At 40.2% G+C, this 67,682-nt stretch overlaps 1 protein-coding gene across 1 annotated transcript; it reads right to left on the minus strand.

The window, feature by feature from the left end:
* Window positions 1-10,682: 10,682 nt before the first annotated feature.
* On the minus strand, window positions 10,683-51,675 carry tox (thymocyte selection-associated high mobility group box). Its single transcript, XM_029525137.1, has 10 exons — window positions 51,185-51,675; window positions 38,320-38,385; window positions 36,014-36,124; window positions 30,210-30,494; window positions 22,743-22,988; window positions 19,380-19,616; window positions 18,351-18,431; window positions 17,782-18,255; window positions 12,898-13,061; window positions 10,683-11,993 (listed from the first exon to the last, which is right to left on the minus strand). The coding sequence occupies exons 1-10, from the start codon at window positions 51,287-51,289 to the stop codon at window positions 11,957-11,959; spliced, it is 1,806 nt and encodes a 601-aa protein (XP_029380997.1). The 5' UTR covers window positions 51,290-51,675; the 3' UTR covers window positions 10,683-11,956.
* Between the last annotated feature and the right edge of the window lie 16,007 nt (window positions 51,676-67,682).

The following is a 67,682-nucleotide window of genomic DNA, read 5'->3' on the forward strand; positions in this document are numbered from 1 at the left end:
TGTACAAAGACATGATGATTAAGTTTATTGGGGACACTGATGACCTGATCCCACCCTCACCCAGTGTCAACTGGGATTAGCTGCAGCCGTAGATAATGGACTTGGATTAAGAGCTAACCAGTGCAAATTTATAAATAATCTAAATAATTTAATAGTCTAATAGTCTTTCTAAAGTCTTTCTAAAGAGTCAACCTACTTTTTCTCCTGCCACTGTCCCACAGTCTGCCCATGCATGTGAAGGCTGGACAATAGCAATGAGCTACAAATGGCGATAAAAGCTACATAGGGTTTTGTTGACGGCTTTTCAGTTAGCTCAGTGTAAAAAATATTGCATGTGTATACCAGCACAACGCTGGTATACTCCAAAGAAGTTACCATCAGCTGGTTTATAACAAGGAAATGTTTTTGTTGTGTAGTGAATTGTATTTTCATGGAAGAAAAACACACCAGAGCAAAGTGCATTAGGAGAGGAGCTTTCACAGAAACATGATAGGCCTCATCCAGCTGCGATGTCTGACTGTCATTGACCAGAATCCTCTGAGGACAACCTGAGACCATACACGTCAAGTCTCTGTCTCTCTTGCTCTTTCTCTCTGTCCATCTCTACCTTAGATTTTTTTTTTTATTAGTTTCTCTGAAAAGAGACAGTGTACATTAATATTGCATTTCCAAATGACATTTATAGTCAAAACACAATAAAATCACAGATTCCTGATCACTAATTATTCAAATTAATAGAAATTAATAGAAAATAGATTTAGATCAAGAGGGGGTGGGGAGGTAATGTAATTAAACACGCACACATTAGGGTTAGGGTTTCTATGTTTCTCTTTATGTTTCTGTTGTGACAGGAAGCAACGCATTCCAGAATGTGTCATTATAGAGACAGGGCTGCCTTTCTCTACCCTTCTCCATTTCCACACTGACTTCACTCAGTGCGTACACTGTAAATTTTGTCAGTAATGCTACCTACTTGAAGCATGACTAACTGGCATTATATACTTAATAATAATATAACATCATAATAATTCCTTTTCTTAGTATATTCAAAGTTATAGAAATGGAAAAAAAGCTTTCCATGGCAGGTTTATAAAGGAAAACGTTAAGTGTTAAGAAGGTGTGACTATTTTTCAGATGTTGTTGCTGTGAGTCAACATCATGCCCTGCTTCCTGTGTGGTTAGTTGTGACGATGCTGTCATCAGACATGTTGGGCCACATTAAAGGTAACACACATACTGCACATGCACACCTCAGTCAAAGATGTGTTATGGTATCCAGTCATAATAACAGTGATAAGTTTAATGTTGTTTTTATATGAAAAAACAGTAACACTCTCCACCAAGTCTCTGTGTCCAGACTGAATCCAAGAACATACATCTTCTGACCATTTCGCAGCTGCATGTGGAGAAAATGACATTTTAGAGATTTTCAGTCCAGTGCTGCACAACCATTGTGTATGCGCATGTGTATATGTGCAGTTACCGTATATTGCAGACCATAAGGTGCAATATCAATGAACGGGTCTGTTTTCATACATAAAATGTAAAGCGAAGCGCAGTACGTACCAGTTTTACAAAAAGTGGCGGAGGTCAGCGTACTGATTGGTTTATCACTGCCAGTGACAGCAAACACCTGAAGTTAGTGAGACGCTGGGACAACGTTTGATTTATAATTGGATTATGATATGGATTTGAAAATTGGGTTTACGTTAAAAACCTAACGTTGGCTTGACGTCTAATTGCAGTAAGGTAACACTGACTAAATGTTGGATGATGGTTGTTCCCAGCACTATATAATTAGTTATCTAACATTGTCTGAAGTTCAACCCACATCCAACCAAGGACCAACGTTAACACAACGTCCCTGTGTCAGCTGAATGCTCCCACAATCTATCAAGTGGAGCACTAAAACATTCTGACAGATTTGTGAGCGCAGTGTACCACATCAAGTTGGTTCGAGGTCAGTAAGCACAACAAGGATTCATGCATAAGACGCACTGCCAATTTTGGAGAAAATGTAAGGATTTTAAGTGCGCCTTATAGTGCGAAAAATAAAAAATCATTTTGCTTAATGCAAGACACATTAAAAGTGTTCAACCTTTTAAATTTGAAAATGTGTTTTATAGTTTTAAGGGAAAAGGAGTTTACGGGTCAGAACTAGACAAACCTGTCACCTTGACATCTATCCCTCTCTGCCTGCAGGCTCTGTAATGTTCATCAGATAGTGACAGCAGATGCTGGACCTACTAACAGAACAGATGTCACAGCCATATGCTCGGGATCTCTCCATCACTGCAGTCACCTGCTTCATTGGTGAGGAGGACACACAACACAGAGACAATGTAATAACAGGTGTAAGTTCATCTGTGAACCGTTAGTAGAGATCGTTTGGATGATAAAGTCTTAATGGTAAATTAAGACATCATAGTTTTTTTATTGGGCTATGATTCACCTCTTATTTACTTAATGAAATATATTTACAGCATCTTAATGTAGTCACAGGCCACTTTTAGAATATAATTTATTAATATGCAATCTATGACTCATAAGAAGTTACCATAACCAAGTAACCAACATCCAAACATCACTGATAACAATGTGTGCTGCCATTATTTATATTCATCCCTGTTCGAAATTATTATCTTGTGTTTCCCATCAAAATGTAACATTATGTCTAATGGAGGGAATTAGATGTTTCATTAATTATTGCAGAACAGCGAGAACTTCATGTGAAACACCCACTGATCAGTCTTTGCTATTTTTTTTCTTAAACTTAACCATCAAGCAAAATGATTGGAGTAACGCTGATAGAGCCAAATTACACTTTAACACTTAACATTTCAACGCTTCTCGAAGCACTGCAAAGAGGACTCTGTGCAAGACATAGGAATCACACAGACACATCCATGGACCAGTTGGCCAACACGCACATTACCAAAAACCACAGTTTTGATAAAAAAGCTGCAAAAAGAACAAACACCCCAATGATTAGAATGAAGCTTTAGCTTCAAAATCACATGACAACAACTGCCCAACACAGTTTTATATTCAGTCAAGACCTCGTGCATCTTCACACTCTTGCACTTGGACAGGGTCCTCAACCTACCAAGATTCTTACAATTCAAATATTCAAATGGTTTAAATGCATTTTTAAAGGAAAATCTTTCTGTGTTTCAGGTGGCGTTGGCTTGACCCTGCTGGTTGTTTTGATTTGCTATCGAGTGTCTCACAGGAAGAAAGTAAAAGAAAACAAATTACAGCAAGAGGAGGAAGAGAAAACGAGCCGAGTGATGCTAAACTATGTCCGCCACTCAGAGTTAGGTGGTAAGCCACTGGACACAAAAACCATGATGTTGAACTCGAGGTTAGAAAACCATGATGGACAGTTTTGGTCCAGAGCAGATGAGGATAGGAACCATTTCAGGTGTCTGCACTGCAGCACCAAAGGAAAGAGAGGGACTGGCCAGACCCCAATGAGATGGCGAAATGGGATAAACAGAGAAACAGAGACTGAGGAGGAAAGACAGAAGAGGAGAATGAGGATGACACAGGAAGGGCGAAAATCTGGGACTCAGAGCAGAATCCTGAGCATGGACATTTCCAGCAAACTTCTTTCTCCTGGAAGTGCCAGCTCTTCCCCTCATCCACAGTTAGAAACATCCGGTGGGGCAGTAGAGACCCTGTCAGCTGATAAGAGGGGCAGAGACATGGACTGCTACAGGACTGATGTGGAGGTTGTGAATAGCAGACATGAGATTTTACACTGCAAGAGCTGCCACAGGACCTACAGACCACCAGAGCAAACCATGAGATCAGGGAGGACCCACACCAATATGACAGACTCTGTTCTGTTTGACTTCTCCCCTTTTCAGCACCAAAATGGACACTACAACATGATGAGGAACTCAGAGTGGAGAAGAGATTCAAAAAATGTAAAGTTTGACCTTGAGTGTTTGAGAACTCTAAAGCAGGGAAATATTCAAGAGGACAAGAAAGGAGAGAAGGAAATGAGCTCCAGAGACAAGGAGAAGGGAAGAAAAAAGAAAGAAAAAGCTAAAATTCAGTCTGGTCGAGCAGTAAAAGTTAAACTAATGCTGAGTCCTTTACGAAAAAGCAAAGTCCATCCGAAAACGGCAGATGAGCAGAGCAACTTGAGCAAAAGCAGATCCAAAAAAGGTAAAGAGAAAAAGCAGGATGGAAAAGGAAGAGAAGGGAAGGAAGGGAAAAGAAATGGCAAGAAAACAAAAGTTAGCAGTAAGAAGAATTCCACCAAGAGTACAGAGGAAGAGAAGAAAGAAGAGGGTGGAGGAGAAGAAAAAAGCAAAACAACCTCCAAGCGGGAAGAATCGACAAAGGAGCAAAGCTGTGAGGATGACACAGCTGCTCACCAGGATGAGAACACACACTCAGAGGACTCCAGACCCACTGCTGAGCAGTCTGCCCCTGTACAGGGTGGGGGTACTTTATGTAAGACAGCTGGCCTGGCTCTGGGACAGTCTGTACAACCACTGTCCTTCTCTGCATCTGAGAAGAACACCAGCCTTTCTCTGTTAGGTACAGCTGGCTCAGCCCTCAGCCATTCTCTTCAGGGAGGGAGTATTCTGCTCAATGCCACGACCCCTGTCTCTCAGGCAATGTTCCCCATTGGACCAGCTAGTTCCAGCCATCCCAAAGCAGGAAGCGGTGGGCTCAACTTGACCTCCACTGGAGTCGTAAACAGTTTGAGTGGGCAAACTGTTGTTGACCTTATGTCTCCTGTTACCTCTCATCTGGCTAAAACTGTACATGCCAATCCTTTGCAAGCAAATGCAATACAGACCATTCCTCTTCAAACGTCCCAAGATGGAGGTTTAGCCCCAAACCACACAGCAAACCCAGACATGAACCCTTTTTCCATTCAGCTCTACCCTGAGAGCCAGTTGTTCCCTCGCAGCTCTGCTCTTGCACCCAAACTGAAGCATGAATCAATAAGAGGACCAGGCCTTCAGACTGGGGAAGGACTTCAGCTGCCCCCAGAATCTGTAGGCCAAGAGACGAAGGAGCAGATCCCTGACCAGGTTCAGGTAGCTATCAGTACAGATGGTCTGTCCGGGGTCAGCTCACAGGCAGTGGACTCAAGGGTCATGGTGGATAATAGTCAGATAGGGACCAGATCAGTACCTGAAGACTCAATAGTCAATACGCTTAGTGGGGGTGTAGTTCAAAGTGAAGGGCTAGCAGTGGAGGGGTCTGGAGAAGGCATAAAGGCAGTAAATGTGTCTCTGTCAGGCAACACTAGCACTAGTTTGTCTCCACACGTTGAGTCCTCCACAGGTGCTCCTGGAGCATCTCCTGCTGCAGGTCCTTCCCTCCTGCAGCAGGAGTACATGATGGAGGAGGGGGTTGGGGCCCTGAGGAGGAAACTGAAGTTGGTGCTTCCTGAGAAGACTTCAAGCCGCCCGCCTACTGCTCTGGAGAGGAAAATCCGCTAGAAGCTCAAACCACAGTCCAAGCTCTAAGTTAGTAGATGGTTGAAATCAATTGTGTGCATACATCTGCTTTAGTTATTCACATTTTTACACACATGGTGTTGTGTGTAAATGGATAAAACTGATTTTATGGCCCATTAAGCTCCACTCAATACTTCATAATGACCAAGAAAGAACATGTTCCAAAGATTAATACCATGCATTCATTCTGATTACTGTTTCTGAGACAGGTGCCTTCAATTCGTATGTTTTTAATGTGATAGTACACACCATTAAAAGTTGCCCTTTTTCATTTTTATTTGTGCTGCAGAAATTTGATGTGGTTTGTCCTTCGGAATAAAAATCCTTTTTGACAGGTCATGAATAGCCACTGAGCAGTTGTGCTCTATATTTCAATCACATTGCACAAGCTTCATGCAAAGCCTGAAGCTTTACTGCTGTGCAGATACTTTTTTTTCTTAAGATGTATAATTGGTATGTATCTTCTCCTCGTGCTGGAGGAAGGTGAGAGACCAACAGCAGAGTCATGTGCTATACAAATAAATCTGATTTGATTTGATTTGATTTGATAATCCTGATTTTGGGTGCTGTCCCAGGCTGGGCGAGGGCTAGGTCCTCGAGCTGATGTCATTTTGAACACTGAGCTTCTTTACACAGGTTAATTCCAGTGTGGATTTTAGGGTGTTTCTTAGTTGATCATAAAAACAAAAAACAAAAAAATAAATAATAATAATAATAATAATTGGCAGAAAAGAAAAGAAGAATAAGATGAACATGCAGCTCTCTGCTGTTGCCATCAGGGGTCAGTGTGCACCTGCTGACCCACAGAGCATCGCTCGCTACAGATGAGATGGATTTAAAGAGGAGAAATACATCATGAATATATTTTGTGATGCTGGAGAAAATCAGCACAAGCCTGATAGCAAAAAAAAATAAACGAAGCCCTTCCCTGTTAGAGAACAATAACAGACAAAAATACAAAGGTAATAAATGATCAATCTTTTAAATGGCAGCCTGCACCAACACCCTCTGCTTGTCATGTCTGCATGGACACACTGTAACCAGGGACATGTATGTGTGAAATGTAAATGCTGGGGACAAGAGAAGAAATGTCTGGTGGGCTGAATGTGTATGAATGTGTGTGTGTGTTACAGCTCTCACTCACCTCCAGATCACTCTGGGCTTGAATGGAAATGAACATCAGCTAATATTGCATTCATTATTAATCTTGTAGATGTTAATGCCTATCAGACTATTGTGTTTCAATACAACACAGCTTCATTTAATTATAAGCAACAAAGACAGATATACAACTGCACATTTTAACGAGCTGATATTGGAAGCAGGTGTGAGTAAAGTGTCTCTTTGTGTGATATGAATCTAAATTTAAAGATTTTAACAGTTTAGATGAAATCTCAATAATAAGCTGCCATTCACGTTTGACAGAATGACTGTTAAGTTTCTGTGTCTAATGTGTTAGCAAGTAGCTTTTCATTCACTGTCCAGCAGATACTGAGTTACTAGCCTCACTTGTGTTTAAGAAGCCTGGACATCTGATGAATGTTTTTCTGTACAGGAAGTGGAAGCTTTTATCAACGTTTATAGTCAAATTTATTAATTTGTCAAAGTTTTTATCTAACGTGACAGTGCAGCTGAGGGACATCACCATAGCTTCAGTGCAGTACAGGGACTATATCTGAGGGTTAAATGTTCCATTTATTAAATAAATGCTGGAGATCAGACAAAAAAGAGCAGCAAAATGTCCAAAATATTAAGTGCAAGTTACACACATCATGGTTTGAGGAGAGTAGGTTCTCTGCAGAAATCCCTCCTCTGGAGCTTCTTCAGGTCATCCCTCTTGTGTTAATATTGAAAGTCTTTGGTCATAAACTAAAGAAATGGATGATGACAATCCGCGTATCATTATTTCTGCCAGATTTCAGTGATCAAGCAGTCAGGTGATATTAGTGTGAGAGCTGTCATATGTTGATGAATGAGTCAAAGCATCCCCAACACTCAGCCTTGTGGAATTATCCTGGTCTGCAGAGACCAAGGTATTCAGCGAAGACTGAAGAAAAAATATTGAAAGAATTTTGTCCTATATATATAATTACATTTTTCAATGATTTTTATTCAGTCAGTACTAGTAATAATTGTTATAAACTTGGACTAATATTTCTTGGGAAACAATGGGTTAATATAAATAGAACGAGAAACGGACCAATCAGAATTTTTCTTCCAAAGGTATCTGGGTAGGCTGTTAAATCAGCGATTTCGGTGGCTGGAACGAAGTCAATGTGGGCATGAATTTGAGTTTGACAGGTGTCTTAGCCAATCGTATTTCATTGGGCGAGACCATAACAGACCATAACATAACAGAATACCTAGAATAACATATATAAGTCAAGCAGCCCGCTAAAACAGTGAGAGATTAGAGGGAAGACAGACAGAAGACGATTTAGGGAGCAGGGAAATGGCGGGAGCTAGTAAAGAAGAAGACCGTGTGGCTTATATTTTGGACGCTCCTTTTTCAAGATTGCCTTTTCAGGCAAAACTAGATATCATCCAAAAAGGTCGACCATCACCTGACTTGCCAGGATTGGTGCAAGCTAGCAGCTACAGTTGCTATCAGTTGCTAACGGGCAGCAGCAGCACAGAGTCAGAGTCAAAGCCACAGCAGAGGCAGTGCAAAACTGGAAGTATACTGTAGGCCTAAAACTACAATTTGCAGAAAGTTTTATAGCCATTAAGGCCAGTGAGCATAATGGTTGAGCATAACTTACAAAGAGCTTTTTAGTTTGGGCCTTGTCTTCAAGGAACCAGTATTCATTCTCTCTATCTTTGCCTTTTCAGCAGAATAAGGCCTGCATAAAAAACAAAATAAAACCTGGCTTCAAACCTGAATGGTTGCTGTACAAAGCTTCTGATGTGGAAGCTGCAGAGGCTTCCTGAATTCTTATGGTATTGTCTGCCTCTAATACACTGGGGAGCACACCAGTGCTCAGGGAAGCTGTCCACCTGAAGAAAGAGTAATTTAGGGACATATAGTCTCTGGGGACTCCTGAGGCAATTGTGAGTTACCAAGAGGCCTGAAGGGCAGCAGCCATGGCTGTGGTAGAGCTGAAGTAGCGGGTGTGTTCAGTTCAGTGAGGCCATGGAGAAAGATGGTCCCAAAGCATTTCTTGAAGTCTGTCTGTTACCTCAGGAGGGGGAAATAAAGACCATCCAAGGTTGTGAACAGCAAGCATGGAATACTGTTGACTGAGGAGGTGATAACATGGTAGAAAGAGCACTTTGGGGAACTTTTGAAGCCAACTTATTCACCCTCTGCAATGGAGACAGGGCTGGAAGATGATGGGGAATCATTGTCAGTTTCCCTGGGTGAAGTCACTGAGGTAGTTAACTCCACAGTGGCAAAGCCCCAGGGGTTGATGAAATACCCACTGAAATTCTGAAGGCTCTGGGTGTTGAGGGGGCAGTGATGAAGGAGTTGCAGACTGGGGCGATGGCCCCTCTCTTCAAGAAGGGGAGCCAAAGGCTGTGTGCCAATTACAGAGGCAACACACTATTCAGCCTCCCTGGAAGTCTTTTCTAAGGTGCTGGAAAGGATGGTCTGTCCAACTGTTGAACCCCAGATTGAAGAAGAGCAATGCAAATGCCATCCTGGTTTTGGAACACCAGACCAGCTCTTTACTCTTGCAGGGATCCTTGAGGCGCCCTGGAAAAACAATCTCCCAGTCCTCATTTGAGGGCCATTGGATCCCAAAAAAAAAAGCTGTGTGCAGATACTTGGCAGTAAGTCGGACTTGTTTCCGGCGGGTGCAGGCCTCTGCTAAGGCTGTATCTTATCTCCATTTCTGTTATTAGAGTCATGGACAGGATTTCCAGGTGCAGTTGTGGTGAGAGAGGGTTGCAGGTCGGTAGCTGGAGGATTGCATTGTAGCTTTTTGCTGATTATGTGGTCCTATTGGTACCATTAGCTTTAGATCTACAGTGCTCACTGGATGAGTTCACAGCTAAGTATGAAGGGGCAGGGCTGAGGATCTGCACCTCTAAATCTGAGGCCATGGTTCTCAGGAAGAAACCAATGGATTGCCAACTCCTGGTGGGTAATGAGTCCTTGCCCTGAGTGAAGGGGTTCAAGTATCTTGGGGTCTTGTTAGCAATTGAGGGAACTCTGGAGTGCAAGACTGACTGGGAAGCGGGTGTGTTGCTGCATTCCCTGTACCGTACTGTAAAGTTGTCATGAAAAGGGAGCTGAGTCAGAAGGAAAAGCTCTCAATCTTCGTCCTGACCCTCACCTATGGTCATGAGTGATGGGCCATGACCGAAAGAACAAGATTGTGGAAACAAGTGGCCGAAATGGGGTTTCTCCACAGGGTGGCTGGGGTGTCCTCTAAGGGACACTGAGGATCTCAATCATTTGGGAGAGACTCGGAGTAGAGCCGCTGCTGCTCCTTTGTGTGTAAAGGAGCCAGTTGAGGTTGTTCAGGCATCTGATAAGGATGCCACCAGGGGCATCTATGGAGATGCTCCTTGGGGCAGACCCAGGACCAGGTGGAGAGACTATGTCTGCTCACTGGCCTGGGAGCATGTCGGGATCCCCCAGTCAGAGTTAGCTGAGGTTGCCGGGGGAAAAGAAAGTCTGGGACTCCTCACTAAAACTGTTACCCCCGGAACCCGACTTCAGATAAGCAGTTGAACATGGATAGATGCAGTAATGCTTCAGGAATCATCTGATGAACCAGATGAACCAGATGAACCAGTTCAAGGTTTTGACTTGGATCCAAATTTTTCCAGGTCTCAGCCCAGTATCAGTGGATGTGCTGGACAAACAAGTCTGATTCACGGAGGCTCCACCTCAAAACTTCCAGGTCTTAAAGGATCTGCTGCTAACGTCTTGGTACCAGATCCCACAGCTCACCTTCAGAGGTCTAGAGGAGTCCAGACCTCCATCTGTCAGGGCAAGAGGAACCCACACAATATTAGTCAGGTGGTCATAATATAATGGTTGATTTGTGTATGACCCAAGTTCAAATGTATCTCTTTCTTACAGTTTGCCTACTTTGCATCAATGCAGAGGCCACAACACACTCACAAGGCACAGTGAGTCACAGCAGTGTTGTAGATGATCATGTTCATTAAAGTAGCTGTCACTAACTGTTCCAGAATAAACAGCATGAAAGTGACAGGTTTTCAAGTAATGACTGCATATCAACGCATCGCTGCCTTTATTCTCAAACACATTATTAGAATCTAAAAATAAAAAATCTTCATGGTTGTTGATGCCCACAAACCTTTCCTCTGTCAGAAAAACAAACACAGTAATACAAAGAGATACAGAGCAAGAAATATGTCTCATCATCATTATCAACACTAAAATAAAAACTTGATTTGATTAAAAGAACAACATGAAAACATAGCCAACGCAGCAATAGTTATCATTTCTTAAATAGTCTCTCAGCAGAGAGAGACAAAGATGACAAGAGACCAATCAACTGCTCTCTCATTAACACTTCACACAGTCAGACACAGTTTGGATCCAAATTATTATTATTATCATCAACAGACCGATGAGGACAGAGGAGGAGCTGTCGTTCCACAAAGGAGAATTTTTGTTTCTTTTTTTATCTTTGAACAAAGAATTGTTTGACATTTTATTACTTGAAGGACTAAAATATATTTTCTATCCTGTAGAACTGAACTCCAGTTTGCGAAAACAAAGTTCTTTAATCACATACAATTATACACAGTTAGTGTGCGGTTAAAGACACACAAACCAACAGCTTCAGGTGCCATTCCTGCTCTATCTTCACTTTGTCTTTAGCTGAATGACGCAAACGGAGTTCAGTCATTATCACAGTCAGGTTCCTGTAATTTTTTTAAGACTCCAGTCCAGACTATCAAATCACAAGTGTAACTTTGAGAGTGGCCACCTATTGTGTTTGGTTATGAACCCCTTCATGGGGCTGTGATGGGTAGCTGACTTTGGTTGGAGAAGGATAAAGCAACTATGAGATCAACGAAAAATAAAAGCTGTTTTTTCCCAACAGACAGGTCATACATTTATGTTACAGGCTTTACACTTTTGCACACATTTGCAAATTACGCTGGACAACATTTTAACAAAATGACAAATTAAAAGTTAAAAATTTAAGAAATTTTGGAGCTTCTTGGAAACTGGACAAATCCCTTTTGGAGTATTTACATTTATCAGTGTGGCTCACAGCACGGGACTGTAACATTTCTGTAACACTGTCCTGTTGTCCTTCAGAGCAGGCAGGGTGCTTCATCCTTCAGCTGCTTGGGATCTTGGTTGGCGGGTTGAACTTCAGCCCAGGTGTAGGTGTAGGTTTAGGCCGTCTACTGGGCAGTTGAGTCCTACTCAGGTTGAGGTTGGACTCAGCTGGCCTGTGTTTGTGTAAAGATGAGGCTGGAGGTTTCCATGGTGTGGCAGTTCAAGGGCTTGGTTGAGGTTGGTCCTGAGATTAGCTCAGATACAGAGCTTTGTCTCTCTGAGCACCTCTGGAGAATGACAGGAGATACAAGAAGTTAGGATGAGGATGGATAAACACTGAATATTTCCCTGCCGAGAATACTGAAAGCTTAGCAAGCACGATACTATCAGAAAGCATCTACTGTTGAATGACAAGGGTGTGGGGCATGGGGTAATTTAATCTAGTTGAAAGAGGAAGAGGACAAGTACAGCATGGCAACACTTTGCTCCAGCAGCTAGTCAGCCCAAACACAGTTCAGGGGCAGCACTCATCTGACAATGAACTATCAACAGACAGTTGTCTTTAGCTGAATGAAGCAAACGGAATAGAACACATATCTGTGCATGTTGGATATCAAAAAAGCTGGGGGTTTTCTTCTGGGTTATCATCCCTTTGTTGGTTCCATATCAGCTAACATATTCTTCCATTTCTTTTGTTTGTGTTTTTATTAGACAGTGTAGATGCCCTGCCCTCACCCAATCCCAATCCCAGTTGACACTGGCTGAGGGTGGAATACACCCTGCAAAGGGCTCTAGTCCTTCAGATCCAGATGAACAGTCTCATTCAATTAACCTGCATGTCCTTTAATTGGTGAACTACGAAGAACCCACATCTGCAATCTGGTTACATTGATTAGAGTCCTGGATATGTAGTTAGGTACGAAACTAACTTTTGGAAATGCTATCACACACTTTTCCAGCTGAACCTGGAAAAAATGTTTTCAATAAGGACCACCACTGCTCTACAACACCTTTTGTACACTACTTAAAATGGACTGTTGTACACAGTCCAGTCTTCACTTATCTCTGTGTAACTAACGTTGCTTTGTGTACTTCTCGAAGAAGGTCCTTTTAATAACAAAGTGTAAACAATTAGAGGTTCATAATATGTTAAACTTTAAATACCTTGAACTGTCAAAGACTAATACCTACCCATTGCCATGGTAATCAGTGCTCCAGTCCAGAGGGTTAGGGTTGTGATTTGGTGTGTGTCTGCCCATATGATGGTAGTCTACTGATGATGACAACACTGCTCCCCCATTCAGCATACCTCTTCCTATTGGCTTGTAATCAGACTGGAGGGACGAAAGGTAGCCCTGAAAATAAAAGACATGGAGGAAGGTAAAGAGCCTGTCAGCAAACTGTCACCATGGTGAGAGAAGAAGACAAGAAAGATGTGTGCTCTCCCAACATGTGAATGGCAAAACCAGTAATATGACATTTGTGGAGCTCAAGCAAAAGTGAAATTAATTGGTTGGTGGATTTCAAGTTCAGAGAATCTGATAAAAGCAAATCTAAGAAAGAGTAGATTTGGTCACAGCCAAAGGTTCAATCTTCGTTTAGTAGGTTTAGTTTAGATAATATGTTTTCAGACAGGTTCACATGTCTCTGGTCGAACACGTTCTAAAATAACCACTGACTGATTTATTTGAACAAAAAGACACTAAAGTGTGATTTGAAGTTCTTCTGAGTCAGATGGTAAGATGGTGAGTACAACAGTATGCCTACATCCATCCTACAGCTCTCTCTCTCTCAACCCAACCAGTCGAGGCAGATGGCCGCCCGCCCTGAGCCTGGTTCTGCCTCTTACAGGAAGTTTTTCCTTGCCACTGTCACTGTCATGAGTGCTTGCTCATCGGGGGATCTGTTTTAGTCTCTTTAAATCATTTTATAAAGGGAGTGGTCTCGACTGGCTTTATATGTAAAGTGCTTTGATGCAACTCTTATGATTTGGCACTGATTTGATCCACAATACTGACTCATCTCTTTTGCTACATTTTCTTCATCATAGACTGTTCCCTGGCCTGTAATTTGATTCCAGTGCTAAACAGCCTTAAACCTGCTTTCTATCTAACTACCATTAGGGGGCAACAAAGTCAGATTGTATTGAAGTCTACATGAAAATAGCATAACTTCTACTTGATTCATTAAAAATTAAGGATGACAATAGCACACAATAAACAGGAGCATTCAAAACTGCACTTCCCTAATCAATGAGTGTTGTCATGGAGGGTAGCTACAGCCGTTATATTGCTCTCTGGACAGCCAAAACAGAATCCTTTTGAAACTGTGAAATAATCTCACCCAGTCATTTCTTGATTGGGTCTTATCAGCCTGGACATCCATTGGTGAAACAACACAAAGTATGAATCATTGTGTTACTGAGCTTGTTGTTGAAAAAAATGTTGTATAGTGAAGTTCATTCATTTATTCATCCATCTTCTACCTCTTTTCCATTTCCAGGACAGAGACGAACAACCACTCACACTCACGGCTTCAGGCAAGTTAGAGCCACCATTAATCAGGGCATGTGTGTTTTTGGACGGCGGGAGGAAAGCGGAGTACCCAGAGGCAACCTACATAAGCATAAACTCGGCACAGAAAGGCCCTAAGCCCGGTAATCAAACCCACCATCTTCTTGCTATGGGGCAACAGCGCTACGCTCTATGCCACCCTACAATGAAGTATGTTAATGTTATACCTGCACACTTTACACTTTACATATAGAGCAAGTCTATGCCAAACTCTTTCTAAATTTCTAAACCCAACAGATCCCCCGATGAGCAAGCACTTGGCAACAGTGGAGCAGAACCAGGCTCAGGGGGGGCGGCCATCTGCCTCGACCGGTTGGGTTGAGAGTGGGAGTGGGAGAGAGAGAGAGAGAGAGAGAGAGAGAGAGAGAGACAGGCATTGGAGGGGAGGGGGGGGGTGTAGGCAGGAACATGTTGCTGCATGGAGTTCATGGAGTTGAGCTGTAGTGCAGAATTCATGAAATATGGGACTAGCAGATGTTGCAGGAACCTTTCTATAAGATAAGTGAGTGAAATTAACCTCTGCCTCAAAGACACAATACAGAAGAGATTCTGTCTATCTCTTTCTCTATGAGTGATCAGATCTGAGCCAATACAGCTGAAATCACTGCACTGTTTTTGTCATTAAGGGCTCTAACTTATACCAGGCTGAATGCTACTTGGATGTGATGATATCAGTTGTTCACGGTAATTCCAAGAGTTTCAACTATGGCCTCATTTTTTCATGTTTATATGTAAGCAGTTGTGTTTTATGTCACTTCTACCTCACCAAACACATTTTTTTCTTGTTTGTTAGTTTCTTTGTCACACTAGGTCACCAATATGTTATCTGTTAGCATCTGTGTATTATGTCATGTTATGTCACATGAGCACAAAACATATTTAGAAACCACATTAAAACGATTATCCTGACAATTGCAAATCTATGACTAGGAATTTGAAAATTTGAGCCTTTTTCTGAATTATTATTATAAATTATTATCATAAACGTTGATTGTGAAAGTGAAATCTCGTACACAAACAGCAGATTTATTGCATGTGCCTAAATGCAATTAGTGCTTATCGTAATGGTGGTAAACATATCTAGCTGATGGTTTCTTCATCAAATGGTTTTTGATGAATGGAATATGGATGAAAACAAGAATCCAATTTAAGAAGAAAAGAACAGTGGCAGGTTTGGAGGTAATTACAGAGCAACTGGCAGGCAGGAGGAGGAGAGCTGAGGAGAAGTGAGGATTAAAAAGAAAGAGGAGAGAAGGAAGGAGGGGTAGAGGAGGACGATTGGAAGAAGGAGGTGAGTATGTCTGACATTATGGATAACGAGAAAAAGCAGGGTGTGCAGTGAAAAAGTGCAGGATTGAGTGTGGTAGAGAGAGAGAGAGAAAGAATGCCTGAAAGGAAAGTTAATCTGAGTGTTGTGACTGAAAGGGGAGGACAGCAGGTGGTTGGGTTCTCCCTCTTCCCCTCCCCCTCTCCCCTTCTACCTCACCTATTCATCCATTGTTCTGAAAATTCTTCTCCTTCTCTCCTTCACAAAGACCCCATCTGCCTCCTTTGTCTATCTCTCTCTCTCCCCTCTCTCCCCCTCTCTCCCTTCCCCCATCATTTCCCACTTTTCTCTCAGAGAAAAAGTTTGAAGCTCTGTGGCTGTGTCCTCTCTTTTTTTCCTTTACTTTTTTGGGTCATCTCTTTCATTTTTATTTGCCAAGAATATGCTAAATGGAGGGCAGAGAAAAAGGGATTATGGCAGTGTGAGATTTAAAAGTGCACTATGAAAAGGGGGATAAAATGGGAAGTGACACTCAACGGCAATCCACCCCGTCTATTTAAGGGAAACATTTCCACTGTCACACTACACACACACACATTGGGCTGAACACAAATTCATGTTTATAATCCCATACACATCGCATTTGTCTCCTTCATCCTCCTGTTGTGTAACTATCAGCAGACAGTAAAGAGACATTGGAACTGACTGAGGATACATCCTCACTGTTTCATTTTTGAGTTGTAATAGGGCATCCTCGTGGCTCACTTTGTGGAGCACACATCATGACAGCCTTGTCTTAACTATAGGGCTCTACAGCATTCAGCTCTACATCATGCCCTCTCTTTCTCCCTGATCTTGATGTCTTTTTCTCCTTCACTGTGACTACAATAGAATAAAGACGAGTCTCAAAAAAATTACAAATTTTGATGAACATTTTCACGCTCCCTATCGGAAACTCTGTCTTTCCAAATTAATACATCTGAATACACACACATCCATGACCATTATTAGACACTGGGCATGCATGTGCTGGTGTAAACCTGAGCATATCGTTGCTGTTCTTAGTTGTACTTAGTTTGATTACATTTGATGTCATAATTTTTTCAAAAGGTCTTGGTTTTTGTTTGTCCAGACAACAACTCAATATGGAATTCAAAATAAAACAGGATGAGCTGTGTTTCCAAAATGCTACAATTCTTTGAGTTCAATAACTCTGAAGTGATGTGAATGGGAGGAGGAAATGGTCAGCCATTGGTTTGTGAGCTGCCATTTTGGAGCCTCCAGTTTGTAATTTGTCTGTTGACCATCTTGGGCTTTTAAAATCAGAAGCAACCATATTTGGAGGAAAAGGTGGAGATGAGGAAGCCTGACCTGTGCTCCTTTCCTCTCAAACTCGTCTGAGAATATAAACTCATTTGAAAAATGTTTATTGAGCTAGCAAATCAGCTGAAAACTGCAGCCATTTTCATGTTTCCAGAGGTCTAATTAACTTGTTCAAAGTCATTCCTTCGGGAAGTGCACAGCTGTAGTTACACATCAAATTTTGGAAAAGTTAGAGACAAAGTTATGTTGAAGCACAAGGACCATTTAGCCTTTCCTGACTGTTTGAACAACCACTACTACGCTAGGTGCAGTTTGTGGGTTAATGGCTAAAAGTAAACTAGCACAATTAAGTGGCCTAGCAAGAGCATTCAATGCAGTGAGCAGAATAAACACTCAATGTACTACATGTGTTATTACCCACAGTTTGTGATATATATAAATTATACTGTGATGGAGGGGGTATAAAGTTATCAAGAAACTGACAGGATTGATGTGCTGTATGTATTCTTGCTTTCCAAAATGTTAAAAAAGTGTGCAGAGCATACTGTGCAAATCAAATCAACTCATACGTAAATGCCAATGTCGTGATTTAATTGGTTTACAGTGTTTTGGACTCAGTTGATCAACTGATCATTTTGCCACACCATTTACTCATGTAGTTTCATGATTCTTCAGTCTATGTTTAATATAACATATAATATAATATAATGTTTAACATACATCAGAAATGTTCACACAAATGCTGGTCACCAAGCTGTTTTTCCATTATCTGTCCTGATGAAGCACACCCAAGGTTAAAAACAGGTTTACATGCTCCCGATCACTTTACACCTTTTTCGTTATGCTATAACTTCAGCGTCGTTTAAAATGACAGTAGAATATAAATGTTCAAAAAGGGCCATTTTGACTGACCTGTGTGATGACAGGGGAGTGTGTCATTCCCAGTGACTGTGCACTAAGCTGCTGGTGCTGATGGTGTGGACTGTGGAGGTCTCCCAGGTGTGTCTGGCTGTGGAGAGGAGAGGTGGATGTGCCCACAACGCTGCTGAGCGTTAGAGCTCCCTGGTGGGGAATGCTTGGCCGTGGCATGGTCCCTCTAGAGGACAGAGCCTGGAGCTGTGGATGGATCTGTGGGTGAGGAGGAGACAGGTGGGGGACAAGGCCAGGGCTGGGGGCATGAGAAGGATGGGATGGGTGAGGGTATGACATGTACATGCCTGGATGCTGAGGGGGAGGGAGAGGGTGGCCCATTGAGGTGGAGGATGGATTCTGGCCTGCATGACCAGGGTAAACTGAAGGTTTGGGTGTAAACATTGAGGGAGATGAGGAAGATGAAGCTGAGGAACTCGAGTGAGGCATCTTCATTTCAGAAGGGTCGTTGTAACTCTGGGAAACACAAGAGAGCAGAACAGGAAAACAGTTTGCAGACTGAGCTCTTTAACGGCAGTCAGTTCAGTTATTGGCAGAAGTTATGGTTGTACCTGTGAGACCAGACTGGCTCTATAGGCAGCCAGTTGTTTCAGATACTCCTTTTTAGCTGTCTCTGTCTTCTTCTTGTACACCTGAAACAGAAACACATAATCTCAGTAATACTGACAGGGCTTTCCACAAGCACGGCCGCTGACCATTTAGCCTATTACTCAATTAGGTACAGCTAGCTATTTTATTGGCTATTATTTCATATATATATATATATATATATATATATATACAATTTTCGATTATAATTAAAAAAATCTAACAGACTGACAACAATGTCAAACTGAAACAAACTCATTTAAGTTGTGATTTGCTCTGCTTTTATTGATAATAACCACAAATTACCCTAATTACCACACACAAACTCATCCACAGGCCCGACATGCGCTGTATATGCGTGTGTATGTGAACGCACACACTTAGCTGAATGGTGTCAGAGGAACCCATTGTAGGAGTTTTTGATGGTGGACAGGGGAAAGCATGGACATCCTGACAGGTCTGTAACTACACAGCCCGTACACAAGAAACTGTGATGCTCTGTGCATTCTGACACCATTCTATCAGAACCAGCACAAACTTCTGCAGCAGTTTGAGCTACAGCAGATCTTCTGTTGGAGCTGACCATACGTCCAGCCTTCACTTCCAACAACCATCGGTGAACCATGTGGATCAGTCGTTTTAGGTCCTGATCCCCGCAGACCAGGATCATCCTACAGAGCAGCAGTGCTGCAGATGCTTTGTCTTAGTCATCCACAGACAACAGTTTTATAAAAATCTGTTGAATTCTCACACTTGACTTTTTTTCCTGCTTCAACAAATCATGTTCACCTGCTGCCTCAGGTGTGTTAATGGCCAGAATGTTATGGCTGATCCACAGATATCAGGTTTAATCCTCATGTGCTAATCACATTGAAAATCTGTGAGCCATCACCACATTAATGAAGATACAGCTGCACAAATATTGTACAGATCTACAAAAAACATCTAAAACTAAACTTCACCATCAGACAAAAGTAAAAAGGATGGTGTACCTGTTTCTGTTCCTCTCCCAGGCCATCCCACATTGAGGCAACGATCTTTGAGACCTCCCCAAAGGTGGCGTTGGGGTTCTGGGCCTTGATGTTGGCTTGAGTGTCCCTGAAGAACAAGGCATAGGCAGACACAGGTTTCACTGGCTCATTGGGGTCCTTTCGCTTCTTCTTCTTCGGTGTTTTCGGTTTCTTGGAGGTATCTACAGTTGCTGGGCGTTTCTCTGCTCCACTACCGTGCTGAGGAGAGAATAAGGTGGTTCACTTGGATAGTGTAATATTCAGGTATCATAAACTGACTGTCTAGTTTAAAGTACAACTGCTGCCCCAGGCAACCAGTCCGGTGGTAATTACAATGTGGATTCTTATGGCCAAAAACATGCTTTTGTGTGATTACAGTAATCTGTGACCAAAAATTCTAATCACCTCATCTTTTAGTCCAAATTTGTGTTCAATTTGTAGGAATTTTATAAAAGGTATCACTGGTCCAAATGAATCCGTATTGCAACTCAACAAGGTCTAATTATGCTAATTAAAACTCTGTCATGCTGGGGCAAATGGATGTTATGAGTGTTACTGAGATATTGTGGTCATATGAACAAGACAAATGGATGCATTAATGCCTCCTGCCAGAGTGGAGGTTTAACTATGATTCTGCACGTCAGTTCTCTTGTCAATATGACATTAACAGCTCAGTCTGTTAGCATCCCACATCTCAAAACACTGTCGTGTGAATCTAACTGTTCTTGTTTGATGTCAAACTATTATATAAGTCAACCACAAAGATGAACCATGGGGAAACTCCCTGCAGTCACCAGAACTGAAGCCTGTCAGATAGGTGACTCATACACAACATACTCAAAAAGTGTCTCTGTGAGACCAGAGCTAAAGCAACACATCAAGCACTCCTTCTGTTTTGTCTTGTCTGTAAACTCAATTAAAGCATTTCCTATCAATGAAACAAATGGAAAGTGTCATTTGGCACTTACTATGAATAAGGCACATTTTTAACTGGTACATATAATAATTGTTACCATTACTAAATGAGTACTATTAATGCTCTGAGTCAGTGTGGAGCAGCATAGCAAACATATTTGTTAGTGCTGTTGCCACACAACAAGAAGGTTGCAGGTTTGGCTCCAAGGCCTGGGGCCTTTCTGTGCAGAGTTTGCATATTCTCCCTGTGCCTGCGTGGGTTTCCTCCCACCATCCAAAGACATGCATGTTTGGGTTAATTGGTGACTCTAAATTGTCCATAGGTCTGACTGCGAGTGGTTGTTCGTCTCTGTGTATTGGCTCTGCTATGGACTGGTGACCTGTCCAGGGTGTACCATGCCCTCACCCAATGTGAGCTGGGAATGGCTCCAGGACCCGCCGCAACCCGGATACAGATAAGGTGTAGAAGATGAATGAATGAATGACCCAGTGGAGTCTGATATGCAAGTATTGATTGATTTTGCAATAGTTTTTAAAAACCATGACGGTTAGCATCTCTCGTTAATGTAAGCAGGAGTACCACAGTTACAGTTAAGACTGAAATATGAGTGTGGACAATTAAACCTTGTTACATTGTATTGCTGATCTCAGTGACCGCAAAAGGAACCTGGCCTGAACCTGAATGTAATTTTTATCTGAACTCAGTCCGCCCTGTCTGGTCCTGGCAAACTGTGGTTTGGTATCTACCTCTAATGACTGACAACCCCAGAACTACCTTTATTTTCTGGCACAATTAACCAGCCGGGGACAAGGAGACAAGGAGAAAAATAAGAATGCAAGAATTTCTCATACTGAATTATGAAAATAGCTTGAACCTTGCAGAGGATGGTGTGTTCATGTAGAAACGAATCATTAAGTGAAAGAAGTTGATTCAGCAAAGGCAAATGTGTTAATAGTCTTAAATTCTTCTCCATTTCAGATCTAAAGTTGAAAGAAAAAGTATGTGAACCCTTTGGAATTACCCAGTGTCCTGCATCAATTCAGTCTACATTAAAGTCACAAGAGCAGACAAACACAACGTGTTTTACCTAATACCAAACAATTTTAATATTTCATGTCTCTTTTGAACACATCTATTAAGCATTCACAGTGCTGGTGAACCTCTGGATTTAATAACTGATAAAACACCTTTGGCAGCAATAACCCACATGAATTGATCCCATGTGTCCTGCCATGGACACCATACTTGTTCATTATTTTTACATTTGGTAGACTCATGAACAGAGATGTTAACCAGTTCCACTGATTTCTGTAAGTCTTTAGCTGTTACTCTAGTGTTCTTTTTTACCTCACTGGGCATTTTACGTTTGGCTTATTTTGTTAATTTAACTGGGAGTCCACTTCGAAGGAGAGTATCCACAGAACTAAAAAGTCTCCATTTTACACAATTTGTCTAGTCTTCAAGATGCCTTTGTAACTCCTTCCAAGTCTGGTGCATCTCAACAATTCTTGACTGTAGGTCTTCAGAGATCTCTTTTCTGCAAGGCATGGTTCATGCCAACAGATGCTTCTTGTGAATAGCAAACTCAAAATGTTTGAGTGTTTCTTATAAGTCAAAGTAGCTCTACAACTTGCCCCAATCTCGTATAATTGACTGAACTTCAGGTTTGCTAACTCCTGACTCCACTTAGGTGTTTTTGGAGTTATTAGCCTAAGGGGTTCACTTACTTTTTCAAGCAGCACCGTGAATATTTAATGGGTGTGCTCATTGATCAATTGATGCAAAACACTAGTTAATTCCAAAGGGTTGACATACTTTTTCTTGCAACTGTAAGTTAAATTAATTATTGTTGTTTTAAAGCAGCTATAGCGATAAACCTTGCCACTTTCATATTACAATCCTAAAACAAATCCTCATCAAAGCACACTACAACGTTGAGTTTATGTTGAAACTGTTAAAGAAGTGCTAATTCAACTTTGTTCACTTCTGCTGCTGTTAACTGTATTGAATAATGGAGAGGTGAGTCAGCTCTTCGGCCTACCAGCATTGATTTGAATGGAAAGGACATAAATAATAGGAATCTGTAGGAACACCACTAACATTGCGATGTTTATAAAGGGAAGAGTGACTGCAGGAGTGTTGTATCAGAGTGGATTAGTTTTGAACGGCTGCTTTAGTACACTGACAACTGAGTCTATTATTCAAGAGCACAAAAATGGTTTCATTTCTCCAGAACATGAGCAGTCAGATGGTCCATAGTCAACATGCAGGGGGAATAGGTATATTATGACACATAACATGACCATGAAATTAACCCCCACCACCAACACCTAAACACCTACATTGCATTTCTTGTGTCTATGAGTTTCTGAGTCATATCTTGCTAAGCTGTAACTACCAATTGTGTTTTGTGAGTGTGTATGTTTTACCCTGAGTCCATCATCATTCTCATCTTCATGTGCTGAACTGGAGGGAGATGGTGTGGCAGATTTACTTCCAGGGGGTGATGGAGAATTATGGGGAATTGAGTTCCCATTCAGCCCCAGCTGAGATTGCTTGTTGGTAGACAACTGTATTTGTTGATTCATGCCTGATTGGCTCCTGGATCCAAGGGCCGTCTCAATTGGTTGTTGGCTGGTGGTAAATCGAGAGTCAGAGTTCACCATCCGCTGCATCTGTGCAAAGACGAAACGTGATAATGAGTAATTGATTTGAATGATTTGACATCTACACAAATCCTATCTGCCTGTCAAAATCTGTAAAATACATTTCTTTTTTCTATGTGATGCCATATATTTTTTGTAGATTATAAAAAAAACAAAAAAAAAAAAAAACAACGTAATTTCTGTAATTAGAAAAAAAAAATCAAAATATTGTGTAAACTGTGACAAACTGTAGACAAAAGTAGAAGTGGTCCCCTCCAAAAATATGTTGATGTAAAATAATTTTATGTTGAATGGGTGAGTTTTTTTAATATTGACATAGCGAGACATGCTCCTCATTCTCACAGTTGTTCTCACAGGATTAGTTTCGCTTCTGTACTGATCATAAAGTCCTTCAGCTCTAAGCTCTAACATTGGTGAACTATTAGGAGAGTTTCAAATGACAAGGAATGTCTACTTTGATGTTTCAGAGTTTGACTCAGTGAATAAATACAATAATATTAGTGACATTGTTATAATGCATTATTTTCTGAATAATAATACACTATAATAATGTCTCTCTATTATTTATCGAATATCCCCCCTCTGTGGCATAATTGTCCATCAGGACAATAAAGACTTTCTGATCTAATCTAAAATAATCATTTGTCAGATGTATATAGTGTTTATTCTTGAGGAGAGGTGTGGTAAAGGTGTGCTGTCACACTTCAGGTGTGACTGACTGCTCTGTTTCCTTGCATCCCTGCATAATATGTATGTATGTAAAATAAGTATTGTTCTGCTCTGTTTGTGGCATTAATTTCTTAAACTTATCAATGACTTATTAATTACACACTCATTTACACTACAGTTCTTTTCTGGTTGAGAAAATAGTGTCCTCAAACAGAGACTTTAATAGTAGAAAAATTAGACTTGCTTGTGTTGAAGTAGGTCCTAAAATATAAACTCAACTTGTAATAAACTGAGGAGCTTTAATTTTTGTATTTGTACCTTTTTAGTATTATTGTATCCTGTGAGTCAAAATGTTTTAAACATGTATTAGGGCGATTGTTAGGAAAACAGCTGTTTGGTCTGTCTAGTTAATCATTTAAAGTTGTTCTAATCAATACCTGAACAGGAAAATTAACCAATGTGATCTGAACAAATAAATGAACAAAAAATGTTCACTTAATTTTGCCATTTTGCCATTTTACTTTTACTTACTTTACATGTAATAAGGCTAACAGCTGGTGAGCACTGTCGAAGTAAAGAGCCAGAAAGTGGATATCATTTAAATACATCAAGTCACCAGAAACATGACGACAAAATAATAATATATATTTTCTGGGGGGTACGGTGGTGCAGTAAACACTTTTGCCTTACAAATAGAAGGATCCTGATTAGAAACATAGCGGCATAGTGGCATAGTGGTTAGCGCTGTTAACACACAACAAGGTCATGGGTTCGGTTCCGGGGCCTTTCTTTGCTGAGTTTGCATGTTCTCTCTGTGCCTTTGTGGGTTTCCTTCCACCGCCCAAAGACATCTAGTTTGAGTTAACTGGTGACTCTAAATTGTCCGTATGTCTGAGTGTGAGTGGTTGTTGGTCTCTGTGTGTTGGTCCTGTGATGGACTGGTGACCTGTCCAGGGTGTACCCACCCCTCACCCAGTATGAGCTGGGATTGGCTGCTGCCCTCCTTCCCTATAAATATAAGAATTATAAATAATGGGATATTATGTTTGTTGCAAATGAATGGGTTACAGTGATGAGTGTGATGGGAAACAGTACTTCGGCTCTGAAATACAGTCTTCCCTTGCTAGGTCTAGGATTCACAAATAATGGAATATGATAGTAACCATGGCAACATGCGATACAGGTCAGAGAGAAGACGGGATCAGGTGCCATTTTAAACGTCAAATCCCACTTGTGTATATACATCACTAGAGATTTTATACTCCTCAGAAGCAGCTATAGAACTTCATCACATTTTGGTGTCCACAGGACAAAGGATTGGTTTATACCCGAGTCAAAAATAATTTCTTTAAAAGGTGATCCCCTCGAAATATAAGGTGAACAGACAGCTGTGACCACAGCTTCACTGCAACACCTACACCGTGAACAGTTTTCCCAAACATTAGAAGACTTGAGCTGAACAAATTTTTGACCTTGTACCTCATCAAAAAAAAAAAAGAACTATGCTGACAGGGAGTAAGGACAATGTGTTGATCCAAATGTAAAAGGATTATTAGGAGGATAGCAAGATATGTATATGTTCATAACATTTGCCCATCCTCACATCACCACAGTGCCTAAGCCCCCTGAAACCAAGGAAATGCATTGTGTCATGTGCATTATTGTCTCCCAAGACAGGGACTCTTCTCAGTGTCTCATCATTTTTTCATTAATATCAATATTTAAACATTACATAAAAATGATTAGTCCTCACCCACTCTGTTGTGTAATTGAGTCATTTGGGACTGCTAAAATATGGGCAGTCTCACGGTGACTCAGTCATCTTTTATATTCTGTTAATTTCTCAGGAAAACAAAACTTATCTTTGCTGACACCCGCAACCTGGGAACTTTGACACCTTTTATTACAAATATGAAGATGGGGCTCAGTTGATGTGTGTATTTAGAGTTTCCTTTTAGGTCATATTGAATAATAACGGATGTGGTCTTGTGCGCTCTGCCCCTCCTGGGAAAACATTACCTGAACTCAGTTACCGGCAACAGGCTCTTGTTGCGGCTGTGGTGAGATGGAACACAGAATGACATTTCTCTGACATGGGAACAGGTTTCATATTAATGCAACGGCAGGGCCTTACAATTAGAAATAAAAGTCCACCTCAGGGCCCTAAAGTGCTGCACATTAAGACTGAGGAACTCCCCCTGAACTCCCCTGAACTCTTGCCCCCTGCTCATGTAAATGCCTCCTGTAAAAAGTCTCCTTCCATGACGTGACAATCGCATTGACGATACAATGATAAATCAAATGTATTTATGAAACGCGCACACACACACACACACACACACATATATATATATATATATATATATATATATATATACATACATGTAAAAAAAAAAAAAAAACTGATCTTGTTTTAAATTTATACAGTGAAACCATTATGGATAACAATTCCCCGAGCAAAGGATGATTCTTTTTAAATAAAATCCTACCTGGGTCTAGGTAGGAAAATAAAAACCAAAGTGCAGCATTTAGAAAATGCTGTAAGCATTTTCAACTTAGCATTGAAACTGCTTAATTAAATAAGAATCCTCTTCAGCTTTACTATACAAGTTGAAATAAACTTAGAAGATTGGTATGTTATCAAGCTCCGGCTTCTCAGTCGCATTCATATATGAGCCTCATGCTCCTCTGTGCTAACGGTGCTAAAAGGAGTTGCAAGATGGCTCTGTGTGGCTATTCTTTATTAATGTTAGACTTGATCATTAGATTAACTAACTCAAATTTGCTTGGGTAGCTCAAGCTCTGTGATGCTGGTCTGTGCTACATGCTAAATGATGCTGTTGCTGGAAGTGCTTGACAACAACATACGGCTTTGCGATAGAGTTCTGTTACCCAAAAGAAACAAGGAGTGGCGAGCAGTTCCACTTTGCTTTAGCGTGGTAATACTTTTGGTACATTCCCTCACACATTACATGCACATCTAGATTCCTTCTCACATTTTTGAATTCTTTTCACATGCCAATTCTTTGCACATGCCAAAATGCATGATGAAATGCAATGCAAATTAGGGGGCTGTCTAAAGTGTGTTTTGGGGTGAGGTTTTCACCTATTGGTTGATCGACACCAGAGTGCATTAATTGACTGTCCATGCCAGATTAGGGAAGATTAGGGAAGATATAATTGTGTCAGAGGTCACCAGCGTTAGCTTCAGTCAGGAGATGCTAGAGAGCTGAGGCACTGATTATAGTCCTGTCAGTAGGAGCAATTTGACTGTTTTTGTGGAATATCTGACCAATATAATGTTTCAGTTAGCGTCATACACTGACACAGACATTGACCCCCATTTGGAGGAAGTGGCCCATCTCCTGAACCTCTCCCTCTACCACACTGGGGCAGTAGGAGAGCCTCCTCATAAGTCTTCTTGCACGCGCCACCCATCTTTCTTTCACCTCACCCAAGTCCACTGAATTCAAGGAGAATTAGCTATTAAGGGAGATTTTTGTTAACTTTGTCACCACAGCTATAATGACTGTTTGTTTATTATAATTAAATGACTCACAAAGAAAAAATATCTGTTAGTTCAGCCCTGTTGTCATTCAGCAAAAATCAAAAGTAGTCAGCAGTTAACTGGCACATAAGGGACCCTTTGTTTTTATGGAGAGAGTAATATTAATGTACTTAATCCCAGTATTGTCAATTATGGCCTCAGGAAATGTTTTACACACACACACACACACTATATATATATATATATATATATATATATAAGTTCAATCCACTATCCAGTATTAACTGCAGTATTAACTGCAACTGAGCAGTTGTCACATATAAGAATATTATGCTCTCACACACACACACGCACGCACAAACACACAAATTAACTTGAAATTTCATAGACCCCCGCCCGACCCGTTAAGGTTGAGCCAGGAATAGTTGCCTGGCAACCATAATTCATGGACTGGCAGTAAATGTATGTTAGTAAGAGAGTATAAAAGTGAGTTAGAGAGAGCGAGAGAGAAGCAGGAGAGATGCAGACAAAGATAGAAAATACAGCCTTCTTTTTAGGTTACACCAATCATCATCACTATTACATACTTCACAGGCATGTTAATCAATCACGGAATTGAAATAGAAGTTATTAAAAACAGCATTACCATACTGTTAGGGCTGAGGTTTCACACTAAGCTACAGTCAGATAAACTGACAGTCTGTTTCTGAGTGGGAGGGGAAAAGTTTCATTCTTATTATAATGGGAGAAATCTTTATTACAGACACTGACATATCTACAACTCTCCCACCCCACTGCATAGCAGGTTTCTATGACAGTGGAAGTAACTGCAGGTCTCAGTAGCTTCTGTTTCTTTACTATACGTCAGCCACATTAAAATGTCACAGCTCAAAGCAAGAGCATCAGTTTTCTGTGAAATGAAAATATAACACAAATGTCATCAGCCACACACGATTGTCTTTCAAATACCACAGCTCCAGGCATATCCTATATCACCAAATCAAACTGAATTATTATTACAGAGTTTTATCAGACTATATCTGCTACCTGTATGCAAATCTCTCACTAGCATCAATATTTTTTGTGTTTGGTGTGTTTGGGAAAGACAAAAATAAATACACCAAGGTGATACTGGAAATTATTTCCATTTTTTTGTTTTGTTGGTCATGCTTACTTGAGGGAAGCACTTTGTACAATATTTTTTGCAATTTGTGCTTTTTTTTTGTTAGGTGAGTATGGAAAATTTGCACAAAAAGGTTTACAAAGTTCTTCACTCCAGCTTGGGGAAGTATATTGCATGTTTTATATTAGACCAAGCCGTAAAATACTGGTGTGATCTTGGTAATGAAATTAATTGTAATGACTTGAGTGATTGTTGCAACTGCAATCTGCCAAAACCATGACACGAAAATGTTCTTTTTTCTTTTTCCATAGTTCTAATTGATGGTTCAGTTTAGGGTGGTTCATCCCAATGTCAGTGATTCTAGCTGTGAAAGGTTTTTACATTGATGAAATTACTTTATTAACTCCTACATAGTAATTTACTTCTATACTATCCATTCAACAGCACTTTCAAGCAAAATGTGTCTAGACATAAGTGGTGTCCCATTTGTCTCAACCTACTGAGGCAGCTAAACATGATCATTTATCAAAAATCCAAGTACAAGAGGACACCAGCTGAACCTGCACATGAAGCTAGACTCTGATGTTATTAGATATAGTTAAATGTAGGCTGTGGCATTAGGTAACCAAAATTCAAAATCTAACAACGGCAATAATTTAATGTTGACTATACTTGACAGCTGACATTAATAATCTTGATTTGTGAGGGGCCATTCTGGTTTGTGAGGAAAAGCAATGCACACATATTCCACGAAGAGCATTTTTATGTCATAATAAGGGCACCTTTTAACTAGGGGTAATTTATGTGCATAGCTCACTGAGATGATGATTCTCTTTTATAGAAGTTTGATTAAAACAGCCTCTTACAGACTTACAGACTTTTACAACAGGCAGGGGGCAGCACAGTGAAATAGTGGTTAGCACTGCTGCCTCACATTAAGAATGTTGTGGGTTCGATTCCTGGGGCCTCTTGATGCAGAGTTTGCATCTTCTCCAGGCTTAAAAGCTTTCTGTATGACAGCTTATAGTTATAGTTACAGTTAAAGTTCATTTACTCTTTAGCACCTCCCCCCCGATCTCTCTCTTTCTCTCTCTCTCTCTCTCTGTCCCGCTCTCAACCCAACCAGTCGAGGCAGATGGCGGCCCCCCCGAGCCTGGTTCTGCTCGAGGTTTCTGCCTCTTAAAGGAAGTTTTTCCTTGCCACTGTTGCCAAGTGCTTGCTCATCGGGGGATCTGTTGGGTCTCTTTAAATAAATTTATAAAGAGTTTGGTCTAGACCTGCTCTATATGTAAAGTGCCTTGATGTAACTTTGTTATGATTTGGCGCTATACAAATAAATCTGATTTGATTTGATTCTCCCTGTGCTTGTGTTGGTTTTGTCTGGGTACTTTGGCTTCCTCCCACAGTCCAAAGACATGCATGTCTAGGTTGAGTGGTGACTCTAAATTGTCTGTGGGTCTGAGTGTGAGTGGTTGTTTGTCTCTGTGTGTTGGCTCTGTGATGGACTGGTGACCTGTCCAGGGTCACCACCCCCTTTGAGCAGAATTTGCACTGTTTGCTGTTATGAGGAATACAAGATATACAAGTTTTCTTTGGTTCCAGTTGTTTAGCTGTTAAATGGATGATAGTATTGTTGTGTGCTTTAAACATAAACTTGACTTTTATTAAGATCTTTTTCTCTAATTGATGCCATTTGGTTTGTCTTTGTATGTGTATTTTGTAAACCCTGGCTGCAAATACATTTCCCTAAAATGCCTTAAACAAAAACACCTGTTTGAGTGTTCACTAACAGTGACTAAAGATCATGTTCGCTAATGTGTTGTGTATGAATTCAACTATTAAATCACATTCCATTTTTTTTCCCTTTATAATTCATATGAGTGTTTGTTAAAGCTAAGTTGCCATCAATGGCTAATTTATAATGACTCACCACAGAAAGTGTGCTGGTCATTGGGCTGCCATCTGGGCTAAACGTGCCACCATTTTGGTTTAATATGGCAGCTCCACCTTGGCTACCCGGCATGCCAGGCAGATCCATGCCCTGCAGCTGGTAGAGGTGGTGTGAAGATGAGTTCATGGGAGAGTCCAGAGGTGGGTAGGGTCCAGAGGGGGAATCCTGAGGGACATGGGGAGGCACCAAGTGGTCTGGCAGGGTGGGGGGAGTGATGGGTGGGATGTTGAAGTCATCATCACTCAAACTACCCACCGAGTATGTCTGAAGAGAAACAAAGACACATGAAAAGAAAGACATAACACAAAACATTTTAGCACCCAAAATGTTTCTGTACAGAGCAAGCATTTTGATATTGTTGAAAATCCTCTAATTTTTAAGTGTGAGGAAATGTCAGGAAGCCTAGAACATAGGTGGGAAGCTCAACTTTGTCAGCCAAGCTGCATGGTTGTGTTCAAGGTTCGGTCATATAAATAATGGTACTAGCTACACCATGTAGAGAGCTTTTTTTTAAACACATAATAGGATGGTAAGTCCCTGCTCTTGTGGTGGTACTGTGAACCTCAAATTTGATTGGATAGCTATGCCCTAACGCTCATCCTGTTTTATGGTGCTGCTTTATTTTCCTCTAAATGGACACTATGTTGTATTGAAGACTTGAAACTGGAGACTGAGACCATCAACTCACAGGGAACCAAAGTGGCAAGGAAGTTTTTCCTTGCCACTGTCACCAAGTGCTTGCTCATCGGGGGATCTGTTGGGTCTCTTTAAATAAATTTATAAAGAGTTTGGTCTAGACCTGCTCTATATGTAAAGTGCCTTGATGTAACTTTGTTATGATTTGGCGCTATACAAATATATAAATCTGATCTGAATCTGAATCTGATGTAATCATCACCTCAGGAGGCTGGATCCAGTCTGAACAACAGCTCTGTGCTGAGCTCATATCACAAACTAATTATCGCAAAATTATTATATCAATGATGTTCCCAACCTGAAAGAAAGCATTCTAAAACAAGCACTCACTCATTATGCAGAAGAGTAACAACAAGTTACAAGTTCATGTCCTACTGACTTATGGAATACATGTAACGCTTTGTGTGTAGCAACACATCATCGCTAATCTGACATAGATGATAATGAATCATACCGTAAGCGAAAACAAATGAGAGGAAAACATGTAGAGAAAAATGGAGTGAGAGAGAAAGAGAAAAGGCAGACACAAGGGCGAGAAGTGAGAGAGAAGCCCTTATATACTAATCTGACAAAGGAGATCTTTTATAGACACTGACAGCCTTTCTGCTTGGCTAGCCACACTCTTTTGCGCTTTATTTCTCACCAGTCTTCTACATCCACCCCTCTTTCACTCTCTTGCTCCTCAAATCTCATCCTCAATTTCTTTCCTCTATCTCACTTGTTCATTTTCTCTTGCTCTTTTCTAATTTATCTCAAACCCACATGCAGTGTTGTTACAGTACGAGTTGTTTGACGTGTGAGCTGACTGATGAGTTGACTGAGTTAACTTGTACTAGATGATCACAATATAAATATCAACCACTGTCATTTACCATAATTTGAATAGTTTCAAAAGTGGGAAACATAAACTAAAGGCACTATCATTAACAATAAAGCACAATGCATATGATGAATGATGAAAACTTCCCTCTATTTACTTTTCATCTCGCCAATATACACAGGATATGATTGAATATTTGTCATATCATATGCCTTTCCACTCCTAATAGAAAAGGTTTCTTGTATCATTTTGTAAGATACTCAACAATTCATGAATAAAAAAATAAAAGCGCCCCATCAGAAATTTTATTTGCAGTCATTCAAGTCAATATGTCAATGTTCATTTTCTTGGTGACCATATTAGGCTTGAAAGTATGAAAAAAAATATCAAATATGGCAAACTATGGCTTCTAGATTTCAACAAAGACCATCAATTAGATCAGCCTAAAATGTGTTATCCATTGATATGTCATCAATGTAAAGGTGGCCTTCAGATGCCCAAAAATTTGGTCTGTAATCTAAGAACAGCTGAATAAAAAAAAGATGATTTTATGCTGCAGTTCTCATTAATGTGAATGCCACAGGGAGCACAGAAAACCACAATGCTACCCAAACCTGCTTATAAAAGTGACGTAGACTCTGGGTTTAGACGTGAAGCCAATGCTGAAGAGCCTTTAATCTTCAGTTTACCTTATGACCATCAGAGGGAAACTCCACTGGTTGCAAAAAGAGGTCAGATTGTATTGAACTCTATGGGAAAATGGCCCTACGTCTTACTTTAGTAACACTATCAATGGTTTGCTCCCATTTAGAGGAAAAGAAAACAGAAAAAGAGCGGATGAATTAGGGTGTGGCTACTGTTTGATTGACTGTACCACACAATCAAGTGCGGTGCTCACTTCTAATCAGCTCCACCTTCACCTCCAAATAAAAAGATGGCTGATAATTTGCCAACGGGAGGTTTGAAAACAGCAGCTCACAAACCCTGATTGACGTCAACCCTAAACCTAACCCCACTTGAACACAACCTGAAATTAATTGATAATCAGTTGAACGCTCACATGTCGAGATTTAGAAAGTATATATCTTGTTACTTATTTTAGATTCAGTTTCTAAAATGTTCAACATTGTGTTCAAGTAAACATGTTCAACATGTTCAAGTAAATACATTTACTTCGTAAATCATTAAATAAACAGTTAGAACTAACTATCACAACAATCAAGTATCATATATTAGAGAGGGTGGTAATGGAGCTGTTCTGTTTTTTTTTTTTTTATAATTCTTAGTCACCTAGTCTTGTCCTGTTCTGCAGTCAAGACTGCAATATCTTGAGGGCTTTTGCCAGTAAATACCATACTTTCTTCTCCATGTCTTTCCTCCTGTGCGTGACGTATTCACCACACTATATTTTTCATGGACTTCATGGCCAAATTAGCCCAATATTCTGTTTCATGGTCCTGTTGAAACACATTGCTCTGCATAAATTACACTCCCTCTGTCTCTCTATACTTGTCTATTATATCATTACTTTTACTTGGACTTCAATTAGTCTTCTCTCTGCTCATCGATTCATTTCAGTGCAATACCCTGTCCCTGTAGACCATGAGCCTCTAGAGAGACTAATACGGTCACCATTACATTTGTTTCACACAAGCCCTACATTACAAATGCTAGCACCTATTCACTACTCCCTGTTTGTGGCAATTTTAAACATAACAAAAACATTTTATAACAAAAACCAAAACCCCAACAACAAAAAAATATGTCTGCTGGACAGGTTCAAATCTGTTTTAGTCAAATAATGTGGGAGGAACTTAATTAAATTGAGTGGACATTTTATGAACTGGTGTATATTTGAGAAATATTTCCTTTTTATAGTCAGAGATTGAGAAAATCTTCACTCTTCTCATGAATGGCCTATAACTATGTCAACAGACAGTTAAATATAGTCTGTTTCTGCTGTTTCCTCCCATCGTCCAAAGGTTAACCAGCCTGAAAAAGTCTTTCTGTCCCTAACTAACAGAAGTCACAGAATTCACCTGTTATGCGGAGCCATGATGGTTTCTGTGTATATCCTGTTGGGACAGGCTCCACATTTGTACTTTACATACTTTATTTGTAATAAATGTCAACATGATTCCTTTTGGTTCCCGGCCTGGGGCCGTTCTGTGAAGAGTTTGCATGTTCTCCCCGTGCCTGCGTGGGCTTCCTCTGGGTACTCTGGATTCCTCCCACCATCCAAAGACATGCATGTTTGGGTTAACTGGTAACTCTAAATTGTCTGTAGGTCTGAGTGTGATATTGCATCTTCCACATACATGACCACACCAGGCCCACTGAGCTGCTGTCATGTTTGTCAATGACTGGGGATGGCTGTACGGATGAGGGGGCAGATTGAGTTATCTAGATAGAAGACATTCAAAGCGAAAATGTAAAAAGTGTCTTATATCAAGAGTAAAGCTGCAGATAATAAACAACAAATTTCTTTCACATCTGGCTGTTCTCTTTAATGAGGCAAATGTGCAAAAAATGGCTATGAAATCAGATGATATTTAGCCTCCAGAAAGCATTTACATTAAGTGAAACTACTATGATTAATAGTTTGGTTACCATGAATTTCCACAAATCTGGAAGCACATCTACACTTGTCCTCTTTTCCACTTGTCAAAATGCCCACAAATAATCACTAGCATCTGGCTTATGTTGGCAATTGAAAAGGCTACATTTAGCATTCAGACCTGGGTCACATCACTTGAGAATAGACATGGTATTTATCCCCTTGTACATTGATTTAGATACAACACCCAGGTGAACACAGTAATTTCAGCCATTCTCCTGCTGTAACATACATGTCACCTGTTTAGCAGCAGTGTTTCCCCTACCATTATATTAGGGGGGCGTCCGCACCCCCAGAAGGTTAAGCTAATTTAACATAATTTAATTTTCTATATACTGCCAGATCACAACAGACATCATTTACTGTTAATTTTCCTATAGAACACGTCTATAGCTACCTTGTGTTTTTATTAAACAAAATAGTAATGTTATTTATTTTATTTAAGCTACAGAATGTCATTTCTGTCTCTCCATGTTCACACAGTTCTCTTTGCTCTGTATCACACACAGTGGAGTTCTGCCTCGATGTGCACACACAGGTGAGCAGAGTCCCACCAGCGAGTGTCGAAAAATGTCACAAGAAAAGCAAAGCAAAATATCAGCGTTTTTAAACGCTCACAGGGTGATGATGGCAACACCAGTCACTCCTCTGGTAGTAGCAGCGAGAGCAGCTCTCCTGCTCCAGGTCCGAGCAACAACCTGCAGCAAAAGTCTGCTCAACACCACATGGTGGGCTTTGACCCAGCTTGGCTGCCAGGGGGGAAATATTCCCCCTGGCTGTACAAGGCTGATATTGGTAAGTAATTAAACAAGTAATTAACTACATACATTACATAAATAAAAGATAGACAGATAGATAGGTAGATAAGATATATAGATAAATTAATTATTAAATTAATAGATAAGATAGATAAATTGTATTATATATTGTTGGCATTAAAATAAAACATGTTTTTTGTACATAAACGACGACGACCCCCACCCCAAGGCTACAATCTGAGGGGAAACACTGAGCAGTGCTGTGAAACCAGTAACGCAGCAGCTATACCATCCTCTGAGAGTCAGCTAAAGCTCAAATATAACATCAAAACTCTTTTTCAGGAGCAACATCCCAGCAATGAAATGGGACAAATGTACAGGAGCTACATAGCCCTGTCTGCATGTGTGTGTGCTGTAAAAGCATGTGATGACACTTCTGTTTGACACACAACCCAGGGCCAGGAAATACTTTTATTTCACTGATCAGACATTTTACACCTAATTTGGATACAATAGTTAGAGAGGAGATGGGAATCATTGGCTATGAGTCAAACCAGGGACTGGGGAAATCAGGATAAGTGCAATCTTTATTTCATAAATTATATTCCTTTGTTTCCATGGTGCCTACATGACTGGTAAAACTTAACTCTTGCCTGTTGTGTTGCCTTGTGTTAAACACTGCTCCCTCCTCAATGAACAGCATACAAACAACACATTTCCCTTTACTACTCACTAGAAGGGTCTGTGTTCACCATCAGTGCCAAGAGTGGCGGACACAGTGTTAGTGGTTCAGCTAATGCTAAATCTTTCTCACTGTAAACTCCTACTTCTCCTTTCTTTCCAGTAGACAGTGCAACGTTAAAATGTGTTACAATGTTTGTGTTTCATTCACCCAGGGCAGACGGTGTGTTTCGGTCATTTGAATGTCCCTTCTCCAGTGCTGTGAGGTTTGGTTTGGTGGCGTCACCTTGCAGAGAGAGTGAGGGGGCTGTGGCAGACGAAACTGTGGGAAGAATCACAAAGGCGAACAAAAAGTCAAATGGGTCCACAGGTCAGGAAAAATGTCAGAGGTCAAAAAAAGGTCATGAGGAGGAGAATGAACAAAACAAGGGAGGAAACATGAAGGGCCCTCTCCCGCAAACACAAACCACACATTTGACATTTATTAATACACAGTTAAATAAAGTTGGATGAGCAGTCCTATGGAAGCCCATAATTTTTGTTAAATTGTATGTTGACCTCTGACTCAGCCCTGCAGTGTGAATCAGGCAGTACAATCACAAATCTCTTGGAAACCATGTAACACCACTCCATAGTTGAGACTTTGAGAACCTTTAAATCGACATGACATTGACCCAGCCTTATACCTATATTGTATCTGTAGCTGTATCTAGTTTCATTAAAATGAACAAGGTCACAGTTGAAACAGCTTAAGCAATGCATGACTCTTTCCCAGGCAATACTCTCCAGATCCTCTTGGGAGTTGTATTCATGATATTAAGCATTGTGATCATGTTGTGTAAAAATTGTTAAAATTTCATCCCAGATTATTAGCTTTATAATTCCACTCATTACACTGACTCTCTGAGAAAAAGCATTTGTTTTGAAGCTGAACTTGCAAATGCTTCTGCTCAACTGGTCAATGAACAGCTGTTAATGCTACTAGTAGCTACTTGGCAATCCTGTAACAAAACATACAACTTTGATTATTATCACTTTTCCTCCATAATGTCATATTGTACCCATATTCATATACCAAATTCCTAAATTCAACTAAACTCACCCTCACAGAGTCACAAGGAGGGCTGGTTCCACTGGAAGCATTCAAACAAATTGAACCAAAAAACTACTATTCACTATGGAGGAGATCTGGCTTAGCAATTCTTAACCCTATCCAGTAAGACAAGAGATTGCAGTTGAATAAAACTAGTCACCATGTCTTTGTGGTTCAATGGAGTAATGAGAAGCACCTGGACTCATGTGAGCTCAAGTCTCAGTGGAACCTGACTCTAGCACCGTTATTGAGAATGAAAATTTGTCACTTTAAAGGGGGTCACTTTAGTATGAAAATCTGACCCTATCCAAAAAAAACAGGCTTAGTAGCGCAAGAAACTGATAAAATATGAGGGAGGGATCCAGCCCATCTTAAAAACTTTTACAACAGGCAGGGAGAAGCAGGGGGAACAGAACTCAATGAATGAAAGTATATCCCGAATCCTGATTATTGGCGCAATGGTTTGAGTAAAAGCAAACATTTTATTCCAATTATTGAGATTAGTGTCAGGAAACAGTATTCTGGGACATGCTGAATGTGTGATATTAAAGTGTACCTCCTTGGGTTTTATATGCAAAAAGAATGATTATATGTGGTTGGTTGCAATTTGTCTGGCACCAAAACATAGATAAGCGAGTAGGATCGCAAACACTCCCGCAGGGTGGGAGGGCTAACTGGGAAAAAGCCCACACCACCATGGACCATTCCCAGTATTAGGCAAAACACCTTTTCAGTTTTTCCAATTCCATTTAATGTTGAATTTAAGTAACTCATCAATAATGGAAAACAGTGACCGTAACTCTGTGCCCTTTAACTATGAAGCCATTGTTGACTTTGCTTGATAACTGTCCATTCTCAATAGTTCTAATTGAGAAATTGTTCTGCAAATCATTAAAAATACAGACAATCCTTCTGCAGAGGTGAAACATAAATAATAGATTACAAATTAGGTGATGTAATCCATATAATTTTCTATTCGTGTGTATTCCTGTTTTTAAGCAAACCTCTCTCTCTGGGTATTTATTAGTTATTTATTTATTCATTCATTCATTCATTTCTTATTTTACATAGGTTGGTAAAAGTTGATAGGATCTTAAGAAAGCCTCAGAGAATCATCCCTGTGTCTCATTTGCGCGCTTTCTTTGGTTGCCTTTCTGACTCTCTCTAGCTTTCTGTTTTCCCCCTTTTCTTTTTCTGCCTCTTCTCTTTGTTACTTTCTTTGTCACTTTCTCTTTGCTGTCTCCTGTATCCTGTCTCTTTCTTGCTCTCCCTCTCTAAATTTCTTTTTTCTCTCTTTCTATCAGTCTTTTTGTTTCTGTGTTTCTCTTTCTGTCTCTTTGTCATGTTCTCTCTCTCTCTGTCTATCTATCTATCTCCCTCTCTATCTCTTTATCTATCAAAGAACATGGACCTAGGACACTAACCTGATTGGTTGAGGCGAAGTCAAGGCCCATGTCTGGCATACCCCTGAACATGGTGTCCCCGTCCAGCTGGAGAAACAAAAGGTAAAAACAACAATGTCAATGTCAACTTAAACATAAAACTTAAAAACAGCAAATACAGAACAGTCAGCGAGGACAGTGTTTAGTGGAGCCGGAGGCAGCAGACAGTCTACTCTGTGTGCCATCTCTTCAAGTGGCAAGAGGACATGAAGGAAAACAGCAGCTTTACTGCCACAGCAAAAATGGCAAATGGGCATTATGGCTGAAGATTAGGTATAAACTGTTTGAAAAACGAAAAAATTTAATGTCTACCCAAGTACAAACAAATGCAAAGAAACTTGTTTTCTGTATTTGTAATTTACCAATTTAACAATGTTTCCTAAATGGCTCACATAAGGAACTGCACACAGTGAATTCTCTCATCTCAAACAGGTGTGTGGGCCGTTGGATGACACCTCTTCAGCAGAGTGGAGCAGCACTGTCCCTCAATAACCATCGGAGGGGAACTCGACTGGTCGTAACAATAGGGTAGGTTGTATTGAATTCCATTAGAAAACTGTCTTTGTTTTTACTTGATTTATTAGCTTAGTAAAGCTTGTCCCAATGAGTTTATGTCTCAGCCTTTAGTTTCAAGTTTTCTTCAATACAATATCATGATGTTAAATGCTAATTAAAAATAATAGCAAATAAAATACTTTTCATGACACTAAAAGGTGCTTTACAGAGAATAAAAAAGTAAATAAAAATCTGTCAAAAAGAACAATGCACAATGACCAGGACAGAGTACAAAACAGACTGAAGCCACTCTTATTCCTCCTTAGCTCCAACTTCTCCAAACATAGTTTCTTCGCTCTCATAAAACATGACAACTGCCAAATTAAAAATTGAGGCTTAAAACAGCAGCTCGCAAAGCAAATTTGCGGCATCATGTAGGGTTGACACTTTTTTGATACAGATTAAATGGACTAGTTCATTTTCATGGTCCAACATTTTGATTGTTTCAAGGTCGAAAACGAAGCAAAAATTACAATGATATCAGTTGCTGTATTTATTACTGACCAAACCCACTAGGAAAACAATGTTTAAATCCAGTGAACTTATTCCGACAACAATGTCGTAGTTGACAAACACACACACACAAGGTTGTTTGAACAGGTGGGGGGAAGTAAAGCACAGCCTCAGACACTCAAATATACACAAACACACAGGTGGACAGACAGGTGTAACTACCCTGTCCATTCGCCAGCTGTTGGCTTTTATGCAAATAAGGTGTAGGTTTACAGAGTTAACAGAAAGCCTAAACACACATACGCACATGCATTCAGACATATACGCTACCACTGGGATGTATGTGTGTATATATATATTATATTTCCAAGGAAGAGTCCTACATATGAAAAACAGCAGTAACTGCTGCGGAGCTGAGTTTTTTTCTTCCGTCTCACCAAACAGAGGGGACCAGATGTAAAACCCTCACTGTTTCTGTCTAAAACTGACTTAGTGATTTCAGTCACACGGCTTTAAGATTCAAGTGGTTTGAGCCTTCAGAGCATTGCAGATAGTTCTATCGATTCACGGTTTCTGATTAGGAAAGAGCCTCACAGTCACCACGGGCATGATATCATCTATAAGCTTTGCAATGAAGTCAGTCACCACTTCCGTAAACAGATTGACGTCATCTCTGGAGCTCTCATGGAACATGTTCCAGTCCACTTCACTCAATGTGTCCTGCAGCGTGGCCTCTGATTGGGCAGAACAGCATCTGACCTCCCTCGTTGCCGGGGCTACAGCTTATAGTTTCTGTTTATACTTGAGGAAGATGGTGGTGTGGTCTGTTCTGCCAAAAAGCCGATAGTGTAGTGGCAGATTCTGGCCTAGTTCCCCTGGTGTTTTTTCCTACTTGTTCTGTTTTTCCATGGAGGTGTAGGTCCGTTGTCAGAGTCGGCGTCCTAACCCTAACCCTAACCACTCCCGGAGGATCTCCTTTGGCCAGGAGGAGCAGTCATATGTAATTCCCCAAAAAATGAATGGTATTGACAATGACAATGCTTCATCAGCAACATCAAGTATTGTGTTCCCAAATTGGAACCGGGTATGTTTACTGCTTAAGTAAAATTTTGGGGTGAAGTGAAAAAGAGTCGTGAGAAAATAAAAATGTACTTTTGAAGCCTCCTCCACTTTCTGAAGCTGCCCAACCCGAGTCCTCCAGACTCAACTGGTCTTCTTGCCAGCTACTACCATGGCAACGACAAATTCCACCAATATCTTGAAGTAAACAAACAGTCATGGCTGTTATGCTACAATTCTGCTTTATTGATTTCAGCCAGAGCCTGATCCTGAACAAAATAAACAATATAACTGAGCCACCTCAACTTGCTTGTGTGGTGCACGAAAACAAGGATGCTCACAGTCAGGCAGCAGAAAAAGGGAACTGCAACAGATAATAAATTTCACATGGCAGGATTCTAATACTTTACTGTTTTTATGGGTTTTATTATGGATGATCTGTCTAAGTGGACAAGATATAGCAAGTCAATAATGGCAAATGTTTAAGCATCTATGTCTCTGTCACATCATTATGCTGTTCTGATCATTTACATGCATAAAACCTGTATAGCAAACACGAGAAAGGGAAAATGTCATTGGATGCAGAAAGTGTATGAGGTCCCCTCTAAGACTACTCACATTTCTCATACATTAGTTAAACTTAATATTAAAGTGCCTTCTTCCACATAAGTAGGTGTTCAGGGAACATCTGTAAAGTGTAGTTGCAAATAATAACCTGGGTTAACCTCCCACCAAAATCAGTCCAACTTATGGGAAACACTTGAAACACTGAAGTGATTGTTTTTGTCCCTTCACTTTCAACAGAGGGACTTCACGGCAGTTAGGCTTATTGTAGGATTGATTATGCTACTGATCACTAATCAATGTATTTTCCATGGATAAGATGAGAAATGGGATGAAAAAACTATTTTAAAAGGTTTGATGGATTTGAGGCTCATCTTTGCAGCATATAAAGGCTGTTGAAATTCAACTTTGCTCATATAGAGCAGCAGATTTCAGGAGGGGTAACAGGTCATCCGACGCAAGTCCATGAATTTCAGTCTTCTTCATCACAATAGTTATGACTGTGTGATCAGGAACAAAAGCTGACTGCAACAACTCTGAATAATGCCTCAGGAACTGATCAAATCTCTTCTAGCACAAGTTGATTGATCCAAGTCATTGTCACAAAAAAATTACACATACATACACCCCAAACAATGAAGCGATGATTGCGTTATGAGATATGATTGCAATATGTTTGTTTTGGAAACGAAATTCTGATAATTAGTCTCTTCTGGCAGTGTTCTATTTCCATCCATCTGTTCCATTTGGCAAACCCCCAACTCCCCATCAACCAACCAGGAGACCCCTTTCACTCCATCCCCATGATTCAAGCAACTGAAACACCTTCAGTCACATCAACAATGCTGTAAGACGCCCAATCATCAGTGACTGTCAGGGATGGGTGGGGGCTGAGGTGAGTCTGGCAAGATGTTCTGTATCACAGAAGATAGCCAACAAGGACAGACGGACAAACAGATTGACTGGTTGTGTTCTGATAGATAATTAGATGAAATGCCGACACTTTGGCTGGTTAGAATGGCATCAGGAGGCAATAGCAGTATGTGATACCAGGAAAAATATACTGGAGAGGGGCCAAAGATAGATAATAGAACTACTGTAGATGTATGGTATATCTTTAAATTCCTGGAGCAAATTTATTATTGCAAGAATCTGAGAGTATAGCTCTTGCAGATAAACACGAAGCCCAGCACAGAGGACAATAGAGGTCAAGGTGATTTAGAATCGCAGTCTATTGGTTGATTCTGGGGTGGAGGCAGGGTTTAAGCTGTTTCACAAGCATTTCCTGTCTAACACCGGCAAAGCAGAGCATAAGAATGAGAAGATGCAGTCTTTTTTAAAGGTTGTGTTGTTGCAGCGTGTCAACTGAAACATGAAACACAATGAACTTTTATTCATAGTTCGGTATAATACTATGTCTACATTACATAAAATTTTGTTGGTGGTTATTCATGACTCCAATGTCATCTAGAATGGCATCTTTTACATTTACGTTTTATTTTCACAAAAAAATAAAAATAAAAAAATAAATCATATTGTGCTCACTGGGTCTTCTGCAATACAAACATGCTTTTATGTCTGGCGAATGTGATTTGTGGGCTGCTTTGTCTCATGAGCCGCACTGCTGTTATGGTGTTAACGTTGACAATTTTACCTTTTTTTTTTTCTTTTTTTTTTACTGCATCTCCTGCAATGTAGTATTGTACTTAGCAATATTGCAATTTTGACAACATTGATGCAGTATAAAGTTTGGGTTAGCATGCTGTTAATCTTGGAATATGTACATTCTATGTTAACAATATTATTAATAAGTACTATGATTGAATTGTATTTTTTTTAAATATTGTGTATCTTGCTGAACAATTGACAGATTTGGAATCAAAATTAAAAATATCCAAAATACAGGAAGCTACAAATCATAACATAAAGATACAAAAGCATGCCTTTGTTTCGTGTTTTTTTTTCCCAGTGAAAATACAGTGAAATGGAAAAAATGTATAATCATTCTGAACGTGTAGAAACTAGGAAGGAGATCAACAGAGTAGGCGGCAATGTTGCCTACATGTTTGCAAATAAAAAAAAAAGATGTTTGAGGAAGAGGTTGAGTTTGCATGGGACCTTACAAGGGGTCATTGTCAACCTGTCAAAATATCTGAGGTTGTGAATCAAGAGGAAGTTGTTGCTATCATTAAGCTACCTTCCTAAGCCCTATTTATCATTTCATTAAATGTTTTACTTACATGGGCAAATAAAAAAAGACATGTATGAAACCCTTTTTTGTTTTGGTTTTGTTTTAATCTATCCACTGTAAGTAGCAAGTATGGAAATACCTTTACGTGACTGACAGACAAGACTTATTGTTGCCACTTCTGTCTGATTACTCAGGCTGTCTCCAACAATTCACATTATTTTGTGACAAGTAACAACAGATTTCAGCTTTTTTACAATGAGGAGACAGGAAAAGTGCAGGTCTGTTATTCGATCAGGTTCACAATTTTGCTTCCCATCCTGCAAAAAAAGTATGTTGCTCGTCTCACTCTGTATTTCCCCATTCTTTAGTAAGGCCTACTGCTCTCCTCCCTGTTCTCTCTTCCTCTCTATTTGCTTTAGAAATACCTCACCCAGCTTTCACAATCATCATGTTTACATTAGGCCCTTTCTCCCTCTCCCTGTCCCTCCCGAACCCAACCTTTTCTCTTATGCACTCTCTGATTCTTGCCATGATGTTGTTGTCACTTTCCTTTTTCCTCCCTTAAACTTCACCATGGATACATGTATGACTTTATTCACAAAATTTATACTCCTTTGTTACAACTTATTCTCTCCTTGTTAAAAAGAATTGCTCATGGCCATGTGTTGACATTCATGAGCACTGCCAGCATGGCTTATTCACCTCTGTGCATCCACCCAGACCTTCATGTCATTCAATTGACAAGTATGATGAACAGTGACATGCTGGCTCTTTATTTATGATATGATGTTAACAATGGTAGCAAAAAAAGGGAACAACATACAGAGGGAGAAAACTTGTCATGCAGTACATACACTGTTGTGGCAATAAAAATTGCTGCTATCTATTATTTGGGGGCACAATCCATCTCATGTGAAATGCTATAATAAATAACACAAATGTTAAATGTATTATTTCTAATTTTTCTGAATTTCACAACTTGTTTGAAATAAACAGTATAAAACCTGGAACAGTTATCTTAGATTAAATTTGAACATCTTTTACTGACCATATTTTGTCAATGGAATGACTGGAGGAAACCAGGACAGAGTATAACCCTGTTGTGGTGCTGACTAATAAATTTAACTTTAATCTTATCTGCAATATCAGCTTGCACAATAAAATCCCTGCAAACTGCGGTGCTAGTACTGTTCATGTAATCAAAACCTGCTAGTCTTCTTTCATCACTACCTGTTCAACAAGCTTAGAACACAATTTCTTTTACACGACCACAGGCTAGCATTAGCAGCAAGCTAATAGTGAATTGTTACGCTAAAAGGAATGCTTTTTGTGTGTAGACAGTGTGTTTAAAATTATGGCTACATTCTTTTGTGGAAAAGATGAAGATTTGATGAGAAACGCTAATGCTGGCAAACGCCAGAGTTCTTTAAACATCTTAGTAGTGGTTGAACCCTGAGATATCTACCACAAAATTTTCTGCCACTTTACTTTCTTGAACAGAGTTTAGGACTTCTTAGGCTGAACTAGTTGATCCTGACACCAACCATGACCATATTCTGAACCTAATTACTATAGCTTTAAGCATTTGATTGATGCACCAAATTGGTGGCAGTCAAACAAAAAGGAGAACATGCAGGGTCTGGGTCAATCTGATAGATTTGGGGACCATTAAAAGCAATTTGTCAGTTAACAGTCAAAATGGTGATTGTACAAATAAATTTCCATTATGTTTTCATGTTGTCTTTTCATCAATTACTAACAGCTGTTGTTGCTTTTACTCCATTTCTGGAAAAAACATTGCAGCCTGGATTGTGTGCAACAGTAGTTTTGTAAGTGTAATACTCTAAGTGTTCTCAGTGCTTCTCAGAGCATAATAGCTGCAGTAACCTTAAAGTGGGAGAGCTTTGAGCAATTAAAATTTTATTTTTATGCTACCCTTAAATACACTGATCTGATATTGCTCCTTGGAGCAAATGATTGTACAAGTAAGCACATTTAGAATTTATTCCTTTTGCTTTTCTTCTTTTTGATCATCATCTGTGGGTAGTCAGTAGTTCTCCTTTACGAATGAAAATGTCCTTGTCATATAGATGGATAAAGTGCATGTTGTACGGTTTCATTGCATCATTTGGAGGAACTCTGTTTTAGGCATCTGATACTAGCTGTATATCTTGGCAAAGGTAAAAAATACTAAATATTTCACAGATCAGCAGTGTGTCCTATGACATAGACTTGACAACTTTACCTGGTACTGTGTATAGCAGCAAAACGCATCCTGTAAATAAAGAGGACATAATTTCTTCATTAAGGCCATAAACGTAGATGTATAATGCTTTGAGTGGACGTTTTAATGCTGTGCACAATCATCCGAATGCTACTACTGTTATTGTCCTTAGTAGTCTATCTAATGTCTGTCTGGGAAAGTCACTGTAGTGCCAGCATTACAAGATACTCCCTCTCTACTGGAATTCAGAAATATCAGTTTTTAATGAACTTGCCAAAATTTCACATCCTTTTATCTTCCCATTTACAACACAATGAACTGCAATACTGAAGGGCTTGGACTACTGTCTGAAGCCACTGTAATTTCTCTCCAGACACACACCATGGACAGGTCGCCAGTCCATCGCAGGGCCAACACACAAGGACAAACAGAGACAAACACTCATGCTTGCATTCACACCTATGGTCAATTTATAGTCTCCATTTAACCTATACATACATGTCTTTGGAAACCCACACAGACATGGGGAGATGCAAACTTCGCACAGAAAGGGCCCAGGCCAGGAACCGAACCCGCGACCTTATTATTGTGGGGCGGCAGCACTAACCACTGCCACACACATACATACAGTTTTTAAATACCCTCTGTCTGTATTCTTCCCCCTCTTGCTGTTCCCCAACACAGTAACACGATCTCCTCTATCAAGCTGGCAGAGCTGTGAATAAAAAAAGAGAAATATAGCACAAACCTTAGTGGCCCCAGCCCCACCCCCACTGCACTCTGTCTGTATTGCTCTGTTCTCTCTCTCTCACTCCCTCTCTCTCATCTACATCATCCCTACCCCCAACAACTCTCCCACTAGCTCCCTCTACTCCCTACCCCCAACCACACAGCTCTCTATCCACATCCCCTACCTCTCTTTCTGAAACAAATAAGGCAGTGACAACACAGAGCTTACAACACCATGGTGTACAGAGCCTGTTAGATTGTGAACTTAAATGCAGCTAGCTATACATTCAGTCATTTACAGTTCATAACTATGCGCCAAGCTAATAAAACATTTAATTTGATATTTCATTCATGCCCAGTCAGTTTGTACTAAAGTCAGATGTCACAGTCAGTTACAGAACTCATACTATATACAGTATTTGGTCCTAATCAACATGCAGCACCAATCAAATTATATCTCTAGACTGAGTCAGCATCACTACTTAGTTTGTTTGTAGCTTCTCTGCATCAATTGTAAACTGCATTTTTGAACATGAGTTTAAAACATTTTATTCTGCAGTGACCCTCAAGGAGGTATACACACATACGGTTGTTACACATCTATTATAACAAGATGAATCCACAAAAAACTAGTGGTGGTTGGTACTTGTTTTCAGCAAGTCTGTACAGCACTGTCCATTAGGCGGACAACTGAGAGCTGAGGGTTTGGACTTGAGGTATATCCATCATTTTATACAAGTCCCAACACAATGTTCTTGGGAGGATAAATGTAATAAAAACTGCAATAAAATATTTTTTTTTGCATTTTCTTGGTTATGCTGATCTTTCTGCAATGTTTCATATATAGCTTAAACACTAAGAAACCAAGAGACACATTCTGTCTTATGCCTCAGTCCATTGTTGTGGCAACCGATCAACACACCTGTTGAATGATTGATAGTCATGATAATTGGCTGTTTATGAGCTAGGGCAGGCATATTATGTAGTTTGTACAACAAATAAACTGCCAAACTTTCTATTTAAAAACTTTATTTTCCTTATTGATGAAATATTTGTTGCTGGTTCACATCATTCATTTCCTACCGCTTCCTGTTTCTGGGTCTCGGGGGGTACTGGAGCCAATCCCAGCTCACTCTGGGTGAGGTCAGGGTATAATTGTCTCTTTCAGTCCAATTTTATAAATACTTATAAATACTTTCACTATTTGTAAAACTATGTGCTAAAATAGTCATCACCGCTTCTTGACTTGCATTTTTTGCCAACTGGTCTCCCTGCTCATTTTAGTTGATATGAATGTGCATATGGACAAGTGCCAACAACTAACAGTTTAAATCACAACAATAATAATACAAATATATAGCCCTCTGAAAGAAGGGCATGGGGGTGGTGGGCGATAAAAAAAGGTTATTTGTCAGGCAGATTTCAGGCCAGAAAGACAAGCATGTTCAGTTGCTCTGGATTGAGGTTGGACCTCACTGGGCTTGCAATGGTGCCATTCACTATATTTCTGCTTTGCCCAGCTGCCGGGGGGGGGGGCATCCGCTGATGCAGGGGCACTGATTGATTTGTTTAATTGTGCAAACTGTGAGGGATGCTGATTTTTGAGGTACTGTCTCAAAGTGGTTGTGCCAGCATTTTTTACTGCGACTGTTTTCTTACATAGTCGCCAAATGGCCTCTTCCATATTTGCAGGCTCTCTCCTCTGATTTGGCTTGAAACCAAAATAACAATTAGAAACAACCTCCATCTCACGTCTCGTTTTCCAAATTCACTGTCAAAATGATGCTATAGTCCCTCCCTAAATGGCCGATCGTCCAATCATAATTTAGCTGAAACCAGTTGGGCTTGCAGACTCCCTACATTATGACAGGACCAGCGGGACAGTGTCAAGCAACACTTTATTACCAACACTAAACTAAAACTCCAGTGAAACCAAACGTCCACCAGCTTAATGTTATGGGCATTTCTCAATACCGCTTCTCACAAAACTATCCAATTCTCTTTGGATTGTTAATGTTAGAAAGCCGATTTGACTTCGCAACTGTAAATCAATGAAAGTGAGGCGTCCTCCGATGGGACAGTTACTGTTCTGTCGCTCTGCAGGATGCACACAGATGCTGGAAACGTGTTTGATGGATGAAGACAAAAGTGTGATGATATGTTATGATAACCCTTTGACCCATCTCGTGAAAATAACCCCCCCCACCCAAAAAAGAAACCGTGATTATGTAAAAAAAAAAAAAAATAATAAAATAAAATAAAAAATAAAAATCACAGTTACACAATTATGAAATAATAATAAAATAATTGTCTAACTGCGTTAACTAAGTTATATATTAGCCACTCATGGATGGCATGTATTCAGGTTTACAAATCTTCAAATGTGATATAGGATGAGACATTACTGTTCACATTTGGATGCTGTTTCACAGCACTCAGTTGTTCTCTAAAGCTCTGCCACCCAGTCACACTCCTTTCCCCACTCCCGCTCTGCCCACAAGTTCTACTGAAACATGGAGGAAGAACCAGCATTTTCTACACATCTCTACATTAGCCATTAGCCACAATAGGGTGCACTGCAGTAAGCAAGTCAGTCACACATTGCACCACCCATCACAAGAAGTAAATTTTCAAAAGTTAGTAATTTGTAGTAATTTAAACAGCTGTGTCTTTATTAAGCAGGAAAGGAGAGCCATGAACTGAACTATCTCTGTATTAGTCCTGATGCTGGTGCTCACAATTAAGAGATGAGCCTATTTTCATTTAATTTATTATTTTCTATGATTTTTCCCTGTTTTTCCCTGTTTTGCTGCTGTATTTTTACAACCACAGAATCTTTGAACAAAGTGGCAGCACAGCGGAGCAGTGGTCAGCAACTTACAGCAAGAAGGTTCTGGGTTCAAACCACAGGTAATGTTACTGTTTGTATAGAATCAGCATGTTCTTCCTGTGTTGGTGTAGATTTCCTCCAGCTTCCTCTCGGAGTCCATAGACACGTACGTTAAGTTTACTATCATTTCTAAATGCCCATGTGTGTTAATGGCATGTCTTGATGTGTCTGCCATGTGATAGACCAGCGGTCCCCAACCTTTTTTGCGCCACAGACCGGTTTAATGTCAGACAATATTTTCACAGACTGGCCTTTAAGGTGTGGTGGATAAACGCAACAAAATGAAATAATACAATCGTCATAAAAACTCTGCCGTTTTCTAAATTTCATAATAAACATGAATCCACTGTGCACCCATATGCAACTTTTATTAGCAGCGTCCTCGTAACATCCTCTCTGCCCCCTGACTCTGAATCTAAATGCAGCTTTCTCAGGCTCTTCTTCTGTCTCCTCACTGGGCCTTTTCCCCTCCACAAAGAAACTGTCTTTTTTGTAATCATTTTGCTAGCTTGTGGGTTTAATTTTAGCGGTAACGTATCTCGTGACCATGACAAGTGTCTTGACATGCGTCAAGAGTGAGTCATAGACGGCTGTAACGGAGAGAATCTGTCATTTTTCAAAATAAAACATAGTTCAGCTTATTATAAAACAATGATAAAACATAATTAATAAAAGAATAATTTATTCTTTCTGTGAGGCCCGGTTCAAAAGACCCAAGGACCGGTACCGGTCTGCAGCCTGGGGGTTGGGGATCGCTGTGATAGACTAGTGACCTGTCCTTGTCTTCAGCCTCCTGTGACAGGAACATTAAGGTAACATAAATGGTGAGTGATGAAGTTTCCCATTGGCCCTTGCTCTTTTAAAATTTGTTAGTGCAATCAGTTTCTATTAAGGGGGCGTTTACTGCTTGCAATGCATAATTTTTTCCAAAAATTGAGTGACAAATGAGTTACAAATTTAGGGACTTTTTCTAAAAACCATAACTATTAAGATAGTTGCTAGTCACAATCTGATCAGTGACTGGCAAATAAAAATAAATGTAAATACCATATCATACCAGACACTAGAAAGAACAAAAATATATTTCAGTTTTGTGCACTGACCACATATATGTCCACCTACATACTACGCTTTGACCTGGTCTTGTTTTTCTTGAATTGAAAATTGTAACTCATATCATGATCACAGTATCTGTCCAAAATAATTGCAAAATGATTTTCTTTGATTGGCCATGAGGACTAGGTTTTGGCAGTATGGTAATTCATTGTTGCAGGATATTTGAAAAAGGCAACAGTGTAGGCTTTGTTTTAATTGAAAAACATGGCTGAGTTTGTCCAGCAACATTTTCTGAACAGTTGAAGTTGCTGAGAGTGATTGCCAAATATTTTGTACACGGATTAATTTATTAAAACAATTAAAAATAGGAATGTATATACGCAATCCTTAAGTCTCATGTGGCAGTTTCTTTCAGAAAAGAACACTGTTGGCGCACTCCAAATGACATGTCACGCCAGTGTGCTGATGATTGGAAATGAAAATCTCGCCAGCCCTCACCAACTGAACTTCTGGTGAGGTCTGTCATTATTTGACACAATGTGTCATAATGGATCTGTATATAATCCTCACTGATTTAATTGTTATAAAGTAGGAATGACAACCTTCAACCATAACACAAATTTCTGGAGGAAACATTCAGTACAAATCTATGGCATGCTACACCATGACTTCAGATAACCACAATTTCACTGCAAAAAAACACTTTACCATTACCCTGGTAAGCTAAGTATATTTTCACATTTTTACTAGGTAATAATAATAATAAAAAAATAATCACAATTTTTTAGAAAAAGATGTGTTGGATTTTATTGCATTGAGAGTGAAGACAAAAAATTTAATTCTAGATAGAAAGATAGAAATTCACTTAAAAAATGGAAAATGATGTGTTTTCTTGTTATCTTGTGTTTATAACGTGGAGCGCACACAAACTTAAGTACCTTTCATTTAATAGTAGTTTTAATTGGACGCGTTATTGAACTAAAGGCGTGTTCAGACTTGAATTACAGCATTTGACGAACACTAACTGTACCCTAACAAAGCTCAATAAAGACGAACACACTGTTCAGGTAACACAAAGCTGACAATGTGGAGCAGCCGTGGCTTCTGTTTTTCTTTCCTTTCTTACCTTGTTGGTCCCAAAGGCCGGGTCGGGGTACGGAGGCTGCCCTAGCCTGGCGTGGTTTGACACGGCCAGAGGCTGAAGAGGAGGCGGGTAAATTGTTACATCCATGGCCGATTATACATCCACTTCTTCTTCTGAGTAGTTTTCTGTGTCCTCTGTCGGTGTTGGAAGGGAAGAAAAATAAGCTGCTTCTTTTCTTTGTTTTTTAGTTAGTTTTACAGAGTTGTGAGATTTGTAATGAGGAAAACGGAGAAGCAATCCCAGTCCGATAAAGGGAGCAGTGAAGTCACTGAAGTTTAGGTTGATGCTCGGTGCTCCACACCGGCTTTCTAACCATAACCCTCCGGCGGAAAACGTCCCCAGAAACGCGCTTGTTTGATACCTGACGTTAGAACCGAACTTCTCCTTCTCAGGAACCGTGCTCGGAGCTGTGTGTCCCGGCTGGACAGCTGCCTTCGGTGTCGGGCTGGTGCGTCGCGACCAGACATACAAAGAGCTGCTTCATCAAGCTAACGGGAGCAGCATCCCATCGGAAGTAGGTCTTCTGGCGAAGTAAAAGCAAAGATTCTGGTAAGTGATAAGGAACCGTTTGGGAAGAACAGAGCAGACGCAGCGTTATACAAATTCTGACACCCGACTACATTAACAATGACCATACACTTTATCAGCGTGGTGTTGAACAGGAGCACTGTTGCTAAAACCTTTATTTTGAAAGGTGCCGGAACCACAACCCGTGTGTTCGTCCATTGACAGGGATCCGGAGCTCACAGGCACACTGTGCTCCATCTAGAGGTCCATCAGGTCGACACTAGATTCACCTGAGTCCTGTGTACTCAATTAACTCTCTCTCTTGTATTTTGAATTTCAGCTAGAAGCATTGTTAGTTTTCAATATTTTACAAAGTATTTATTTATCCTTAAAAACATGTACCATTGAAGTGTTTAGTGTCTCATTTGTCTATGTGTGGTATAAATGTGAATTTGGACTATTTATTCTTTAGTCCCCACGACCCTGAAACTGAAAAGCGGTGGAAGATGGATGGATGGATTCTCAGGTCTGGCCGTGGTATTTCTTGTCCTCCTCCTCTTTCCATGTGCTTTCATTTCTCTATTTGTGGATTGTTTTCCATAACTGTACCTGATTCTGCTGAACTGACCTACACTGTTTTCATCACACAATTTAAAATTTTGTAAACTATGACACCTGTGTTACACAAACATTTGGTGCAGGCCTTGGTTTGCTTCTTTTATTGGAGTCTCTCCTTAGAGAAGAATAGACTGGCAAAACCATTATTAAAGTGAAAAAAACATCTGCCAGTGTATACAGCCTGTGTGAAAGCTCTGAAGTGACAGTCAGGAGAGGATGGTGGAGGGAGAGGCTGCATGGACCAGTGTAGTTCTTTAAGGAGCACCGTTAAATAACAGACTAGTGGCGATATATGCACAGAGCACATGCCGTCACCGTAAAATTGATTGAAGAGTGAAAAAATTAGTAGAAAAGAAAGTACATAAGTGTCAATTGTTAAACTTTAGCCTAAGTCTACATTTATGCAAAAGACATCCAAAGACCCAGTTGTTTCAAACTGAAACTCCTCCTTGTTGTGTCCTGCAGGCTTATAGTTAGTCAGCTAACTTCATGAATTTCTTTCAAACAGAAACGCATACTCTTTCCAATAAATGTCCTTCGATTTGATGGTTAGCTGGGGTGTTACCAATATTCAATTAGTTGCTCAGAAAATAAATGAATTGCTAATGGAGAAGTGTGTCCACGGATTCTGTCCAGTCCAGTACCATTGGGATATCATTTGTTAATGCCTAACAAAGTTCCTGCTGCTGCTGTCCACTGGACATTGAAATGGGAATGCAAGTAAAGAGGTTTATTTGGGTTGTGGGGCCTTGTTTTCAACCATGTCTGTTTTGTGTGCTGGAACATGAGCTGAATCCCCATTGTCTCATCATGTCATCCAGACAGCTGCAGCACTACATAATCAGAATCACTCTCCGTAGTTTATGATTCCACCAATGAGAATGAGCCCTTCACTTCACAATGATTCTGAGCATATGGGGATGCAAATGCTCATGTGACAGGTCTATACCATGTACCGGTAGAGAGTGATAAAGGGTATTGGAGCCAGTACAAATGACATGTGCAAAGGCAGGGTACAGCATGGACGACTTTTACCAGTCTATCACATCTAGAGACAAACAGCCATTCACATTCACACTCACAGCAATGGGCAATTTAGAGTCACAAAGGAGCAAGCCGAATAAATTCCCCTGGCGTTTAGGGCTCAAACCTAGGATTTGAATCCAGAATCACTTAAGCACTATGCTGCAATTTCTGTCCATGCTGTAATCCAGCTGAGTTATATTCCTTAATGCTTTGAGGAAAGCGTACGATTATCATCCATGTGTTCATACAGGAACTTGTTTTTTCAGTTTCTTACCATGAAGGATATTCTGATGAAAAATTTTCAAACACAGTCTTTTTTAGTTTTTGAAAGCACTTGAGTTGAGTAATATATTAAAAAGTAAAGTAAAGTAGTTTGGTAAAATGAAGCTGTTTTCTTTGAATGGAATTTGATATATTAGTCCATTTTGCATTTTGGTTTAAAGTGTCTATTTGGTTCTTGGACGTTCAACCATTCGGTTTTGGGACAGTCTCAGATTATTGCAACCTCGTATATTAAAGTGTTAGTTAAATTCGGAAGAGTTTATGATCAGGTCCTTGGCTTTGTGTGAAAAAAAAAAAAAGTGGTTTTCAGTGAGAACCCCGAACAGTAGTGTGGAGTTTATGTTCTTAATGATTAGTTAGTAGAGGTTAGGGGAAGAGTCCAGTTTGTTTGTATACATTACCTTTTGGTTGCTGCTTTTAACACTGGTTTCAAAAACATTCTTTTTGCCATCTTTAACACTTACAGACAGATGTACAAAGAGTGTAATGAACGTGATCATTTCTAGTCTCTTCTCTGCTCTAACCTAGCCTACTAGAGAAACTTAATGACAAGCATCTAACATTAAGAAGTAGTGTAGATCTGAGGGACACATTGGGTCTGATTTACACAGCATAGCCATAATAATAGCACATCCACACATATGGATTGGATTAAGTGGACATAAAATCATGTGAAAGCCTGCCCTAATAACATGGCAACCTTGAGGCAGAGAGATGGAAAAAATAATATTCTTCACATTATCAAAATGCCATAGGATAAATATCAGGAGGATAATCATGAGTATTTCAGCACAATGCCTTTATTTGCCCAGTTCCAGCATAAGGACGTTTCCCCTGATATAATCAATAATCAGAGTGCACACACTGTTAGGCCTGTAACAATTAATTGTCTCACCACGATTTTTTGACGTAATCACGGTTTCTTTGTTTAACCACAATTAAAGAAAATTTGTGGAGGGGTGGTGGGATTTATTTTCACGAGATGGGTCAAAGGGTTATCATAACATATCATCACACTTTTGTCTTCATCCATCAAACACGTTTCCAGCATCTGTGTGCATCCTGCAGAGCGACAGAACAGTAACTGTCCCATCGGAGGACGCCTCACTTTCATTGATTTACAGTTGCGAAGTCAAATCGGCTTTCTAACATTAACAATCCAAAGAGAATTGGATAGTTTTGTGAGAAGCGGTATTGAGAAATGCCCATAACATTAAGCTGGTGCACGTTTGGTTTCACTGGAGTTTTAGTTTAGTGTTGGTAATAAAGTGTTGCTTGACACTGTCCCGCTGGTCCTGTCATAATGTAGGGAGTCTGCAAGCCCAACTGGTTTCAGCTAAATTATGATTGGACGATCGGCCATTTAGGGAGGGACTATAGCATCATTTTGACAGTGAATTTGGAAAACGAGACGTGAGATGGAGGTTGTTTCTAATTGTAGTACAACTTCTCCGTTGTGGGATTATTTTGGTTTCAAGCCAAATCAGAGGAGAGAGCCTGCAAATATGGAAGAGGCGATTTGGCGACTATGTAAGAAAACAGTCGCAGTAAAAAATGCTGGCACAACCACTTTGAGACAGCACCTCAAAAATCAGCATCCCTCACAGTTTGCACAATTAAACAAATCAATCAGTGCCCCTGCATCAGCGGATGCCCCCCCCCAGCAGCTGGGCATAGCAGAAATATAGTGAATGGCACCATTGCAAGCCCAGTGAGGTCCAACCTCAATCCAGAGCAACTGAACATGCTTGTCTTTCTGGCCTGAAATCTGCCTGACAAATAACCTTTTTTTATCGCCCACCACCCCCATGCCCTTCTTTCAGAGGGCTATATATTTGTATTATTATTGTTGTGATTTAAACTGTTAGTTGTTGGCACTTGTCCATATGCACATTCATATCAACTAAAATGAGCAGGGAGACCAGTTGGCAAAAAATGCAAGTCAAGAAGCGGTGATGACTATTTTAGCACATAGTTTTACAAATAGTGATGATTATTGGACTTGGATAGTGAAAAAAGTATTTAAAAAATTGGACTGAAAGAGACAATTATATTGTTAATCACAATTATTTCAGAGACCATTAATTGTGTAGCAACATTTGGAATTGTTACAGCTTTACACACTGCTCTGAAGGCACAGACAAACAGAGGATCAAGGTCATTTCCATTCCACCAATGCGCAAATATGGGATTTACAAACTGACTAATATTGGAGGAATGGGGTCTGGATCAACAATTTATCTGTTATTATTACTATAGACTATTTTCCAAATTCAATCAGAAAGGGAGTGAGTACTGTAAGAGACGGATACTGCATTCTAATCCATAGCATGCCAGGACCCAACCACATACTCTACTCCAGCTGTCATCTGTCAATATCAATGTCTGAGGACAAATGATAAAAAAAAAATATTTTTTTCTGAACTCTTCCTCTAGAAACAGCACCTTCACTTGGAGAGATTTTTCTCTCTGGAGAAGCCACCTGGTTCCTGGTTCTGAACAGAGAGGTTGCCCAGGCATTTAAAGTCATTAGCACGTCCAGTGAAGGGCAGAGAGAGGGTGGAGTGCGATATTCATGCTTGTGCATTTAATTTCACGTCAATTCTGATAGTCAAAGAAAATGTGTGCATGGAATCCTGTGAGCAGCACACATCAACCTATCATGGTGTCACCCAATAGTCAGTGAGCTGCTGTTTTGAAGCTTAAAGTTTGTCAATTGGCTGCTGCCATCTTGGTTTTCTGAAACTAGAATAAACCATATTTGGAGGAGAAAGTGGGCCACTGGAGGGGCGAAGGCTGAATCTGGCCTGCTCAGTACTCTATCCTGACTATCAGGCAGGTGGCAGTGTGTGTTTGCCATTCACACAGTAGCCACACCCTGATAGATACATTTCTTTATGATTTATTTTAGGACCATCATTTAGAAAATGTTCATGTTGTACTGGAGACCATAAACTCACAATGAAAATGTTTACTGAACTAACACCTCCAAATAGCGGTCACCTGCTGAGAATAGAATAGAGTCTCTGTCTATGTTTAGGTCTATAGAAACTGTGTCTGTCCCCCGACCACCTAAATTTAGAAAAGTTAAAAAACCCAAATTAAACAGAACAGGAGCTAAAACACAAAAACCTAACTGTAATTAAAACAGCCACAAATTCAGTCTCAAATAACACTGCGATCAAATGTGGACTGTTGAACATTCGATCATTGTCATCAAAATCTCTACTAGTTAACGATCTCATAGCTGATCATCATATTGATTTATTTTGTATAACTGAAACGTGGCTGCAGCAGGATGAGTATGTTAGCATTAATGAAGCTACACCCCCCCATGTTAACTTTCATATCCCTGTACCACAGGTCGAGGAGGGGGGGTGGCTGCAATATTTCAGTCAGGCCTATTAATCAACCCCAGAACAAAATCTGGCTGCAGGTCTTTTGAAAGCCTCACTCTTAGTCTTTCCCACTCGGACTGGAAAGGTGAAAAACCTGTTAGTTACAGTATACCGTCCACCTGGTCCGTACTCAGAATTCCTATCAGAGTTTTCTGAGTTTATATCAGAGTTAGTACTCAGTACAGATAAAATCATGATCCTGGGAGATTTCAATATACATGTTGATGTAGAAAGCGACAGCCTTAGTTCTGGGTTTTTTCCCTACTAGACTCAATTGGCTTTTCCCAGCATGTGAATGAACCCACTCACTTTTACAATCATATCCTTGATCTTGTTCTAACTTATGGCATTGAAATTGTTAACAATTCTTCCCCAAAATTCTCTCCTGTCTGACCATTACCTTATTACATTTGAGTTTACTTTAATGGGCTCCACAGCATTGAAGAATAACTTCAGCTATAGAAGATGTTTATCTGAAGCTGCTGTGGCTAAATTTAAAGAGAACATTTGGTCATCATTCCCAACAATGCCATATCTAAATTTAAATGAGGATTTCTCCCATACGCAGGTTGATGACCTTGTGACTAGCACTATGGCCACACTGCGTTCAAATCTTGATAATACTGCCCCTCTCAAAAAGAAAGTATTCAATCTGAGGAGGATGGCTCCCTAGTATAGTTACCAAATCCGTGCCTTGAAGCAGACATCAAGGAAATTAGAAAGAAACTGGCGTTCCAGTAAGTCAGAAGAGTCTCACAGAGATAGCATGTGATAGCCTAAAAACATATAAAAAAGCTCTCAGCAGTGCTAGAAGTTCATATTACTCAGCACTCATAGAAGAAAACAAGAACAACCCCAGGTTTCTCTTCAGCACTGTAGCCAGGCTGACAGAGAGCCATAGCTCAGTTGAACCAGTGATCCCCTTAGCTCTAAGCAGTAATGATTTTATTAGTTTTTTTTTCAGACAAAATTCTCACGATCAGAGAAAGAATTTATCAGCTCTTGCCTACGTTAGATAAAAATCCCCTTCTGAAGACGGCAACTGCTGAATCAGCTGCGACGCCTCTTTTACATCTGTAATCATTCTCACCTCTGAATCTCTCAGAGCTAGCTTCTATAGTTTCATCATCCAGACCGTCAACCTGTCTATTAGACCCAGTACCAACTAGCCTCTTTAAAGAGATCTTTTATGTAATTGAGCCGTTCATTCTAGATTTGGTTAATCTGACTTTATTTCTGGGTTATGTACCTCAGGCACTTAAGACCGCGGTCATCAAACCCCAGCTTAAAAAGCCTAATCTTGATCCAGATGTTTTGGCAAACTATAGCTACTATACGATACCCATATCGAACCTTCCATTTATTTCTAAAATCATTGAGAAAGCTGTAGCAAAACAACTACACGAGCATCTGGATGGGAACAGTTTGTTTGAAGAGTTTCAGTCAGGATTTAGAGCCCATCATAGCACAGAAACAGTGCTGGTTAAAGTCTCCAATGACATTCTAATGGCCTCAGACAATGGATCAGCCTCCATACTTCTCCTTCTAGATCTTAGTGCTGCATTCGACACCATAGATCATAATATTTTACTACAGAGACTGGAACATGAAATTGGAATTAAAGGAACTGCACTAAAGTGGTTCAAATCCTACTTATCAGATAGACATCAGTTTGTTCATGTAAACAACAGCTCCTCCTCATGTACTGTAGTCAGTCATGGAGTCCCGCAGGGTTCGGTACTTGGACCAATCCTCTTTACGCTTTATCTGCTTCCTCTAGGCAACATTATCAGGAAACACAGCATCAATTTCCACTGCTACGCAGACGATACTCAGCTGTACCTATCAATGAAGCCAAATGAAGTCACTCAGATAGTCAGACTGCAGGCATGTCTTGAAGACATAAAAGTCTGGATGACTGGAAATTTTTTACTTCTCAACTCTGACAAAACAGAAGTTATTGTACTCGGTCCTAAGCACCTCAGAAAATTACTATCTAATCATCTCATCAGTCTGGACGGCATTACTTTGGCTTCCAGCTCCACTGTAAGAAACCTTGGAGTAATTTTTGACCAGGACATGTCCTTTGTCCCTCACATAAAACAAGTTAGTCGGGCAGCTTTCTTCCACCTGAGAAACATTAGGAAAATCAGAAACATCCTTTCTCAGGATGATGCAGAAAAACTAGTCCATGCATTTGTAACTTCTAGGCTGGACTACTGTAACTCATTACTATCTGGATGTCCAAACAAATCTCTGAAAGGCCTTCAGTTGATTCAGAATACTGCTGCACGAATATTAACAGGAACTAGGAAAAGAGATCACATCTCTCCCGTGTTAGCTGCTCTTCATTGGCTGCCAGTAAAATTTAGAGTAGAATTCAAAATCCTTCTTTTAACGTATAAAGCTCTTAATGGCCAAGCTCCATCATATCTCAGAGAGCTCATAGTTCCTTACTGTCCTAGCAGGCCACTCCGCTCTCTAGATGGAGGTTTACTTGTGGTTCCTAGAGTCTCCAAGAGTAAATCTGGAGGCAGATCGTTCAGTTATCAGGCTCCTCTTCTATGGAACCAACTTCCAGCATCGGTCCGGGGGGCGGACTCTTTAGTAACTTTCAAGACCAGGCTTAAAACTTTCCTGTATGACAGAGCGTACAGTTAAAAATTCCTCTACTCTTTAGGTATGCTGCTATAGGCCAAGGCTGCTGGGGGAAGGACTGAGCTTCTCTCTCTCTCTCTCTCTCTCTCTCTCTCTCTCTCTCTCTCTCTCTCTCTCTCGCTCTCTGTCTCTCCCTGTCACCCTCTCTCCCTCTTTCTCTCTAACTCCCTCCTTGCATGTGCTGATAAAAACCATCCTTCTTAAAAAAAAAAACAAAAAAAACAAAACAGTTTCACCCAGTTCTAAGCATTTATACTGCATTTCCTAACCATGTTCTGCCAAAGTCTCTGTCTCTCCCAGTTCCTCTCCTCTCTCTCCCTGTCCTCATCCTGCAGGTGGTGACTCATCTCCATCCCATGTTCCTGCAACACCTGCTGGTCCCATATAGCATGAATTCTGTATTACAGCTCAACTCCATGAACTTCATGCAGCAACATGTTCCTGCCTACACCCCCCCCCCCCCTCCAATGCCTGCCTGCCTGTCTCTCTCTCTCTCTCTCTCTCTCTCCCACTCTCAACCCAACCGGTCGAGGCAGATGGCCGCCCCCCCTGAGCCTGGTTCTGCTCGAGGTTTCTGCCTCTTAAAGGAAGTTTTTCCTTGCCACTGTTGCCAAGTGCTTGCTCATCGGGGGATCTGTTGGGTCTCTTTAAATAAATTTATAAAGAGTTTGGTCTAGACCTGCTCTATATGTAAAGTGCCTTGATGTAACTTTGTTATGATTTGGCGCTATACAAATAAATCTGATTTGATTTGATTTGAAATAACGTTTTTTCAAGCAGTAGAGTGCCCCTCTGATGGTCAGTATGTAAAATGTAGTTTTAAGGCTCTTCAGCATTGGCTTCACTTTGCAGAATCCATGCCAACCTTTATAGACAGTCAATGTGTCTCAGTCTTTCTCTGTCCCATGGCTTCTGCCCCGTTTCAGTTTTGTTATGTTTTCTTTTTATTTTTTTCTACTGCAGTTATGGATTTCTTTTTTTATGGTAACTCATAAAGGTGATGTGTTCCCTTCCTTGACTAAAGCTGGGGTTTTTTTATTTGTTTGCTTGTTTGTTTGTTCATTTATTTTGCACCATTGTACAGTAGATAAAAAAGAAAACATCAAGCATTGGCCATCATAAAATGCATATAGAGGTGATGGGTTGAGGCAAGAGACCCAAATGGGCCTATACAGGACCTCAACTCCTGGTACAATACATCACTAATTTGACACAAGAATCAAAAGCAAAGCGGGGAAAAAAAGAACATCTGAACAAATTTTCTAACATTAAAATAATTGACTGTCATCAAAACTCACCCCTGTAATATTCCTTTATTTCGCTCACTTGCAGCTGTCTGCTACAAATGGTGTAGCATATTGTTCTTATTGTTTGTGACAAGAGTGATCTTTCTCTATATGGTGGTCCCTAGCTACTTGAGACCCAATGGCTGCCACGGCCCCCTGGCCAGGTGATGCTGGTCGTATTCATTCCTCTCAGCTTCTAATCATCCTCAGCTCCTTCCTGCGGTGCAGACCCCAGCTTGTTGACACCACTTACTAAAATGACAGGTAGCCACTGGATTAAAGCAGGAAGCTTGAGGCAGAGATGAAGTGATGTGATATGACACTGAGGCTCAGACTTCTACCATTGCTTTGTATCAAGACCTGTGTAATTTTTTCAGAAACAAAGGTGACAAATGTGGCCTTAGTTTCAGCAGAAAAATGTAAATGTTTAAACCAGAAGTTCAAGATTGTTTGCTTGTATAGCGTAAGACTGCGGGGCTATTGCTCTTGCAGCAGCAAATGGATTGTGACATGGGCTCCATTTACAGCCTCTTTACAATCTTTTATTACTATTTCAACAGATGTGAGAATTGATGCTCATGTAACTGTTATTTTGAAATCATTACATACATTTTTAATTTATATTTATATAATGCTGACTGAATAGTCATAGAGTCAGTCAAATACTCTACCAGACAGTCAGTCATATGGCTCTGCTGAAGCATCTAGCCAAAAAGCCCAGTAGGGGAATTTTATGAATGCAAATCAATGAAAGCTTCCTCAGAAGTTGGTAATTTAGTTTCTTGCTGAGCAGGGATACAAAGTATTTTTTTGGTGATAGTATCAATGTAAAGGTGTCTGTCACACAGTGCAAAAAGCATACTGACCCTCACATGATTCAAACATGCAACCTTCTGCTTTGGAGTCAGACATGCTACCGTTGCGCTGATATTATGTTTCAGTAGTCGTCAACATTGCTCTGCCTTAGCAATGGCTGATTTAAAAAAACTGCAGAAACCTACAACCTTCACCCGAATTAAAACTTAAAATGAAATGTTTTTTGTGCTACCACACTATTGATTTTCCTGTGGGCAGCTGAAATTAACACAATTTACGTAAATAAGGTAAATATAAATGACAAGAATATTTAGGAAAGAAAGTTCTTTTCTTTCACTAACCCTAACCACACTGAAACATGCTAACAGTGCCATACTGCTATCATTTTGAAGCTTTGAATATGATGTTTATTGTCCTGTAAGTCAATTCCATCTCTGGAAATTTTGCTTTTTATCATGTCAGATAAACATAAAAATCTTGTGATTTTTTAACATTTCAGATTTTGTGTTCTCTGCTACTTAAGTATTTTGCTGATTTTGTCCTGTTTTTGCATCTTTGCTCTAGTTCTCCCCCAAAAGCAACTGTATTAGCAAACATTGTGGCTGTTTGTAACTGAGAGTTCAGTTGCTGTGCTATGAATCTATAATGTAATCCCCTGACATGAAGAGAGAGACACACAACATTCAAATACTAGAGAACATCTATAGATCTATTTCAGTCTGAGATATGTTGGAAAGCTCATGCATGGAAATTGGAGAACACTTTGTGTGTGTGTGTGTGTGTGTGTGTGTGTGTGTGTGTGTGTGTGTGTGTGTGAGAGAGAGAGTGAGTGTGGAGTTTTGCGTGGGGGAGGTGAATGTAGAAGTGAATTATGCCTTTTACAGAGGGGAGGGGTGCATATATGTATGTGTGCATGTGGGGGATGGGTGAATCACACACTGTATGTATTTTCTCTTAAGTATGTGTGGGCTGGGTTGTGGTGTGTCTGTGTGTGCAGAATGGTTTCCAAATGTATGGAAAATAAAAAATACATTACAACTATTTTGTGTGTATAAACTCTGCAGTCTACATTTTATGATCCAGTTTCCACATGGCTGCATTTCCTAAATGTATGTGTATGTTTGCACTTATATATATGGTTAAACTATATGGAAAATGATGATGGTCATGTTTGCAAGAACTTTATATGAGTGAGTATGTTTCAATTTGTATTGTATTTGTATGTCAGTGAGATATGCATATCTGTGTGTGTTTACGTGGGGGAGTATCTGAATAATATTCTGTTCTATTCTTGTCTGTTCTAATTTTTACTGTATTCACTCTTCTTTCATAGACACAAATCAGTTTAATTGCTTTTAGAAAGATTTCATATGTGTTATTTTGTTATATACTTTTTGATGTGAGACTGAGCACATGCACAGACTAAACACAGTGGACAGGCCATCCATTGCACACATTCATAAGAGACAGAACATATATGTATAAAGCTCACATGGGCTGCAATTACAGGTGAAACTCAAATATTAGAATATCATGCAAAAGTTCGTTAGTTCCAGCAATTAGATTTACAAGGTGAAATTAAAGTAATGACGTAGGTTCATAACATGCAACTCAAGATATTTCAAGCCTTCATTTGATATAATTTTGATGATTATGGCTTACAACTTATGAAAACCTCAAAAAATTAGAATATCACATACAATTAATAGAAAGGGGATTTTAAACAGAGAATTATTGGCCCTCTGAAAGGTGGAATCTTGCATATGTACTTAGTACTTGGTTTGGGCCCCTTTTGCATGAATTACTGCCTCAGTGCGGCGTGGCATGGATGCTATCAGCCTGTGGCACTGCTCAGGTGTTATGGAAGACCAGGATGCTTTGATAGCAGCCTTCAGCTCTGCTACACTGTTCGGTCTCATGTCTCTCATCTTTCTCTTGTCAATGCCCCATAAATTCTCTATGGGATTCAGGTCTGGCGACTTTGCTGGCCAATCAAGCACCGTTATCTGATGGTTATTTAACCAGGTTTTGGTACTTTTGACAGTGTGGGCTGGTGCCATATCCTGTTGGAACATGAAGTCAGCATCTCCATAAAGCTTGTCTTCTGAAGGAACCATGAAGTGTTCTAAAATCTCCTGATAGACAGCTGCGTTGACTCTGGACTCAATAAAGCACAGTGGACCAACACCAGTAGATGACATGGCTCCCCAAACCAACACAGACTGAGGAAACTTCACACTGAACTTCATGCATCTTGGATTGTGTGCATCTCCATTTTTCCTCCAGACTCTGGGACCTTGGTTTCCAAATGAGATGCAAAATTTGCTCTCATTGGAAAAGAGGACTTTGGACCACTGAGCAACAGACCAGTTCTTTTTGTCTTTAGCCCAGGTAAAATGCTTCTGACGTTGTTTGTTCAGGAGTGGATTGATAAGAGGAATACGACATTTGAAGCCCATTTGCAGGATCGGTCTGTGTGGTGGCTCTTGATGTACTAACTCCAGCCTCGGTTAGGGTTAGTTGTGGAGGGTGTCAGTGGTTTTTTTCTGCACAACTGTCAGGTCAGCAGTCTTCCCCATGATTGTGAATTCTATTCAACCAGACTGAGAAGCCATTTAAAGACTCAGGTACCCTTCACAGGTATTTTGGATCAATTAGCTGATGAGCGTGTGACACTTTGAGCCTATAGTCTTGAACCTTTTCCAAATATTCAAATTTTCTGAGATTTGGAATTTAGGGTTTTCTAAAATTGTAAGCCATGATCATGAAGATTATAACAAATAAAGCCTTGACATATCTCACTTTGCATAGACTGAGTTTATATCACATGTTAGTTTCACATTTGAAGTTGAATTGCTGACTTGAATGAACTTTTGCACGAATTTTTTGAGTTTTACCTGTAGACAAATTAACAGGTACAAGATTATTTTGTCTGCCATGTGAATCACACAATAAAAAACTAATGTGAAGAACAGCACTATAAAAAAATGACAACAGAAAACAAATTATTGGGTGGAGGACAATTAAAGAGTGAGGATCATGTTGGGAACCGTCCTATGGTTGTCTATTTTCTCTGTGTTCTGCTCAGTTTTTCTTTCCTTGGTCTTTTTATGTCCCCAGTTTTTCTCCAAAGTGGGTGTGGCTGAACTACGTGCTTTCTTTCGCCAAGTCACCTCCCCACCTCCACCTATGGCCACAAGCCACTGTCTGTCAAAAAAAAAAAAAAAGTAATTTCTCCAGTCTAGGCCAGTTTGCTGTTTCACTTCCTATGGTAAACATTTCTGCTCTTGTTTGTGATTCCTGATTTATCTGGACTCTTCAGTCCAGTTTCCAGCTACATCCAGTCTGAGTTGATGCCTTTGGTCTGCTTCAGCTTGGCTTCATCTGTGATCCTGCAGTAAACTGGTACCACACCATCGGCTGCTAGACTGTCCTGACTCCTCTGGATTAACCTCAAACCCTAATTTGCACCTTTTGGAAAAATAGCAAAAAATTATGTTTACTATTATGAATCTTCTCCATCTTAGCAATTGAAGGATAGTGCCAGAAAAAGTTTGAGAATTATCCTGTACCACTGTCATGGCTGTCACACAGTCAGCAAACTGAATCATGTATCTCAATAAATCAGGTATCAACAAGTGCAGTTTGTGTCAGACTTCATATAAAAACCAAACATTACAGATTTAACATGCATTAAGTGGTGAAATGTTTCCAGAAATGGTATGCCAAAATCTTTGTGTGCCACCACTGTCATCAGCTGAGGGAATTACAGGCAGGGTAAAACAGCAAAGGAAGTTATGCATCATGTGGTCCCATGATGAGAAGGTTGGGGTTGAAGTCTGAAGACACATACTCCAGCAGTTTTGAGCTGAGACCGCTGTTCTTAGAACTTCTTCAGTGACCATTTGTGGACCAGTGGTTGTCCACTCCAACCTAGGGATGGAGAGTTGTCATTCACGGGAGACATGAGACTGAGCCATTATGAAATCCATGTCTACTTTGCCTTTGTAATTTTCTGATTTCACATTGCGCATTGCTGCGGTTTGTGCCTTCAACAGTTTGTTTTTAAACTGCTTTGCAATTCCATCGCCCAGTGCACACTCTTCTGATAGACAGAGCTCACTGCCTTTGGAGCTTGCCTCAGGTGGTAGATGCTGCTCTAGGAGACAAGACAAACCGGCAATGACACACAGGGGAGCACAGGTTATGTGCACACAGGAGGGCGGGGTTAACAAGACAGGTGAAACACATCCGTGGCGGGGACTGGTGATTACACGGGGCAGGAAGTAAACACAGAGATGTTTACACAAAGGAGTTTAACAAAATATGACAGACAAGTGATGGGCCCTGACATTTGTGTGTGTGCGTGTTGTGTGTCATCAACTTAATATCATTTTTAGGCACTATCGATATCATGAAATTAATGCCCACACAGCATTCTGACATGAAGTAAGCTAAGAGAGAGAGAGCTGTTGCTCACAACCTGTGAGTTTGCATTAACAACAGGGTGATGATGAGGTTTTCTCTGCTTTGACAAGTTGGCCTATACACGCAAAGGGCGCGCGCAAGAGAGAGAGAGAGAGAGAGAAATTAACTCTAAATTGGATCACAGTCAAAGTAATTGCTAGTTGCAAAGGCGAAACATGGGGCAGAGATCTTTTCTTTGAGAGCTTTGGTTTGGACTGATGAGAAGTGCAGGGGGAAAATAATACAAACTAGAAAACACTGATAATGGAACTGAAATTTCAGCTATCATTCACATCATCTTTTCGACATGAATCTTCTCTATGGCTTCTCCCAGCCCACGCAGGGAGCAGCATTACAGCTTGTCATATCATTTAGTGTCAGATTTCAACTGATTACTTTCAATTAACACTTATTTTGTTTTGTTGGTACCTTATGTGATTTATTAAAAAAGTTTTTAGATTCAATCTACATCAATAAATTAAATAAAATTCAACACAATACAACGCTGTATTTGGGCTTTCTTGCTATCCAGAAAGATATATTCATCATAGACTAACTTTTCTGATCTGCTCCTTCCAGCTTGATCACTTGCTATAAAACAACTGCAGCGCAGTGGAAAAGTGGTTAGCACTATTTCCCCACAACAAGAAGGTAATGGGTTCGGTTCCCAGCCTGGGGCCTTTCTATGTGGAGTTTGCATGTTCTCCCCGTGCCTGCATGGGTTTCCGGTTTCCTCCCACTGTCCAAAGACATGCATGTTTGGGTTAATGGGTTGGCTCTAAATTGTCCGTAGGTCTGAGTGTGAGTGATTATTTATCTCTGTCTCTGAGTGTTGGCCCTGTGATGGACTGGCAAACTGGGACTGGCTCCAGCATTTCCTGAGACCCAGAAACGGATAATCCTGGGGTCACCAAAGCCATACAGTTCATAGTTATATGGCCATTAACGTGGTCAGTGAATTTGAAAAGATTCAAATGAAAACTTCTCAAGATTCTTTCTACTTTGAAAGTTTTGCCTGATGGTGGGACTAGAGGAAAATTGCTGAAAAGTTTAATTATCAAGGGATTATTTATATATTCAATGCCTGATACAAAAACTTGACCAATAATTTAATTGAAATCATTTTCTGGGGGTAGATATCCCTGGAGTCAGATTGACCCCAAGTATCAAATGTTTTGGTATATTTGACATGGATTTAGAGTAACCACAAGAAACTTGAGCAGCCAAAATAAAAAGGACCAGACTCAGTGACTAACTCCCTAACAGCAAACTTTCCCCTGCTCTATGTGCCCTACAGATAATATCTAACTAGCCCAGTGAGCAGTGATAGCTAACATGTCTTTGGGGTCATCAGGTGGGAACCTCCTTTCAGCAGTGTTTGATCTAGTTAGACCCACAACACCTCCAGGAGGCTAAACAGTG

This window comes from Echeneis naucrates, chromosome 17 (genome assembly GCF_900963305.1).
Source record: "Echeneis naucrates chromosome 17, fEcheNa1.1, whole genome shotgun sequence".
In the NCBI taxonomy this organism is placed as follows: domain Eukaryota; kingdom Metazoa; phylum Chordata; class Actinopteri; order Carangiformes; family Echeneidae; genus Echeneis; species Echeneis naucrates.

What these genes read in the sequence shown, in the direction of transcription:
- tox (XM_029525137.1), bottom strand. Translation starts at nt 51,289, where the DNA reads ATGGATGTAACAATTTACCCGCCTCCTCTTCAGCCTCTGGCCGTGTCA. An exon ending in AAACACACCGTCTGCCCTGG is followed by an intron (nt 30,495 to 36,013) that starts GTGAATGAAACA and finishes GTTTCTCTTCAG; the next exon opens with ACATACTCGGTGGGTAGTTT. An exon ending in TGACCAGCACACTTTCTGTG is followed by an intron (nt 22,989 to 30,209) that starts GTGAGTCATTAT and finishes GTCTTTGCACAG; the next exon opens with ATGCAGCGGATGGTGAACTC.